Raw genomic sequence first — 64,001 nt, 5'->3', positions numbered from 1 at the left:
GTGACAAACTGAGAGGGAGAGAGAGTGAGCGATCCAAAAAGCAACCCAGACAGAGTTCTCCCACTTCTTCCAGTTTACCCCTGGAGTCTCACTTTACAGTTTTTGCAAACTGTTGAAAGAAGAAATGACTCAGAGCCAAGCCACAAGTGGAGAACTCACCAGAAGATACCCACAGATCCCCAGTGCCAGGAGGATCATCAGTATTGAGCAAAGCTCAGTTACACCAGTCACATCCATTTCCAATTGTGCAGAGTCAATACAGGACGTCAAATCCAGGCAGTCAGTCTCTGTCAAATCCTGCCTGTCAGACCCTGCCCGTCAAACCCTGCCCATCGAACCTTGCCCATCGAACCCTACCCGTCGAACCCTCCCTGTCAAACTCTGCCGTCAAACCCTGCCTGTCAAACCCTGCCGTCAAACCCTCCCCGTCAAACCCTGCCATCAAACAGACCCCATAAAACTCTACCCAAGAGACACTGCAGGTCAAAGACTGCAGCTCACCACCACCTTCTCGAGGACAATCAGACACTGGCAACAAATGTTGGCCACCAGTGATACCAATATCCTGATGATGAACCAAATGTAGCCAGTCTAACATTGTATGGTGAATATTCCCTGCCTGTCCATTTATTTATCAGATGCCAGCTCCAAAGCTAACCCAGCCCTATATGTGCCTGTTCCTTTCCTAAGGTGTTGTTTTTGTTGAACTGGATCTGGCAGAGATTGTTCACAAATTTGGAACATTCCTGTTTCAAAGCAACCAAATCATCAAAAAATGTGGCACCAATTTTGACTTAACTCACCTGTAGGAAAACTGCTAATGTTGGGTGTAATGCTGGTTTTAAATCCTGTCCTGTGAGCTGGATTAAAACAACCTCAGCTGTTCTTTGCAACACATTAAATGGCTGCTATTGATTAAGTGAGGGAGGGGTTGATATACCAAAGGTAAGTATAGAGGGGTAACTTTTTGATGATGACCTTTCACATTTGGAACCAGAGTTACAATCTGAGCCCAGAACTAATGGGGACTTTGGAGACTGTAAATGCCCAATGTGAAATGACCTGGGTAATCTCTGTAACTAAGAAAGATTTGCATTTATGTACCGTTTTTTCACATACTTTTCATGACATCCCAAAACCCTTCAGAGGGGTGTGTACTCTTCCTCTGGCTAGTGCTGCATTTTAAATGTGAAAAATTGTGAATGTAAATGAACACTGTACAGTCATTGGCAAACATCCTTACATCTGATCTCATGCATTAATGAAGCAGCTGAAAACATTGTCCTGAGGAAGTCCTACGGTGAAGTCCTGAGGCTGAGGTGACCATCTCCCTTTCTGTGAGGGATGACTCCAACCCGTGGAGAGTTTTCTGTGATCTCCTTTGACATCCATTTCATTAAAGCTGTTTGAAGTCACACTGTTGAATGTTACCTTGATGTCAAAGGCAACGGTTCTTACAGCACCTCTGGAAGTCACTTGCGTGTCCATGTCTGGGCATAAGCCGGAACATAATCCAGAGCCAAGTGTTCCTGGCTGAACTCAAAATGAACAGCATTGGTGAGTGGTTGTTGATGAGTAAGTGGCCTTCCATTAGCTGAAGGAGGGAAATGAGTAACTGAAGTAAGTGGATTTAGTGCAGCCAATGTTAATGTAGCTGATCAACCAACTGGTACATCTACCTAGAGTGCATTACCTGATCCTGTCTGTTCTCATCACTAACTTTTCACTTACCTCATGCAGCAATGCAACATCACTAACAACCCAGTAATAACAGTGCAGCCCCAGCTATCAATTATTTACTGCAGAATAAATGGAATTAGGTCTCTCAGACAGACAATGAAATCAAAAAGTACACCACAGAAATAATGGATCGTGTTTGATGGGCTTTGTGATAGCCATGCTGGGAGGCACAAGAGAAATAAATTCAATCTCTCTGCAAGACGCCTGCCTGAGTGACAGCAGACTCAGTGGAGGAGCTGTGGTACGTGGAACAATACAGTGCTTTGCATTCATTCCATTTGAAGTTGACCAGTGGTAATCGACTGTGAGTCCAAGTAAGTGTAAATATGCAACAAATGTACAATTTTTGCTTAAAAAATGCAACCTGCCAAATTTGAAAGAGGCTTGTCACATATTAAGAATTTCTCACAAAAATTTCAGCCCAGGGACAAGCCTTTTGGTCTATACTGATGTTTAATACTCTACACTAGCGTCCCCTCTATTCCTGTCCTCTTCATCCAATGATCCACATTTCTTCTATCACATTCTCCCGCATGTACTTCTCTAGCATCTCCTTAAATGCTTTACCTCAACTGGCTTTTGTAGCAGCCAGATCCAATTTGTCACTTTCTGGGTAAAAAAGTTTCTCTTGAACTCATTGTTGGGTTAATTATCTTTCTTGGTTCTGATCTTCCCCTTGTTGAAATAGCCTCTCCACATGTAAGCCATCAAACCTCTCCTGTATATACCCCTCAGATTTCTGATTAGTGATCTTTCCTGATAGCCATATCACTCCGTTCTGGCGACACAAGAGACTGTAGATGCTGGAATCTGGAGCAAAAAATGAGCTGCTGGAGGAACTCAGTGGATCAGGTGGAATCTGTAGAGGGAAATGGGCAGTTGATGTTTCAGTCCAGATGAAAAACATCGACTGTGCAATTCCCCCTACAGATGCTGCCTGACCCACTGAGTTCCTCCACCAGCTTGTGTTTTTTTGCTGTCAGTTCTGGCAAGTTATTTTTGGCAAGTGCTTCTCTATCATTTTTATAAAATGCGTACCGAAGCGATGCACATTGCTCCAAGTTTGGTCTAACTAAAGTTCTGATCAACTTTAACATGCTTTGCAATTCCATTCCTCTGGAAATATACACCAACGTTGTTTGCTTTTTGTGGCAAATTAGTTTAAGTCCAAGTGTCACTACATAAACAAACAGAGCAACTCATCCTCCAGAGCAATATCATCTGGGCCACAATGAATTGGAAGACCATTTTGTAAGTTTCCACTGGTTCTGGTTGGGGCAGGAATACTGAAAGGGGTAGTATGTGATGATTTCTCTTTAAAATTAGTGTCCTGAGAACCTCAGTGTCCAAGCCAGTGAAAGAGGCGTCAAAGACTTTCATTTTAACAAGGGTCTTCTACATCTTCTAATCACTTAGATGAACACTAAAGTTCCCAGGGGACTGGTCGAAAAGGCAAAGACTTCTCAGCCAAATAACTGAGGGCCACCCACCAATATCTGAGGTTCAATGTTGGCAAGAAGCTCAAGAGCAGTCAACAGGTCAGTGGCTAAAGAGGTTGGAGAACAGAAGGGAGAGAGATCCACAAGGCCAGAAAAATACTGTGGGACTGGGGGGAGAGGCGGTGTTCTGGGATATGGAGAAGGAAAGGCCATGAAAGGGTTTAAACATAATGTGAATTTTAAATTGATGACAAAAAGGGGCCAGAAGAGGGCAAATGCAGGAGCAATAGATATTAGGACATAGTGTGAGTTTGGCCAACAATGCCTTGGATCAGTGGAAGTTTGCAAAGCATGTAAGATTGTAAATCAGCGAAGAGAACTTTGAAATAGTTAAGTCTAAGGGTAATAACATGAAAACTTTACCAGATTAGTTTTCATTCATCTTTTAGATGCATGCATTGTCCTGTTATCATTGTCCGTTGCTACTTGCCTTTGAGAACACGGTGGTGAGCTGCATTCTTGAACTTCAGAGGTAGGCAATTTCATGGAGGTGGAAGGAGACAGACTTGACATGGTAGATGTACAGTATGTAATTGATATCTCAACTCAGGTTTAATTAAGATATTGAAGTTGCAAAACGATTGGTTCAGCATGGAAATAGCAGCCAAAAAGGGAAATGGAATGGGAATATCATTTGTGATGAGGCTTTGATCTTCGCAATGTTTATTAGTCAGTTGTACAAAGTACAACAATAGAGAGAGCACCACTGACTCCAATAGTGAGAAATGAACTAGAACAAATTAGAAAAGTAAGCCATGGGGAACATCTGGGCAATAATGATGACAAAATGATGATTCTGGTATGGATTAAGCTTGCCAAGTTAGACAAAGAGCAAAATAATAAGTTGGAATGGGGTGGGGTGAAGACTGATTTTAAGGGATAAGAAAAGGAACTATAAAAAATAAATTGGAAAAATTTACTGACTAACAGGGAAGCAGAACAGCAGAAAACATAAAATGGTGACTTTTCGTTAATGAACAAGAATAACGACGACACACCATGGATGGACGAATAAATAAAATAAAAATTAAATAAAATGAAAATCGACAATAAGAGGGACAACAAAAAGAATTCAAGAAGTTCAATAAAGTAGCCACAGAAACAATTAGGATGGCAAAGAGAATTTTTAAAAAATAATCATTATTTAAGATAAAAATGAATAATAAAATATTTTACCAACTCCCAAATAAGAAAAGAAAATGTAGATTGGGGATAAGGGCACCAAGGGATGTGCAAATGAAACTCACAGGTCACGTTGCAACAGGAGTTTGAGGGCAGACTGAGAAAAATATTGAAGGGGTTGGAGGGGGTGGGGGGGGGAGATCTCGTGCAAAACATAAACACTGCTGGAGATGTTTTTGACTGAGTGGCCTGTATCTGTCTGTAAATACAACTCAATCCATGGCAACTGAAGGCAATAGGATCTCATTTAAGATGAGACATGAGACGACACAGAGAACAGGACAGATGCTGGTGCTGTAACTGTATGCATGGACTGATATCTTCGGCTCATGAATACACTGGGGCATGATCAATATGTAGCCAAGGGCCAATATATAGCTGTGAAAGGAGGTGACAAAGTATAGAGCCATGGGGTTTCCAAGAATAATGACATGGGGCCAGGAGGAGAGGCCATGGTGTGTGGTTCTCCACTGACTACTGGATGGTTGAGAATGGAACCATGCAAGGGCTTGAGGAGTTAAGGTCAGCATAAATCAGTCCTGATCATATTGAATGGTGGGACAGGCTTGAGGGACCAGATGGTCCACTGCTGCTCTGATTTTCTTGTATGGCATCCCTACTCAGCTGGACAGGCAGTGAGAACTGAGTGGGAAAGCCATGTGGCAAAGGCTGCAGAATGGGGAGCGACAACTGATCATCAGTTACACAGGGCATTAGGTCCTGAAATATAAAGTTACTCAAGTTCACAGAAAATGTTTCCAAAGAGAAATATGGGCATACATAGTTCATACAAACACAGGCAATGTTTCACATTTTACAGTTAATACATTCAGCAATGTAATTCTTACTGTGAAACCCCTGCATTGGCTCTGTTCTCTCACAGATGGTGAACAAAAGAGCTTTGGTGGAGGTAACTTTGCACAGCAGGTGCTGAGAGAGGGTGACATCCTGCGCAAGTGCATCCAGCAGCAACTACTCCACGACCTTGCAGTATGCACTTGGTCACGGATCGTTCCTTCTGCTGGAATGCTGATAAATTTCAGGCAGAGCACAGAATCATAAGGTAATAACCAGGAAGTCAGTCAGGGCTGTTTTAGTCATGGCAAGGAATGAAAAGCTGATTGAATAGATTCCAAGTTATGAGAGACTGATGAATGCAAAGCAGAGGATGTTCAGAATACCTCTCAGTGGAAGCTCCCTCCCCTCCCACTGCCCCTCCCTGCCCCCCCCACTGCCCCTCCCCCTCCCCTCCAACTGCCTCTTCCGATCATTCCCGTTCCTCTCCTTCCGTCTGTGCCCTGCCCCCTCTCTCGTCCCCTTCATTCTCACTCTCGCTCCATTCTCCCTCCCTGAATCACTCACCCTTTGCCCACATTCATTCTTACACTCTGTCCATCCTACCACCTCCATTCACTCTTTCGCTCCCTCCATTCTTCCTCACCTGTTTGCTTTGCCTCTCACACCCCCCATTCTCTCCTCCCCCCATTCTTCCCCCTTCCATACTCCCTCTCTTTCTCTCCCCCTTCCAATACCACTCCTTCTCTCCCCGTTCTCCCTGCCCGTACTTTCCTACGGAAATATTCTCCATGAACCAGAGTAACATTAAATCTTAAAGCCCAACACCGTGTACCTGATGATAAACTGCCCCTCCTTTCTCATTGCTCATCGCTCTCACCTGTTCATTCCCTCTCCCTTCCCCCTTTCCCCTCCACTCCTCCATTCACTCTCCCCCATTCCCTCCCTCCCTCCCTCTCCCTTCCTGTGTGCTCTCTCATGTCTCTCAATGCTGGCCCTCTCTCCTTACATTCTTTCATCATTCTTAATTCCCGTTTTTCCCTTCCCTTCCCCTCCTCCCTCCCTCCCATCTTTCCCTCTCTCACCTCAATCACTCCCTCCCTCCTTTCCCTCCCCCATCTCTCTCTCTCCGTCACCCCCACCACTCTCTCTCTCTCTCCATCCTCTCACAGCTTGTGGGTGGCAATGGTTATACAGCTGCCGGAGCTCCAGGGGCCCCGTTCCATCCTGATGTCAGCTGCTGTCTGTATGGAGTCTGCACGTTCTTCCTGTAACTGCACGAGTTTCCTCCAGGTGCTCCTGTTTTCTCCCACATCCCAAAAATGTGACGTTGGTAGGTTAACTGACCACAGTAATTTGCCCCAAATGTAGTTGGGGGTAGAATCTGAGGGGAGGGGGAGTTATGGGAACGTGGGGAGAATAAGATGGGAGTAGCGTAAAGGGATGGTTGACAGTCAGTGCAGACGGTGGTCTGTAGGCCTTTCCTCTCTCTCCCTCCCCTCTTTATCCCTCCTTTCTGATCCCTCTCTCACTCTCGCCGCCCTCTCTTCCTCCCCCTCGTTCTCCTTCTCCCAGCATTTCTCTCAGCCTTTTCTCCCCCTTTCTCCCAATGTTCGCTTCCCCTTCTCCCTCCCTCTCACATTCCTTTCCTTCTTTCTCTCTCCCACCCTCCCCGTCCCTCTCCCCGCTTCTCTCCCCCCTGCCTCTCACTCCCTCCGCCTCTCCCTCCCTCTCCCCTTCTCTCCTCCTCCTTCACCCCTTCTCTCTCCCCTTCCTCCCCTCCCTCTCTCCCCATCCCTCCCCTCTCCTCCCTCCCCTCTCCCTCCTTCCCCTCCCTCCCCTCTCCCTCCTCCCTCCCTCCCCTCTCCCCCCACCTCTCTTCATCTCTCCTTCTCTTCCCCTCCCACTTCTTTCTCTCTCCCCTTCTCCCCTTCCCCTCCCTCCCTCTCCCCTCCCTCTCCCTCCCTCCTCCCTCTCTCCCCCTCCCTGTCCTCCCTCCCCCTCCCTCTCCCTCCCCCTCCCTCCTCCCCGCTCCCCCTCACTCCCTCTCTCCCCCCTGCCTCCCCATTCCCCCTCTCCCCCCTCCCTCCCCACTCCCCCTCCCTCCTCCCTCCCTCCCCCTCCCTCCTCCCTCCCTCCCCCTCCCTCCCCCTCCCTCCCTCTCTCCCCCTCCCTCCCCCTCCCTCCCTCTCTCCCCCTCCCCCTCCCTCTCTCCCCCTCCCTCCCTCCTCCCCCCCACTCCCCCCCACTCCCCCATCCCTCCCTCCTCCCCCTCTCTCCCCCCTCCCCCTCTCCACCCTCCCCCTCCCTCCCTCCTCCCTCCCCCTCCCTCCTCCCTCCCCCTCCCTCCTCCTCCCCCTCTCCCTCCCTCCCTCTCTCCCCCTCCCTCCCTCTCTCCCCCCTCCCTCCCTCTCTCCCCCTCTCCCTCCCTCCCCCTCTCCCTCCCTCCCTCCCCCCCTCCCTCCCTCCCCCCCTCTCTCTCCCACTCTCCCTCCCTCCCTCTCTCCCTCTCTCTCTCCCTCCCTCCCCCTCCCTCTCCCCCTCTCCCTCCCTCTCTCCCCCTCTCCCCCTCTCCCTCCCTCCCTCCCTCTCTCCCCCCCCCCTCCCTCCCGATTGATGTCACATCCTGTGCTACTCCCGGACCCAGACACGGGCTGGCAGCCGCTCTCCGCTCCGCGCTGCCCGCGGACCCGCTCGCTCGCTGCCAGCGGGGCTGAGATGCGGCTGCGGTCAGTGCGCCTGACCGGGGACTGACCGAGAGAGGGAGAGGGAGGGAGAGGGAGAGAGGGAGGGGGAGCGAGCGGGCAGCACAGGTGCAGGGAGCCCAGCACAGCGGACGGGGAGCGGGAGCAGCATGGAAGCGCAACCCGGGGGCAGGAGGCAGCGCGGCCGGGTCCGGCTCCTCACCCTCGGGGTCCTGCTCATCAGCATCCAGCTCACCCAGGTAAGGCCCGGCTCGGGGGTCCTAGCGGCGCTGGGCTGTGGGAGGGGACGGGGGTCAATGCAGGGGACCCTGGGGTCAAGGGTCAGGGGTCCTGGTGTTTGGAGGGGGTGGGGGGAGGAGGTCAGCGGTCAGTCGAGGTGTCCTGGCACCCAGTGGGTGGTTTCAGGGTGACTGTTGTTGGTCCGGGGTTTGGGGAGGGGATGGGGGGAGGTTGGGACATTTGATGGTGGGTCAGTGGCCGGGTTTGAGGGTTGGGGTCAGGTTGGGGGTCATGCAGATGTTGGGTTGGATAGTCTGGGCTGGAGGAGGGGGTGGGTCTGGTTTGATCTGGGGCTTTGGAAGTCTTTCTGAGGAGCCGGGGGACAGGGTCAAGGGGGTTGGACCTGGGGATTGGGCTATGGGAAGGGGCTCTGCCGGCCTGCGAGACCAAATAGTCCAGGCTTCCACCAAGACCTTGAGCCACTGAACCAGAGGGAGGGGAACCGGCCCTAAAAACATTTCCACTGCAAACTTTATCAGAGTTACATCTTCTCAGGCAGTCCCTTGGGATCGAGGGTGACTGGCGTCTCCTCCGGCTCTGCGGGTCCTGGGCCGGTCAGTGGGGCCAATGTGTGAACCACTGGCTCTTCCACTGATGGTGCAGGCGGTGTCTGTCGGGAAAGTGCAGTGACTGGGGGTTAAGCCGGCAGTTTAATTGTAATGAGAGTTAAAGAGGGTGTGAGAAAAGAAAAAGTGAGAGAGAAAGAGAGGTGGATGGGATTCTATTTGCATATGTACTTAGAACTGGGTTCCATAAATACAAGATAGTTACTAATAATTCCAACCGGGAATTGCAGAGAAACCGGTGTTTGAGGTGGAATTCACTGCCACATGGCGTGGCCAAGGTGAGCAGAGTGGACGCACTTACAGGGAAGTTGGACAAACAGAGGGGAGAAGGGTCTGTCGGTGGGGTCAGGTGCAGTCTGACCGAGCACTGGCGTGGACCAGTAAACCACACCGAGGTGCTGCAGATAATGAGATGGGAATAATTGCAAGGCAGAAGGAGACTAATGACTTGTAGTGGGGGTTGGGGGCGAGAGTGAGAGAGAGTGACGGCCAGGCAGCGGGTAGTTGGGAAAGAAAGGGAGCGAGGAATTGTAGGAGGGTCAGCAAGGCGTGTGATGGGGGGGGGGGTGGGGGAGCGGGCAGGATACAAAAGCCTCTGTGTCTGGAACGTGGATCTTCAAATCTTCATGTTTGTCGTGCAATATGTATTTAGAATTAGATTAGGTATTTACTGCAACCTATCAGCATGGTTGGTTAATATCAAAAGATGTAAAATTTCCTGGTTATTTAAAATTCTGCAAAGTCGCTCTATTCTATCGTAACCGCCGGTTTGTATTGATGTGAAATTTAAATCGATGGATAATTTGGTGTGAATGGAGATTTGAGGATTTGTGCGTTGATTTTTATTTGGTTTATTGAACAAAGGTAAACTGCAGCTTGTATTTCATAGCTGATTCCCGTTATTCATGGTTTATCCGGTGTAAATTATTTGTTTATTGAGCCTCTATGTAGATATGAAAATTGGATTAGGGGTGCGGTAGAGCCTGTTGCCAGCTGGCGGCGCTGTACGCCGTACTTTGAAGTCCGGAGCGGCCACAGCGGCCCCCCCCCCCGTGCTCTCTTAAAGTGACAGGCCCCCGTGCTCTCTTAAAGTGACAGGCCCCCGTGCTCTCTTAAAGTGATAAACTCCCAACATCGATGAATGGAGGGAAGCCCATGACTACATCCACATCAATTGTGCTCAAAAGTATTCTTTCACGTCCATTCCCACACTCCTCCTTCGCTATTTGTTTTTCCTTTGGCCAAATCAAAGGCAAACTGGTGGAGGAACTCAGCGGGCCGAGCAGCATCTGTGGAGGCAAAGGGATGATCGACATTTCGGGTTGAGATCCTGCGTCGGACTGAGAGCGTAGAGATAAGATTGCCAGCATAGAGGGGAGGGGGAGGGGGAGGGGCTGGTAGGTGATAGGTGGAATGAGGGCGGTTGGGTATATGGAGTCAGGAGGGGAGGGTGGAGTAGGGAGACTGAGGCTGGGGTGATAGGTGGATACAGACAAGGAAAAGAAGGGCAGAAGGAGCCGGGTGGTGGTGGGGAGAGGGTGAAGGTAGAGACCGAGGCAGGAGGGTGATAGGTGGAGGCCAAGAGATGCAAGTGCGGTACTCTGAGGAGTAAGGAAGGTGATAAGTGGAACTAGATAAGGGAGGGATGATGGGCAGCTGGAACCAGATAGGGAGTGGATGGGAGACCCAGTGGGAAAAGTGTGTGGATGGAACCAGGTGGGGGGAGGGGGACAAAACTGGGATCTGCCGGGGTATGGAAAAAAAGAGGATGGGAGGACCTAAGTGGATCAGAAGGGGAGAGGGAGGAACGTGTGGGGGAAGGGTTACCTGAAGTTGGAAAATTCAATGTCCATGCTGTCGGGTTGGGACGTGAGGTGTTATTCTACAAGTTTGTGTGTGGTCTCACCGCAGCAGTGGAGAAGGCCAATGATAGACACGTCAGCATGGGAATGGGAATGGGAAGGGGAGTTGAAATGGCGTGCAACTGGAAGCTCGGGATGGCCACTGCGGACAGAGCGTGGGTGCTCTCCGAAAGGGTCGCCGGTCTGCACTCGGTCTCACCAAGGTAGACGCCATGTCAGGAGCACCGAATGCAGTGGACGAGGTTGGAGGAGGTGCACGTGGATCTTTGCCTCACCTGGAAGGGTCCCTGGATGGTGGTGAGGGAGGAGGTGTAAGAACAAGTATCGCACCTCCTATGGCTGCAGGGGAAAGTGCCAGGGGTGTGGGGAGTCACTAAAGTCCCTGTGGAAGGTGGAAAGGGGTAGGGAGGGGAAGATGTGGCTAGTGGTGGGATCTCATTGCAGCTGGCGGAAATGACAAAGGATGAAGTGCTGGATACAGAGGCGAGAGGGGGTGAAAGGTGAGCACTGAGGGACCTCTATCTCTGTTCTGTATGGAGGGTAAGGGCATGAAAGCTGATGTCTGAGAAATGGAGGAGCTACGGTTAGGGGCTCCATTGACTACAGTGGAGAGGAAGCCATGTTTCAGATGTCCTGGAATGGAAGGCGTCCTCTTGAGAGCGAATGCAGCAGAGATGGAGAAACTGGGAGAGAGGGATGGCATCCTCACAAGGGACAGGGTGGGAGGAGGTGTAGTGCCGGTGGCTGTGGGAGTCAGTGGGTTTATACCAACTGTGACTGGATAGTTTGTCTCCTGAGATGGAGACAGAGAGATCCAGAAAGGGGAGAGAAGTCTCAGAAATGAACCAAGTAAAGCTGAGGGCAGGGTGGAAGTGAGTAGCAAAGGTGATAAAATTGACGAGTTTATCACGCACGGGTGCGGCAGCGGGGGGGAGGGGGGAGGTGGTGGGCGGCAGTACCCATGCAGTTGTTGATGTAGTGGAGACACTACAGTTACTACAGACACTACAGACCAGAGTTACCCACCTGTGCCAGCATCCAACAGGTCCATAGTTACCCACCTGTGCCAGCATCCAACAGGTCCATAGTTACCCACCTGTGCCAGTATCCAACAGAAGTCCACTAATCCAACTAACCCCACGTCCATGCTTCTAACACTACCTTTTGTCTGCAAAGTTTCTTCCTGACATCATTTCTAAACAGCATGTTTACAACAGTGAGATCAATGCCACTTGTTCAGAATTCTCCAACAAGATATAGTTTCCCTCAGTTGAGGGATCTGATAGTTTCTATCAATCGGCCTTTCTCCATTCACTGCCAAGTCCAAAACTGGCTCCAAGTACAGTTTCAGGATCTCAATTAGCTTAGCCCTCAATCTTCTGTAAAGGAATTGAAGGCAGCCCATTCCTTTAGACACAGTATCATTCTAGTGAGCCTGCGTTTCAGCCCATCCAGAGCTAATGTAGCCCCAAGCTGAGTGCCATGGGTTCCAATGGGTTCATTGGCAGTAAGATGCATCAGGACATCCTGAGACCATGAAATCTGCTCAGTAAATCCTAGTGCTTACCAATTTAGCTGAAGGTTTTTTGACTCAGAGAGCTTGTCCCTTGTGTTAACGTTTTCTGGGCCATCCTAAACTAATGAGGAAGCTCACGTTAAAGTGACTAATTCCTGTGGAACTGGTATTTTAATCCTGTGATGTCAGCAGTGGCATTAAAGAAGCAACAGGGACTCCAAAGCAAGTGTGGAGGGCAATGCAGGGGAATGTGCAACAACTGGATGGTGGGGACAGGCAGAGTGCATGTCCATAGATCATGGAAGGATAGATAAGGTGCCTGACAGAAATAACAAATAGGAGAGGGAGCAGGCTTTTTGGCCTCTCTAGTGTGCTCTGCCACTCAATACAATCATGTCTGACCTTTCACCCCATCCCATATTCTTTGATCCCTTCAATATCCAAAATATCAGTTTTGAAAGCAATCCATGACTGAGCCTCCACAATCCTACAGTCAGAGAATTCCCAAAATTCACCAGCCTCGGTGTGGAGAAATTGCTCCTCATCTCAGTCCTAAATGTCCTACTCCTTATTTTGACATTGTGACCCCGGGTTCTAGACTCCTTCACTAGGGGAGACATCCTCCCTGCATCCATCCCATCACACTCTCCAAGAATTTTGTACACTTCAGTGAGATCTCTTCACATTCTTCTAAACTCTGGAGAATAGAGGTCAAGTCTACAAAATCATACAACATTCCCACCATCCCAGGAACACATCCAGTCAATCTTTGCTGCTCTCTTTCAATTGCAAGTTTATCCTTCCAGGTGCAGCCTTGCTGAGGTCCTATGTATTGGTTTATTATTATTGTTGTCACTCGTACCGAGGTACAGTGAAAAGCTTGTCTTACAAACCGATCGTACAGGTCAATTCATTACACAGTGCAGTTACATTGAGTTAGTACAAAGTGCATTGATGCAGTACAGGTAAAAACAGTAACAGTACAGAGTAAAGTGTCACAGCTACAGAGAAAGTGCAGTGCAATAAGGTGCAAGGTCACAACACGGTAGATCGTGAGGTCATAGTCCATCTCATTGTATAAGGGAACTGTTCAATAGTCTTATCACAGTGGGGTAGAAGCTGTCCTTAAGTCTGGTGGTATGTGCCCTCAGGCACCTGTATCTTCTACCCGATGGAAGAGGAGAGAAGAGAGAATGTCCCGGGTGGGTGGGGTCTTTGATTATGCTGGCTGCTACACCAAAACGAGAGGTAAAGACAGAGTCCAAGGAGGGGAGGCTGGTGTCCATGATGTGCTGGGCTGTGTCCACAACTCTCTGCAGCTTCTTGCGGTCCTGGGCAGAGCAGTTGCCGTACCAAGCCATGATACATCCAGATAGGATGCTTTCTATGGTGCATTGGTAAAAGTTGGTGAGAGTCAAAGGGGACAAACCAAATTTCTTTAGCCTCCTGAGGAAGTAGAGGCGCTGGTGAGCTTTCTTGGCCGTGGCATCTACGTTATTTGACCAGAACAGGCTGTTGGTGATGTTCACACCCAGGAACTTGAAGCTCTCAACCTTCTTGACCTCAGCACCATTGACGTAGACAGGTGCATGTACACCACCCCCTTTCCTGAAGTCAATGAGATTCTAATAATTTATTTTCCCTTCCTCACTGCCTATGTACCTTCCTATTCGTGTTCTGTGACTAGTGTACAAGCCAGGGCCACTGGAACATAAACATTTCCCAGTGCCTCACCACTTAAAGATTATTGGTAATTGGTTTATTATTGTTACTTATACTGAGATACAATGAAAAGCTTTTGTTTCCATGCCATCCAGACACATCATTCTGCGCACAAGTATGGAATGAAATTACGCTGCAATTCTGTTTTCTGTCCATCTACATTTCACTCCATCCCCCATGATCTTGCCCACCCACTCAGCTTGAGACCTCTCAAAGCTCATTTGTATCCTCCTCACTACTCATCTCCTCTGAGTTTCATGCCATTGGTAAAGATTCAATACATGCCTGTGTCTGGCCAAGGCACTGAATGTAAGAGCAGGGAGTTGTACTAGAACAGCATAGAAACCCTAATTAGGCCACAGCCAGTGTGCTGTGTATATTTTTGGCCAGCATACTGTGGGAAGGAGTACAGCAGAGATTTAAGATGATAATGCCACATAGTGAGAATTCCATTTAATATTGGCTGCACAGAGGCAACTTTCTTCCACTCAGAGGAGGCTGAGGGAAAATTTAATGGAAGTGTAAAATATTATGAGAGGCTTGACCAGAGTGGATGGGAAGGAGCTGGTTCCTTGCACAGAAAGGTCAATAACACAGTGCACTAGAACAGTACAGCACAGGGACAGGCCCTTCGGCCCACAATGTCTGTGCCAACCGTGATACCAATTTAAACTAATCCCGTCGGCCTGCACATGACCTACATCCCTCCACTCCCTGCCAGTTCATGTGCCTGTCTAAATGCCTCTCATTGATCGAAGATCATTGATAAACTTTTCTCCCAGAGGCTGGTGGCCTTCTGAGCATTGCCTGAAAGGAGCAGAAACTCTTGTGGTGTTTGGGACAGACAGGCAGGAGCATTTGATGAGCTGTGATCGGGGCAACGGATTGACAGTGAGGATGTGAAATTAGGCTGGACAGCTCCATTCAGTTGGCAATGGACACAGAGGGCGGAAAAGCTTTACCTTTTTAAACTTCTCCGAGAGTTTTAACCACCAGAGGACGTTGACTGGCCTAGGACGGCGAATGTGCAGCTCGCATTGTTCAGGCCACCAGAACCTCAGCTCTTCCTGTGGGAACAGAATTCACGGGAGAAATGTTTCAAACACTGAGCCACATTAGGTTTGAGGAGAGGTGGCCGAAAGCTTGGTCCAAGGAATTGTTTGTCCTGGAGTGAGAGGTTGCAAGGTGTGGGGAGGAGTTTCAGATCTTGAACCTCGGCAGCTGAAAACACAGAGGCGAGTGGCGGGGAGTCATCAGAGGCCAGAGCGGGGGGTTACTGGAGATTGGGAGGCGTAAAGTAGTGGAGGTGAGAACCTTAATATCGAGGCAAGACTGGGTATGAAGCTTAAAGTGGAGGAAGAGTTGGTGTGAATCAGGATGCAGATATCACGGAAGTTGGTGGGGTGGACGGGGAGGGAGCAACGCAGAATAGGTGCGTGTTGTAAGCCCACGCTGCGAGGGGGCTGCTTTCCCGGGGTTTTGAGGCCATTTACCTGTGAGAGATGCCGGACCTGAGCCCGATCCACGTCCCTGCTCCGGAGCCCTGCCGCTCCTCGCCGGTGATGGGCGCTGGTTGGGGAGGTCCGCTGCTGCAGTAAGTGGTTGAGAGATGGCTGTAATCTGCAGGCTGGGCGCTGTAACCATGGCAACTCTCAGCACTGAGAATTCAGCATATATTAAGGCACCGAAGTAATAAATCATTCCAGCTTTTGAATCTTATTTTCAATGCGGATTTCTTTTTTCCCCTTTTTCTATTCAGTAGACACCGACTCTCACTGGGGGACGGGTCCCACACACACCGACCCTCACTGGGGGACGGGTCCCACACACACTGACTCCTGAGGTTAGTGATTTCATGCTCAATGTCCAGTTTCCAAAAGCGCTGCCTCTTTGACCAGAGTTTGATTTCCCTGGCCGTGACACTGTGACAGTGCTTCACCAGGCACCTCCTTATTTTGAAATATGGTTTCCACGGACCTTTACGATCTCTGGGGCACAGTTTCATGAGCAGCCACTCTTACTGAGATAAGTTCCACACACACCGACCCTCACTGCCCGCTTCAGTGGGCTTTGATTTAACCCACCCAGGACCCTGTGATACCTGTGCCAGGGCCACTGTACAGTCTCCGCGGGCAATGACTTTCCCGGGACGGACGAGTTCCCCGTTCACTGCCCCTCCCAGGCACCGCCCCACCCCTGGGGTGCTGGTTTCCCGGGGGCTGGGCGGAAGAGGGAGAGGGGTTGGGAGAGAGATGGGAGCTCAGGGCGAATACTTTCAGCGGAGGAGGGCGGGTTGGTCCCGGGGAGGGTCGGTGGGCAGGTCCGTTCGGTGTGTACCGGGGGGCGGGTCGGTGTTTACCGGAGGCGGGTCCGTCCGTTCTGTACCGGGGGGCGGGACGAGCCCTGCGTACCGCGACTGCTGCCCCAGATTCCCAGTCACTCTCCAGTTAGCAGTGAGCGCGGCAGCTGCCGGTGTCCCCCCGCTCCCTGCCCCAGCCTCGGCCGCCGCCCCCGCCGCCATGCCCCGGCTCGGACCGCGGCTTCTCACCGCCCCGCTGCCGCCTCCACCCGCCGCCGCCCCGCCCGCCCCACGTTACTCGGTATGAGAGAACCGCAGTCCTCCCGCAATGACGGTGCCTCTGCTAAAGATCGGGATCGTCCTGAGCACAATGGCCATGATCAGCAACTGGATGTCCCAGACCCTCCCGTCCCTGGTCGGTCTCAACGCCACCAGGCTGACGGCGGCCAGCGCCGGCACTCTGGACCGCAGCACCGGGGTGAGTGCAGGCGGGAGGGGGAGAGGGGCAGGGGGAGGGGAGGAAGGAAGGGCCGGATGGGAGGGGGGAGAGGGGAGGGTCGGAGGGGAGAGGGGAGGAAGGGCCGGAGGGGAGGGGGGAAGAGGGGAGGGGAGAGGGGAGGAAGGGCCGGAGGGCAGGGGGGAGAGGGAAGGGCCGGATGGGGAGGGGGGAGGAAGGGCCGGAGAGGAGGGGAGGAAAGGACGGAGAGGAGAGGAGGGGAGGGGGGTGAGGGGAGAGGGAAGGGCTGGAGGGTGGGAGAGGCAGGGGAGGGAGGAGGAGGAAAGCGAACCCGCAGGGGGAGACAGATGGGGCAGAACGAGGGGTGAGGGAGAGGAGTGGGGGTGCTGGTGAGGGAACCGGCGGGGAGAGAGTGGGGGCAAGCGGAGGGAGGGGGTAGTAAAGTGGGCAGGAGAAATGGATGGGAGAGAGAGGGGGGAGGAAGAGGGCCGGGCTAGAGGAGTGAGGGGAAGGGCCGAGGGGCTGGAGAGGGAGCAGACGGAACCGGCTGGGGAGATGGGCAAGGAGGAGTGGCGGGGTGGTGAAGTGGGTAGGGGAGAGGGGACGGGCAGGGGTGAGCGGGTCGGTCCTGATTAATGAGCTGACGGCGTTGTCAGGTTGTCCCGCTTCAGGTGAAACTTGCTAGTGATGCCCCTCGCAGGTCTCGGTCTGAATGTGTTGAGCCGCCCCGGGTCGGGTGGACAGGGGTTGTTGTGACAGTTACTGTACCCGGGGAGGGTCGGTGTATCCTCGCAGTGGGAGCGGAGATTCCGCAGGCAGCCGATAAAGAACCGGCTTCAGGCAATCCTTCAGTGCAACAGATGCAGCGAAATCGCGCCGGTTAATGTGACGCGCGGGCAGGGTGTGTGAACCGCGGTGATGCAGCTTGCGAGTGGGGAAGAGAACGAGTGTTGCAGTTGGCACAGCGCGGCTGCGGTTCCCGGTGATACATCGTTAGAAGTTCACCCATTCCAGGCTGCGTGCGGTTCCCTCGATCGTTTTTAGGGCACCTCACCCTTCGCAACACCGGAGATCTCTTTAACAGACTTGCTCCAAACGGTGTGCTCTGGGTTTGATGAAGCGCATTGCTCTGTACCAACCCAGCGCCCAGTTTGATTGTATAGAGCAAGGCAGATCTCCAGGCGCCTCGAAGCATCAGGTTGTGTTTCATCCTGCGCCGAATGGATTGGGTTTACTCGCTGGACGCCGTTGGTCCAGTCGGTGAGATCTGTGAATCCCCCGCACCCGACGTTTCCCCGTATCCCTTACTAACGCATCAATCCCAGGTGTAAAGCTAACCATTGACTTGGAGTCCATTTCTGCCGGTCCAAATTTCTGCATTTGGAAACTTTTCCAAACTTCGCAGCTGTAGGGTCAGGCGCGATTGGACTGTGGCCCCTTCCTTCGCCAGAAAGAATGGTTCTTAACATGCGGACAGTTTGCAGCAAATGCTGCTGTTTTGTTCCTTAAAATATCAGTGTCCCTGTAATGTAACGCTTCCATCTACACTGCCCGCCCACTATATTTCGCCGTTAACCTGCAGGGTTGCAAATGTCGCAACATCTTACAACATTAAATCAAGTGAATGTTGGCGGCCCCCTCACGCAGCCGTGTGCTGATCACCATTCATATCCTTGCCTGTTGGATCTCGTAGAATCATGGAGCATGTTCAGCGCCTGAGGCCATTCGGCGCTAGTCGAACAAGTGTTCCCCAGCCCTGCTGTTCTCACCCTTTAAGTACTTTTCAACGTGATGCTGGTTTCTGTCTCTTCGGGGTAGTGGGTTCCAGACCCCTGTCACCCTCTGAGTGAAAAACAATTACTGATCTCCCCCCGATACTTCTACAAGTATCAGAGGAGATTTTTGACCTTTCTGTCAAGGGATATACAGGCCCCGCATAATTTTGCACATCTCAATTAAATCTTCTCTGTTCTGAAACCTCTGCCTATTCAATCTCTCCCGCTGGCTAACACTATCTTCTGCCACTCAACTAATTTGGGTCAGCAATTTGCTGATGCTTCTGTGAGCTTTGGCTTTTGCTAACAGTTTTTTTTTATTAACAGAAGTCTGGATCCCCACACTAATAACATTCCTCAGTTCATTACTTTCATCACCTCTTTAGAAAATTCAGTAGAGTTCATCAGCTATTTACAGATTTACTCCAGCTCTCATTGATCAGCTAAAGGAAGTCTCAAGGCATTCAGCCAATTTATCCTGAATTATAAACTATAAATTCCCATAACTCAGAGACACAAGAGATTCTGCAGATGCTGGAATCTGGAGCAACACACACAAAATGCTGGAGGGACTCAGCAGGTCAGGCAGCATCTATGGAGGGAAATAAACAGTTGACGTTTCGGGTCGAGACCCTTCATCAGGACTGGAAAGGAAGAGGGCAGAAGCCAGAATAAGGTGATCGGGGGAGGTGGGGAGCACAGGGTGGCAGGTGATAGGTGAGTCCAGGTGAGAGGGGGAAGGTGGGGGGAGGGGGGAGATGTAAGAAGCTGAGGTGATGGGTGGAAGAGGCAAAGGGCTGAAGAAGAAGGAGGAATCCGGTAGGAGAGGGCAGTGGACCATGGAATAAAGGGAAGGAGGTGGGGAACGGATGGGCAGGCCATGAGGGTGGGGGATGGGGAAAGAGAAGGGGTGAGGGGGCACAGGAATGAGGGAAGACAAATGGGGGGGAGGGAATCAATAACTCCCTGGTTTTCACCAACTCAACTAAATAATGACATGATGTGCAATTCTCCATTCTGTTTGCCAAATCAAGAGAACTTGGAAGATAATAATTGGGACATCCACAATATTCTTACCTGTTTCCTTTAATTCCTTGGTTGGAAACCATCTGGTCCTGGGAATTTGTCATTCTTCCATTTGTCGTATCTTGCTTATGTTAAGTTAGTGGGTTCCTGTCAGATGTACTGTCTTTCCTCTACCCAAAGTAATTATTCAACCTCTGCACCGATTCCTTATTTTCATTCAGTACAATGACTTTCAATGTGACCACTTTGTTCCTGACCACATCGTTTCAATAAAACTTTGTTTGCTAACTTATTTTCATACTCTTTTTGTAACCTTTGCTTTAGATGTTGAAACATCTTGTTCTTTGTATATCCTCTCATCAGGATTTTAGACTAGCTTTTGGATTTTTTTTATATATGTTGACTCCTACTTCTATAGTTGCCCAGATTTTTGTTTGGAAAATTAATGCTTTTGCCCCTTTTTTAAAAACTGGTTCTACAGCACATTAAATATTTTTTAACACATTCCACTGATTGTCTATCGTTGTACTGGTGAACAGTTAGCTCATGTTACTGTGGACAAGTCAGCCCTAGCTAAATCTAGAAACTTAGTAGCTGCTTCCTTTCAAATGTTACGTTGAATTTGATCATTCTCTGATCAATGTACTTAAATGTTAATGCATAATTGAGGTTGACAGCGCGATCTGGCTTTCCCTTTGTCAATTCTGGGATGTATTGCAAAAAAATACCCTGAACATGCTGAAGAACTCCCCTACTGGACTGAACTGGTCTACATTCCATTCATTTTAAAAATTAAAACTCCACGTTAAAACCACTCTGCCTTTACTATATGCTTATTTAATCTCTGCATTTATTCATCCTAATACTTCATTGCTGTAACCAAGGGACATGTACACAACTCCCAAAATAGTCTTAAATCTTTTTTGTTTCTTAATTCAACCCATTAAGTCTCCACTGCCTGCTTGCCTTGCATTATCTTCTCTCATTATTGAAGTTATTTAACCTTTATCACTAAGATTATTTCTCCCAACTCAATCATTTTCTCATTCTTTTCTGTAAACTGTAACAGTATAATTTGCTCTTTATGTTCATTTGGTTCTTTGAGGCAAGCACCTTAACCTTCACCTCTATTATTTTGTTTACTCTCTCATTTCCCATTTCTATCTCCCGGTTTAATTACATCACTTTTAGTTTTCTTTTCCCCGGGATGGCTGGGGCACAATTTCTGACTTCTCCCTTCCTTTTTATTAGTTTCTGAATTGAGTCCATCTCTGCCACAGCCCTCCTAATTATCCTATTATTCCCTCATATAATCCTTGGCTTGGCCTGTGAGGTTAGTGCCAGTGCCCCATGAAACTGAAACGTGGGTGAAGGCTCATGAGTGGGAATGTGAGGAACAACATGCTTTTGGAGTCTGGCTGAACTGGTGTACATCTGAATGTGATAAAATTATGAATTTCAGGCACTGGTTCAATTGGGTGACTAAGTGTAGTTTCTGGTTTGGTTAAATCGTCGATAGGTTAAATTGAGGAAAAGATTAATGGTGTAAAAATTCAGAGATGGATGGATAGGAGAACAGGCAAGATCAATCATTTTAATTTATTTTCTGAGCCACATAAATTTAAATAAATTCCTGTGTGCTGCAGTTGTAATATGTGGTGTCTGATGCAGATTTGTTATAACTGATTTTTCTGTTTCTGGTATATTCTGTTCAGTGAGGGTTGTAAGTAGAGACTGGCTTAGCAGTTAGATAGAGAGGGGTCTGTGAGTACCATTATGTAGTACACTCAAAGCACACCATCAGGACCCTTAAAGAATCAAACAGTTCCCACTGGAATTTACAGCCAAGATAAGCTGCAGATCTCCTGATTCGCCCACGGTTTGGAAGCAGGTAATCTGTGTTTCTTTTCTCTATGCATGGACATATGGACATGCACAGATAAAAGACACACTGCACTCACAATTAGAGGCTTACTCACAGGTACACATTCATTGATTCACAAGCACACAGTCAGAGTTTTAAACACACAGGCAGAGAGAAGAATTATATAAGACAGTGAACTGCTCCAAGGGAAGTGGCTCAGCAATAGATTACGGAACCCTCATCTACTGAGGGCCAGTTGGAGTAGCACTCAGTGCCATGGTTTATCTAAGTAGATGTTCTCAGGACCTGGTACCACACTCTGACCTGATGCAATATGTCTTTCCAATGTTTCTGGAAGACCCTAAGCATCAAATGAGAAGGTTGCTACACAAATGCCAGTAACCTCACTGAACTCAAAGTCAGCAGCATAAAGGCCACGATCCTTATGCACCAACTCTGCTGGACCAGACAGTGAGTGCAAATGTCAGGTTTTCATCAGCCCAACCCCTCCCAGCTCACCCCTAGTTAGAGACCCTGTGGTGGTCAGAGGAGGTTTTGCAAGGCACATGAGAAGTCTATCTCAATGGAATAGATGTGGACATGACAAGCTGGGGGGAGCAAGCTATCAGTTGGTCTGCATAGTGCCATCACCTCTATCAGCTTCAAGATGAAGTGCTCTGCTCACAAAAGTGAAGAAAGGGAAGGGAATGGAGGAACCCCCTACCTGCAGACAGCTGAACTATGTGGAAACATTTGCAGCCTCTGCAGGTGGGTTTGTGGTTCCAGGATCAGACCCTGAATCACCACTAGACCCACTTGTAAAATTGTGGTAAAGACTGTCCTCAATTCAAGGGATTGCCACTGATGAAGAAATGATCATCCCATCTGGGTGTGTTGCAGCTCTCGGGGCTCAATATTGAATTCAACAATTTCAGATCATCAACCTTCCCTGTTTGTGCCAGAACTAGCCAGTTCTGATGTAAGATCATCCATCTTAACTTAGGATTTCTCTCTCCACAGATACTGCCTGATCTGTTGGGTATTTCCAGCATTCTCTTTAATTTCAGATCTTCAGCAACTGCTGTGCACTCTATCCCAGTTTCAGCATGCTCCTCAATTTTTGATTCTCTCTCCAACTGTTCGCATTCATCTATTAACTAGATGGCTCAAAGCATTGTGTCACCTGACAACCTTGGTCTCGACCTTATCATAGACATTCCCTTCGTTCTTTCCACCCCTCTCCCTCTCTGTAACTTAAAACATGTTTGTTTTCCCACTTTCTGAATAATGGTTACGACTCAAAACATCAACTCTTTCTATTCTGTTTTTATTTCCTGCTCCCTCGGCACTGCCCCTCTGACGGTGCAGCACTCCCTCGGCACTGCCCCTCTGACGGTGCAGCACTCCCTCGGCACTGCCCCTCTGACGGTGCAGCACTCCCTCGGCACTGCCCCTCTGACGGTGCAGCACTCCCTCGGCACTGCACAAGTGCTGTCAACCTAATTTAGAAACAAGAAGATGTTATCCAAAAGCAATCTTTCTCCAACTGCAGCAGCTGTCCTTCTTGATCCTGCATTCTTGTCTTGAATTGATTTGATCTTGGTACAATGATGAGATCTGGAAATGCTGGCCTGTTGCTAAGGTTGTATCATTCCTTTAAGCTGGTGCTCTGATGGCTTTGAATGACTGTGTTTTCTCTCTATCCCAGGTATTACCAGATAATGCTGAGGATGGCTGGCGAGTGTTCAGCTCCGCACCGGACAGCGAGGGCAGGTGTATCTGCACGGTGGTGGCTCCCCAGCAGACTCTGTGTTCACGTGATGCCCGCACCAAGCAGCTGAGGCAGCTCCTAGAGAAGGTATAGCAAAGGATGGAGCTGATCAGGATCAGGCTGCAACTGGGGAACCATCCAGAGGGAAGAGGGAGGAAGGTGCATAAACATGAGCCTGGGTCAGTAGACCCCAAAACAGATATATGCCTCTGGTTTAATTTGATGGAAAAACTTCAGCGTCAGACTCATTTCAAAAGGGAGTCTTTCAGAACTTTACAGAAGCAAAGAGCAAGGAGAGGCTGTTCAGTCTATCTTACCTGAGCCAGACCTTAGGTTTCCAATTAGTTTCATTCTCCTACCCCTTACCCATCCAATTCCCTATTGAAATGCCACTGCCCTTTAGAGCAATGCACTCCAGATCATGAAATGTCGCTACACCAGAATGTCTCCTTGGCTCTACTGGTTCTCTCCTGAACCCCCAAGCTTCTTCCTCCATTCATTTGGGTTCCATTTGATCTGTCCCACAGATCCATTTATTCTCCATAGCTCCGGATCCCTCAGTACCTACACCAGTCTGCTTACTTTACCCCAGCAGCACAGTTTTTTTTGTGGGGGGGGGAGGGAATTCCATATTTTTTGATGAAGATCTTGAAGATAATGAAAGGGTACAGTACAACAAAGATGCTTCCAATCATGGAGAGCTCAAATTAAGGGCCACACAAATAATAGCAAATAAGTGCTATAGGGAATTTGGAAGAAGCTTCTTTAACCAGGGAGGAGTTAGAAAGCAGAATTCATTATGATGTGCAGTGGTTCAAGCAAATAAGGTGTGTGAGTTTAAGAGAAAATCTGTATGCGCACATGAGGGAAAATATGTTCAGACAAGTGTATGGGGTTACATAGAATAAATGGCATAGAAGCAGACCATTCGGCCCACTTCACTCCATGTTGGTAAAAATTCTTCACATGGGGCCAGTTAGATATAACTAGCAGAGGCTTGTGTGGAGCACAAACATGGACCGGTTGGGTAGAATTATACATTTCTGTGCTGTATGTTCTTTCTAATTCTCTGTTTAAAAACAAATTGTATTATATCATCATTTATACATTTCAGCATGGGCATTCCCGTTAGATGATTGTGACTGTTCAGATCTCATTTTTAAAAGTAAACTAGGACTTTTTTCAAAAGATTCTGACAACTTGTAATATTTTTTGAATAATTTTACTTAATTTGTAAGACTGGCCTGAACAGACCTCAAATGATATTCAGATAAAATTGTATAATCAGTCACAATGCTGTGGACTGCATCTCTACTGATGTTTCTCCAGCTTCCACACAGTGTCACCTAGTAACCCCTTGCCCAGTGCCCTGTGCAGCTAACCATATCTCTAACTGTAGCTACTAATGTTAATCCAGCTCCCTCACACTGTCACCCAGTGTAGTTTGTCACTGACTGTACCTCGACTCATGTTAATGTCACTCCCTCGGATGTCACTTGCTAAACATTTTCATCAGCACCCAGTGTCATTATCTCTGCTGGTGTAATGGTGGTAGTGAGGGGGAGATGATTCCAATCACTGAGACATTACTCTGGTTAACTAATATATAGCAACACACTGTGAACCACACTCGCTGTTGTCATCATCTCAACTCACACTTCTGAATGCTTAGTTTTGCTGTCAGTTGTCACAGTGAAGGTGTGGATTCTCATCCACAAGTGGCTCAGCTGAGGGAAACACTCTTCAGACTCAATGTTTATGTAGAAATGATCTCCATGTATGTATCCACTGCCTGGCTGACCTGTGCTACGTCACGGCATGCTGTGATTATTGCCCGTGGCTTACTGGGGAGTGATGCAGGGGCCACTACTAAAATTGCCCCCTGCCTCCACGTCAGATAATGGAAGCCGCTCTCACTCCTCTTTCTCTGGTACAGGTGCAGAACATGACTCAATCCATTGAGGTCTTGGATCGACGAACCCAGCGAGACCTCCAGTATGTAGAGAAAATGGAAACACAAATGAGAGGCTTGGAAACAAAATTCCGACAAGTGGAGGAGAATCACAAAGCACATCTCTCCAGACAGTTTCAGGTATACCAAGCACACTGATAGATTCGCAGTCTGCATAAGGGAGCTAATCTGTGGGATGATAGGTATTTGTCATACATACATGGTTATTGAAGGTTTTGCTACCCTGTGATATCAAATTGATCTCTTATTTTGAGGGATCCCCAGGATCCTTTTAGGAATACCACAAATTAGCTTCTGGAGCTTCTATATCCTCCATTCAGAAGAACACAAGAATGGGAAAAGCTGTTTGGACTATCAAGTTTGCTCATTTGGTAACTCCCCACCAGTCCCCATCATTTCTATATCATTTCACCATGTAAATCAAACAGACCTAATACCACATCAACCCCTTTATCTGAAGCTATTGATCTGATTCCTTTTCTAAGGTACCAGAATTACTTTTTTCATAGTTTGCAGTCACTTCTCAGTCATTGAAGGGCTTTTATTAAATCTTACTTGAGATTTATGATCTTTGACTTCACTAAAGTAAACAGTCATAATCCTGCAAATCCTTCCCATGCAGGTCATTCCAGACGTTTTCTTTCCCAGTTCTTTGATGGAGCATTTCAAATCGATTTCCAGTTTTCCCTTATGGATGGCATACACTCATATGCTCACAGGGAAAGCATTCCATGATGCTGTAAACTTCTGTGTAACAATGTTATTCCCTTCTCAATCAAAAGCCTTCATAACTTTAAAGACCTCTTTTCATTTTTTTCATGACTGGAAGAGCTTGTGTTTACATTGGGATATCTCACCCAGAACCACATGTCCCTATTGGCTACAAAATCATCAGAATTCTGTTACCTGAATAAGTCCCACAAGTTGGGAGAGGAGAAGAGAAAGCTAGCCAGACCTGCAATACACCCAACTTGACCATTCCATTATTATCCTGTCCATCCTGCCTCCTACTTTCGATCCTTCGTGAAACTCATCTCTCCTGTGTGCTTTGCTCGCCCTTCACCACTAACCCGCACCAAAGTCTGTGCACTCATCACCTTCGTGTTCACTGACCTACATTGACCCATCCAGCAGAGCCTCCGTTCTTAGAACTCCCATACTTGTTTCAAATCGTTTTATGCCCTGACTTCTCCCAGTCCTCCAGTCCGACCACAATCTAAGAACTCTTCCATTTTACCTCTGGCCCATCCATTGTTTAGTCACTCCACTGTTAGTGGCCATGCCTCCAGCTGTCTCAGCTCTGCAATCTACCATTCTCTTCGTTATGCTCTCTCCCTGCTTTACACTACTCCTTAAAGCCAACCTCTTAGACCATGTTCCGACTACTTGTCCTCATGTGGCTTAGTGCTAAATACTGTTTAATTATTGCTTCTGTGAAGCGCCTTGAGATGTTTAACTGTGTTGAAGGTGCTACATTAATGCGAGTTGACATGGCTGTGTCGAAGTCTGGAAGTGGGGGGAGGGAGGGAGGGATAGGCGGATGGGTAGGTTGGTAGATGGATGGAAAAGTAAGTGGGTGGGTTGTGGTATTTCAGCAGCAGGAACCATCTCAACTATCTGTTTCTAAAACAGGCAAAAAAAATGACCCACCACCTTGCGCTGTCTCCTCCCATCCTAATAACAAAAGCTAAATTGGAAGAGGGACAGAGCTACTAAATTGGATCAAAAAAATTAAGATGAACGAGAGATCATTGATAAATTCATTAAACCTAAAGGAGATAAAAGCACCGGTCTGGATAGATTGCATCCATTCATATCAAGAAAAAATGGAGAAGTGTTTAAAAGGCAGTATTACATTTCATATATTACAAAGGGAACAGTGTCAGAGGACTGGCAGGTAGTCTGATATTTAAAGAAAGGAGATGGAAGAAGCCAAGAGAACTGAAGACCAATTATCTTAATGTTAATGGTAGGAAAGGTACTGGAATCTTGACAGATCTTTTTTTGTTCATGCTAATGGCCAGGCCAGCATGTACTCCCAATCCCCAATTGCCCCGAAACATCGGGAATTTCTAGGTCATTTCTCTAGGACTCATTTAGGCCATCCTGTGTGATGACAGTGGACTTCCCTTTCAGCAACTGAAGGACATTAATGAGTGAGATGAGTTTTTGTGATAATCCAGTTGTTACATGGTTACCATTCCTGTTGCTAAGTTTTTATATCGGAATTTTTTGTATGTACCAATGTTTTAAGTAAATGTAGGGGCCATATTTTGCTGCTGATTAACCATTTCCATAGCTTGCTGATGATACCAAAATTGGTGCTGTTGATGATTGTAAGAAAGTTCTTGGCTACAGGAAGACAGCAGTGGAGTGCTGTGCTGGGCACAGAAAGACAAGTAGAATTAGGTCAGGAAAAGCCTGAGATGCATACGGAAGGACAAGTAAGGTTAAGGATGCCATGATACGTGGTAGTATACTAAGAAGTGTAGAGGAACAGAGGTTTCTTGGAGTGCATTCCCACAAATTCCTGAAGGTAGCTGGGTAGATAGATAAGGTGTTTAAGTTATCAAGGATATTTGTCAAGGCATACAAGGGCAAGGAGGTCATGCTGGAACTGTATAAAATGTTAGTTAGGCCACAGCTAGAGGAGTGTGCACACATCTAGTCACCACACTGCGAGAAGGATGTGAAGATACTGGAGAGGCAACAGATGAGATTTGTGGGGATGTGACCAGGGCTGGAGAGACCATTTACACTGGGGTTGTTTCTTTTAGAACAAAGATGAGTGAAGGGAGGTGTAATTGAGGTATACAATATTATGCATGCCCTTGTCTGTAAACAGTAAGGACCATTTTCCCTTTTAGAGAGGCCATTAACTAGTGAGGCATATTTAATTGGTAGAACGATTAAAAGGGAGTTGTGATAAAATTGATTTACTCAATGAGTACTGGGGGTCTGGAACTTGCTGTCTGATAGAGTTCTGGAGGCAGAATTATCACATCTTAACTGTACCTGGGTGAACGCTTGAAGATGTGTAGCCTGCGGGACTATGTTCAGTAGAGTTAACCTAGAATCCATTCTTGATTAACATGAACACAGTGGGACAAATAGCCACCTTCTGGGCTTTACACAGCTGTGAGTCCATGAAATAATAACTTGAATTTAAATTCTCCATGGTGGGATTTGAACTCGTGCCTTAAAATCAATTGCTCAGGCCTCTGGATGTGAGACTAGTAATAACTGTACTGAACCTCTGAATATATATGTAACAAGAGGCATAAATATAAGACAGTTGCTAATAAATCCAATGCAAGATTCATGAGGTTGCTAACCTAGAGAGCGGTGAGAATGTGAAACTTACTTCCACGTGAGCAGGCGAAGTGGATAATGGATGCATTTAAGGGGAAGTTAGATAAATGCCTGGGAAGAAGCAATGGAAGACGTTGATGTAGTTGGAAGGGTGGGAGTGAGCTTGTGGACCATAAGTACTGCCCAGGTGCGTTGAATCAAATCACAAGTTCCTGTGTTGAACAATACATGTAATATAATTCTTGCTGGAGCTTCACCCTGTTCCGTGTTTGCTGAGGGTCTGCACTCACCTGTGGACCTCTCCAACCCCTGTCCTTGTAGGGATGAGAGGTTCACTCTATACTCCTCCCCTCTCCAGTGAGGCAGCTGATAAAGGGTTAAGATACCACTCCTGACCTTGCACTTTTCCTTCTTGCTTCTTGCTCCCGCCCCATCAACTATTTCCGACAATTCCCCATCTCCCACCCCTCCTCCTCCCTGTCAATCACCTCTCTCTCTCCGTCACCCACCCCCTCTCTCCACCTCACACACCTCTCCCTCTTCCTCATCTCCCCTCCATCCTTTCCCATCTGTCACTCCCACTCCTCTCCTGCCTGTCTCTCCACTCCAATTTCTGTTCCTAAAGCTCCCTAAACCTAATCCCTGCAGCCTGCCCCCCCCACCTGATTCTCCCCCACAACCTGTGTCCCGTGCACCTGTCGTCCCCCGTCCAGTGCACCCTACACACCAGCATTCCTTATACCTAACACCCCATCCCACACATCTGAGACCCCCATCACACACGCCCTGACATCCTTGTCCTACATGCCTTGACACCTCATGCCTTGCGCCACCCCCCTGTCCAGCACCTCCTGCTCCCACCCCCTCCCCCCCCCCCCCCCATTGAACCATGTCCCTCCCTGTCCTCTAGGGCAGTTGTCCTGCGCTCCTACACACCTCTCCCTACTTCTCAACCCCAACCTTCACCCACAACCTGATTCACTCCCTGCCCAGACCCTTATCCCCAAGCACTCGGATTTTCCACTCCCCTGTACCCTTGTCCCACTCCTATCCTCAGTCCAGTCCCTTCTTCCCTTCTCCTTGACCCACTGAACACTCCTCACTTCACTTTGCTAAATTTAACAGAAGGAGACCATGGAGTTTTTATTTGTACATAAATTCCCAGTACTAATGGGATCCCTTTCCCTGTGAGACCACATTTCCCCTGTGAGACCACATTTCCCCTGGTGAGTGTGCCTGTGGCATGTGCCTTAACTTTCCCCCACTCCCCAAACCCAACAACTCCCAGTGAGATGGTGCCTGTGGGACCTCTCCCCCAGTAAAACTCTGCTTCCCTGTCTCGGACAGTCTGTGCCCATGGGACCACTGCCCCAATGGGATGGCACAACCCCTTCCTGGAGCCACTGGGATGGTGGAAAGGATTATGGAGGTTGTCAGGGTAATTGCTTCATAACCCCCTGGAACCCAAGACAGTTTCTGAAGCTGCGATTTGGAAGGCGCTCCTCCTGATAATATTATGTTGCGGGAGTAGAGGTTGTGCTCAGGCACATTGGTGTGAGTGAGTGAGGGAGAGGGAACACCAGCCACTCATTCTTCCAAATTCTAGAGAGTGTAGGTCCAACCTACTTACTTTCTCCTCATACAACAAACCCACCATCTTAGGAATCAATCTGCTGATCCTTCACTACATTCCCTCTATCCCGTGTATGCTTACATCTTCTTACAATAAAGGCCAACCTACTGTGTGCTTTCCTAATTGCCCACTGCACTCGTGTGTTATCTTTCAGTGATTCATATGGACAGACTCTCAGGTCTCTCTGAAAACCTTTCAGTTTCCCACCATTTTCAAAATACTTCCGGTTTCTATTTTTTCTCCCAAAGTGGATGACATCTTAATTTTCAAAAATTACATTCCTTCTGACATAAGATCATAAGATATAAGAGCAGATTTAGACCACTTGGCCCATCAATTCTGCTTCACCATTCAATCATGGCTGATTATTTTTTTTCAGCCCCATTCTCCTGCCTTCTCCCTGTAACCCTTAACCCCTTTATCAATCAAGAACCTGTCAATCTCTGTCTTAAATACACCCAATGACTTGGCCTCCACAGCCCTCTGCGGCAACAAATTCCACAGATTCACCATCCTCTGGGTGAAGAAATTCATCCTCACCTCAGTTTTTAAGGGACGTCCCTTTATTCTGAAGCTGTGCCCTCAGATCCCAGACTGTTCTACTAATGGAAACATCCTCTCCACATCCACTATATCTAGGCCTTTCGGTATCCACCACTCTCCAGGCCTTTCAGTATCCATTCATCTAGCCTGTCTATATTTCCTTGAAATCTCTCTGTACCCTCCTCAAAACTCACGCTGCCAGCTAGCCTAGTATTGTCACTGAGCTTGGATATATTACACTTGATCCGCTTGACCAAATCATTGATGTTAAGTATGCCCCAGATGCCAGCAGCTCATCCGTGGGCAAGCTTCCCAGTTTGAAGTTGACCAATTTAGTCTTGCTGTCTACTTTCTACCCATTAACCAATCCGCAATTAGTGCCAGTGCATTACTCCAAGTGTCATGTGTTCAACTTTTGTTTCATAATCTCTTGAGTGGCATCTTATTGAAGGCCTTCTCAAAGTCCAAATACACCACTTCAACTGGTTTGCCCTAATCTATCCTGTTGGTTACAAATTCAAAAAAAATCTTGCAGATTTCCCAATGATGATTTCTCTTTCATAAGTTCATTACTCTGGAAATCCTATTGCTATTTTCCAAATCCTCTATTACCAGTTTCTTAATAAGAAATTTCAGCAATTTCCCTACAACTGATGTTAAGCAAACTGGTCTGTAGTCTCTCCCTCCTTCCTTAAGTAGTGGGCTTCTGCAGGTTGTGAGGCTGTGGTGGTGGGTCAGGTTTTGAAAAGGGTTTCTTGTGTCTTTGGGAGTCGGGGAAAGAGCAGCAACTCCTCAATAGTATCGCTCTTACTTTTGTTTGTTTACAGGGCTAAGTTAAGAAAGTTTTTTTGAAAAGCGACATTGATTGAACGAAGATACAAGTCCAATTCTTTGTAATCGTGGTCTTGGGCTCCTGACCTTGCACTATTATATAGTTTAAAAAAAATTTTAAAAAAAATCACACACAGTGACAATTTTAAGGCTTTCTTTAATACTTATAAAGCTGACTTGTTAACCTTTGCTGTGAGTCCTCCTGCATGTTAAACCATTTAACCAGCGATAGTTTTAAATAAAATATTTTAAAAATGTATATATACAAATCAAAAAAATGTTGATGCATCTCTGAATGTCCTTTTGTTACGTGATTGAAAGCATGTTAACCCAATCGCATTCTAAAAAATAAAAAAAAATAAAGGCTCTTTTTTTCCGAACTATTTTGGTGTGCTGTTCACTCTCTGCTCCTTCAGCCACACAACAAGGGAGAGTCAGTGACCCTGGGACCGCTGCCCTTGGGAGAGTCAATGTGGGGAGCCTCTCAAGCAAACTCACACACAGAGACACACACACACAAAGACTTGAACACATAATCCCCATGAGGGTGAAAGATCCCACAACACTTTGAGGAATAGCAGGGAAGTTCTCCCCAGTGCCCTGGCCAATCCTTATCCCCCAATCAGCATCAGTTAAAGAAAACTGATACTCACATTCCTGATTGTGGGAGCTTCCCTTGCGCAAGTTGGCTGCAGTTTTTCCTGCATTACCACTGACAATAATGCTGCAGTGGCTGTAATTGGCTCCATTTGGGACGTCCTGAGGTTGCAAAAGGTACGAAAGAAATGGAAGTTCTTTCTTTCTGCAGTAGGATTAGACAGGGTGCAGGGAGCTGTTGGGATTTTTATTTTGCCACACTTACAACTGAATAGAGATTATTTTACCCGTTGCAGGCCCTAAAATCGAAAATGGATGAACTCTTGCCTTTGATCCCCGTGCTGGAACAGTATAGAGCTGACGCCAAGTTGGTGTTGCAGTTTAAGGCGGAAGCAACGAATCTCACGGCTGTACTGGCCGCACTTCAGGAGGAAATCGGAGCGTACGACTATGAAGAGCTCCTGGGCAGAGTCTCCAGTCTTGAGGACAGGCTTCGGGCCTGCATGCAAAAATTAGGTAGGCCCCGACTCACGCGACTTAACGGGTTATGCGGAATTGGCTTCTCCCCTCGGGGTCTGCGGGGTAGGGGCTAACATGCGGATCGGAGGCAGTGGCAGGGGTCTTGGGAGGCTCTCCCTACTGCCCTTGCAGGGAGGAGGAAGTGCAGCCTCAAGCTGCAACAACCTCCTTCCTCTCCCCACCCTCTCCCACCCACACTCAGCTTATCCCCAACTTTCCTGCAGGGTTGAGGATCTCTCCCTTCCCTCTGCTCCCCCTCTCCCCACCACCAAATCCTCTCTTTCCATGCACAAAGCAAAGGTGGCAATAGTAAGCAGGACGTTCAACCTCAGAAGCATCACGACCAAACATTAAACCTCAGCCCATCCTTAACTGCAGCAAACTGCTCATGGTGGTGAGCATGGTTTTTTATTCTTGGGAGGAGTTGGATTTTCCCTGACCAATCACATCAGCTGGTTCTGGAGGTGAATTTTGGGATCTTCCTTCTGCCTAACACACTCGGCGAGACAGGGAGTTCACACACCCACTGCTGAATGGGACAGATTGCGAAGTTTACTGCAGTAGATTGCCTCAGTGACGCAGCAATAACGTGGATGGGTGGCCGTGAGGGGCAGCGCAGTGAGACAGTCACACTGGGACACCAGTGAAGTCGACAGAAGCACGTCTCTGACCGTAGGAGGATATGTACCAGTGACAATCATGGCAGGGAAGCCGATCACAGCAGATCTTCCTGAGGTCCCAGTAATATTAAGTACAGAGTAGCTGGGGAAGCAGGATAGTGAGAGGACGTTCCTTGGAAAAATAAGCAGCTCACTTGAAAATCAAATCAAACCTTTCCAGAGGCCGGTGGGACTGTCTGCGGGGAGAATCCCAGCACATTCCTCGCTCTGCGGGGAGAATCCCAGCACATTCCTCGCTCTGCGGGGAGAATCCCAGCACATTCCTCACTCTGTGGGGAGAATCCCAGCACATTCCTCACTTTACAAGGAGAATCCCTGTACATTCCTCACACTGCGGGGACAATCCCAACACATCCCTCACTCTGGGGACTATCCCAACACATCCTGCACCCCCACCCTGGAGAGATTCCCAGAATACTCTCCACTCTTCCCCAGATTTGCTTCCATTCCAGTGCACCCTCCACTAGCTGAAGACCAATTCCAGCACATCCCCTGCTCCCCTGGGGCCGTATACCAGCACATTTCCAAACCACTTAGTGGTGAGTTCTACCACAAGGCGCCACCCCTCACTGGGGTCCCTCTAGAATGCCGTTGTGTGGAGACGCCCAGGGTTGTAGGGCCACAGACACACTGCTTCAGGTCAGGCCCCATCAAAGAAAGAGGTGGAAGCAGATCGAGGAGGCGCGGGGTTAAATGGCAAGCGTGCTGCCATCCAGGATTAGTTCCTCTTGCCTCTCAGCCCGGTCACACTTTCTCCGTCACTTCTAGCCTGCGGCAAGCTGACAGGGATCAGCAACCCGCTCACCGTCAAGACTTCAGGATCGAGGTTTGGTGCCTGGATGACTGACCCTGCTTCACCAGAGGGCGACACCAAGGTAAGTCCCAGCAATCACCGAGTTAACACACCTACTGAACAACTCAGCAGTGACCGCTTAATCTCACTGGTGGGGGCAGAGGGTGGGACTGTGAAATCAAGGAGACAATTGTACAAGTAAAGGGGCTGGGAGTGCAGGGAGAAGCAATTCTTCAGAGAGTGATGTATAAACGAGGTTGGAGCCCAAAGGGTTAAAGAGGCAGAAGCAGCACAGGTACAAAATTGGCTCAGGCTTGGCAGAGAGTTATTGTAAATGTAAGATAAGATAAGATTTCTTTATTAGTCACATGTACATCGAAACACACAGTGAAATACATCTTTTGCGTAGAGTGTTCTGGGGGCAGCCCGCAAGTGTTGCCATGCTTCCAGTGCCAACATAGCATGCCCACAACTTCCTAACCCATACGTCTATGGAATGTGGGAGGAAACCGGAGCACCCGGAGGAAACCCACGCAGTCATGGGGAGAACGTACAAACTCCTTACAGACGGCGGCCGGAATTGAACCCGGGTCACTGGTGCTGTAATGGCGTTGTGCTAACCGCTACACTACCATGTCTGTAAAATGGCATCATTCGGGGATGGTGTTAGGAGCGTATTAGGGACCTGGGTTTGGGTATACAGAGCATCGTGAAGATGGCACAAATTTTGGAAAAGCAGCAAGGAATAGGAAAGATTGTGACAAGTTTCATCAGACAGGCAACAGACGCAATTCAGGAAGAGAGAAGTTTAAACTGACTCATTTAGTTTAGGAAGAAAGAGGAGAAGCAAATGGAGTTCTCAGACAAAAATCTGCATCAAGCCTCACAACACAATACCAGGACAGGAGGCCAGAAGCTTGGCTGAAAGAGGGAGGTTGTAGGTGGATCCTGAATGATATGGACAGGTTTTTGGAGGAGATTACAAAACTTGGGGCTCCAAGCAGCTGAAGGCACAGCCACCAATAATGGAATAGTGAGAATCAGAGGATCTTAAAAAAGGAGATTTTATAGAGCTAGAGAATATTACAGATGTAGAAAATAAGGAAATCACAGAGAGACCCCTAAGAGAGTTTCTCTCTGGCACTGGAACACTGCAGCACTGGAAAGGAGCAGGAGTCAGGTTCTGGCCTCAGCCTGGTAGGGTAAGGAATTATGTACAGGAAACTCAAAGCAACAATGGACAAACATCAGGGTTATGTTTAGCCAGTTTTCCTTTCACATCTAGTTTTTAAAGGTTTTGCTCAAGACATAATTCTCAGAGATTTGTTGGGTGGTGGGCCAGAAAATAAAGCCACGAGTTTGCTTTCTTGATTGATTTCATGCTTGTTGGATTGGATTTGAACGAATTAAAATAATTAGCCAAATGGATCCTATTCATTTGAGCTAAATGTCAGAATGAGTTAAGGATGTGAAAGATAACAGAAGCTAGACTTTAACTTGCCAATGTATGGTCCCAATACTGAGGGAGCGCAGCACTGTTGAATGTGCCATCTTTAAGACTTTTCTAAGGAATTACATACTTTATGTCATAAACATTTCTGAAGCATGGTGAGAAATGCAAGGACAGAATCTCCACCAATGTAGTTTTAAACCAATATATTTCTGGCAGTACACATTACAATCTCACAAAACAACACATATATTTGTCACAGATTTATACAAAACTTACAACATAGGAGGAGGCCATTCAGTCCATCTTATCTGTACTGCCCAGCCTAATCCCACCTTCCAGCACTCGGTCCATGTAAGTTATGGCTCCTCAAGTACACATCCAAATACTTAACAATTATGATGAGGGTTTGTGCCTTTACCAGCCCTTCAGGCAGAGAGTTCCACACCCTACCCTTTCACCTTATCCCCCACTAATCTTTTACCATTTACTTGAAATCTATGCCTCCTGATTCTTGACCCTTCTGCTAGGGAAAAAGGGTCCTTCCCATTTACTCTGGGCCCCTCATAACTTTATATACCTCAAGTAAGTCTCCCCACAGCCTCCTTTGTCCCAAAGAAAACAGTCCTAGTTTATCCAAACTTTCCTCACAGCTGTTTTTGTTTGTCATGGCAGCATCCTCATAAATCTCCACTGCAGCCTTTATAGTATAATCACATCTTGCCTATAATGTGTGAACCAGGACTGTATGTAGTACTCCAGCTGTGGTCTCACTAGTATACAGTTTTAGTACAACTGCTCCACTCTTATGTTCTATTTCTCTGCTATTAAACAGAAGCATCTCCTATAACCACCAAATTAAGTTGTCCTGCTACTAATAAGAATTTGTGGGCATCCACTCCAAGGCTCTCTTCTTCCTCCATGTGCATTTTCTTGCCTTGTTGCACCTACACACTTCTCTGGATAATGTTCTGTTTGCCCTTTCTCTGCCCGACTGACCAAATCATCTGTACCTTCGTGCAGTCCGAAGCTTTCCTCCTTCCTGTCAACCCCACAGCCAATTATTGCATCGTCAACAAACTTTCTTATTATCCCCTTGTTTATTAGCTTTATGCTGAAATCCCCTCTGCCCTCTTCAGTGGAGGGAAAAGGTCATGGCCAAGATTTATCCAAAAAATAATGTCTAAAACTGAATTGCCTTGACCTCATTGCTATTTGTGAGATTGTACATCTTTTGTACAAATAGTCTGCTATGTTTTCTACATCACAATGGTGACTATACCACAGAGCATTCAGGGAAGACGTGAGTTATGAAAAGGGTCTTAGAAATATGCAAGCCCTGATATGGTTTAGTTTTGTCCCTTTTCAGATGTTGAGATCAAAATAGGTACACTTGCCAGGAAATTGGATTTCACCCATTTTTAATGTTCTAATCATAATCACTTTATTTAGCACCCATTTGGGTGACCCACAAAAAAAATGTTAAATTGGTGAAATTTGATCCTTAAAAATTTGTTAGCTTGTTTTTCCCTTGTTTGCTGCATTAAAACATTGTCCACGTGTTTCCCAGTGTGCCAAACATGAGGCTGTCATGTCATTCCTGCACTGATGACTGGGAAGTGAGGCAGTGCATTAAGGTCCATGCTCCTTGGCGGCCACAGTACAGTAACATGGAGGGGAGGGAAAGTGGACAGTTGAGGGAAGAAGGGACACATGCTCTGAGTGTCTGCAGTCACATAACCCTAACTCCATGCTCACCTCCACTGATCAAGTACAATGCTGTGAGTTGCCCACGTCACTGTGAGACACAGGCTCATAAACCTGCAGAGATTACAGTACGTATGCTGTGATTATAATCATCACACACTATGTGACCCAGTAACGATGATTGCGGTGCACGGAGCAGTAAAATTCAGTCAACCACATTCAGAAAGCAAAACATTGGTGTCTCAGGTACTTGAATCCATGTCCGTGGAACCACTTGCTGCAAGATTTGCTCCTATTTGGTTAAAAGTTAAAAATCCAGATTGTAGGTTGTGCTTTATATTTCCAATTTCATGCCCAAATGATGCTGGAAAAAATGACAGCGGTGCTAGTGTGAATCCTGTCTGGAAATCCTGTGAATCCTTCCTTTTGGGCAGAATTTGCAAACACATTAAAACATGCACAAAGTGATGTTATGTGTGTAATAATCAGGTGCTACACACTCAGATTTCTAGATATCTTATCTAGATACCTTCCTGATACAGTAAAAGGTCTCTGAAGATATACCTCAACATCCAGCTTTTCAAATGGATTCTCCACAGTATCGAACTCACCCAACCATATGACTGTTCCCAGGATTGTTAAATACCCTCATTCTATTCCATCAGCTGGGCTCTTCTGTCTCTCTATTGTTCAAAAGTAATTAATTTTAACATCAATTTCTCTTGTTGGACTGACTTCAGCTCTTTTCCAAAGCTTTCACTGTATGCCAGTCCCTCTGCTCTCTGTGCTACTACTGTTAATGTATTGAGTTATATACATCAATTATAAACAGCAATGAGACTGCTCCATAGGAACTGCCCTTCCACATTGCCTCCCTACAGCCCCCATCAGAGGAAATAGTTTATCTTTATCTGCCCTATTAAACATTTTAACTGGTTAATCTATACTTGAGGAACACAAGCCTAGTCCATGCAGCCTGAATTGCCACACCTCCCCCTTGCCCAAGACATCCTTCCTGCAATGCAGCGCCCCTTACTGAACAGTGGGTCCAACCAGAGCTTTGTTTAACAAATTGATTGAGAATAAATTGAAGTCTCTCACAACAATGGTTGTTGGCAGAGAGTAAAGCAAATCGGATGCTGGGATAGATAAAAGGTCAGTCTTGAGCTGAGGTAGTAAGGTAATCCTGCCACTAAAAGAATATTACACCTATTGAAAGGATTCAGAAGAGAGCAGCTAGTACAGAACAATTAGATTATGAGCACTTATGTAAATTGGGCATGTTCTCATGAGGAAAGAGTGATGTGATTGGTGTTTTTAAGACTGTAAAGGGAATGGATAATGTGAACCTTGTCAAACTGTTTCACCTTGTCCAGAGCACTAGAAGCAGAGGGTACAGCTGGAAAGGGGGAGGTGGGGGCAGAGTGCATAGATCCAGAGCTGCAGTACTCCAGTGAGGGAGGGACGTGCTCTTGTGGAGTTGTTAGGAGCTGTCTGTATTGATTCATTCAATGTGATTAGATTTGATTTGCTTCGGAAAGTATCATGTTGAGAAGAGGGAAAAGGAGGAATTGGTCATGCCGTGTTGTAGCTGAAGTGTGCTGGGGGAAAGGTCTCAAAGCTTCCCCACCCCCACCCCCCCATAAGGGTTTCTCACCTCTTACCTTGTCTGTTGTGGATTTATTGATAGACTCCACAGTCATTGTACTGTGATCAAAGTAAGTAACTGTGGTAACTATGATCACGACTTGTAGTTGTTCAAACTCTCCTCCAACCTCCCCCATTTGCCACTGATTGCCCCAGGTGCACAGCACAGCGCTGGGCCATTGTCTGTGGGCTGCGAGTTTTGCCATCAAGACAGGCAGTTACTACCCATCCCTAAGTGACATGAAAAAGTGCAAAAGAGCTACTGCCTTCACCACTCAAATCCATTTGGCCCAAACATTCCATGCAAAGTGGTGATGAGCCATGTTATGGTTACCTCACATGAGCTCCCACTCTCCTTCAGGTCACCCCCTCAGCATGTTCCTCTACTCCTTCCACCCTCTAACTTCTGCTGAAGTGCAATGATGTTATTCACTTCAATCACACTGGTGATGCCTTTGGATGAGCCACACGGAGACCAGAGCTGTCGATGTAAAAGGGTCTTTATTCAGGTTGAGGAGGAACGCTGGTGAAAGAATCGCCTGGGAGAATCTCTTGATAGAACCTCCTGAACTAAAAGTACATCAAGGTTTTATACTCTTTCACGTCACACATACTTACATTCTTTGGGTAAAGGAGTTTCTCCTGAACTGCCTATCGAATTTATCAATAACAATTTTATATTTGTGAATCTAGTTTTGGTCCCACCCATATTTACCCAATCAAATCCCTTCCTGATTTTAACCCCATCTGTCAGGTCATCCTCTGAGCTTTCTGGACATTAAGGTTCAGCTCCCTCGCTGAGCAGGTGAATCCATTTTGACAGTCTCTTTTTTTTTCCCCCCAGGTTTATTATATGGATGGTTACCATAACAACCGCTTTGTGCGCGTTTATAAGTCTTTGCAGGACTTCACAAGTACGGACAATTTCACGGTGCACCGCCTGCCTCACCCTTGGTCTGGCACAGGCCAGGTGGTCTACAACCAGACCCTCTACTTCAACAAGTACCAGAGCCACATCATCATCAAGTTCCACATCCCCACTGAGCGCTTGCTCACCCAGCGGAGCCTGGACTACGCGGGCTACAACAACATGTACCCTTACTCTTGGGGAGGCCACTCCGACATCGACCTGATGGTGGACGAGGGGGGGCTGTGGGCCGTCTACGCCACCAATCAGAATGCGGGGAACATTGTCATCAGCAAGCTGGACCTCGTGACCCTGGAGGTGCTGCGTAGCTGGAACACGGGATACCCAAAGCGCAGTGCTGGAGAGGCCTTCATGATCTGCGGCACTCTCTACATGACTAACTCCCACCTCGGTGGGGCCAAGGTCTACTACTCGTACAACACCAACACTTCCACCTACGAGTACACTGACATCCAGTTCCACAACCAGTACTCCCACATCTCCATGCTGGATTACAATCCCAAGGACCGAGCCCTTTATACCTGGAACAATGGCCACCAGGTCTTGTATAACGTCACACTGTTTCACATCATAAAGTCTGACGAATTCTAAACTCACATTCATTTACACAGTGGTACAGTCAATATAGAGATATATAGATCTGTAGATGTGTACAGGTATATATATATTCTGTAGAAATGACACTTAGCATAATTGAGTCTTAGCTTTGCTCTAGGCTATTCCCTCCATGCGAGGGATTCTCTTGTTAAGCATTGAATTCTCTGATTTCAAACACAACAGAACTGAAATCAGAATCAACCACGAATGGCCACTTTCCCACCCATCTTTCTCTTCATCTGCCTCATACCTTCCTTCAGTTTTCACTTTCCTCCCTTTCTCTGTTCCTGTACCATTTCCCCACCCCTCCTCTCCCTCTCCTCCTCTTCCACTCTCTCTCCCTCTTGTATTCCCCATGCACTCATCTCATCCACTTCACTCAACCCTCCCTTCTACCCTCCCACTCCCCTTCCTCAACCCCTACCCATCTGCTTCCCCCTCCTAATCTCACTTCCAGACCCCATCCCCTACCTTCCTCTCCACTTCACCATCTCCTCCCCTTCATTTCATCTCTGTCCTCACCCACCCTCCCCCATTCCACTTCCTCCCTCCCCTCACCTCCCCCTCCATACTTTGCCTCAAACGTTGAGAGCAGCTGGACCCATATTGTTCCCACAAAGCCTGGGATCTGTAGTGGGAATCAGACCAGGAGCGGGCCCTGCGTAACCATGGCAACAACCCCAGCTGATCTGTCGGAGACATTCTTGCCGTTGCCCAATCTTCAATCCTCTCGCAAACATAAGGGGTGGGCAGGCAGGGTGATTAATTCCCATGCAATGACTCCCCTCACCCCCCAGGCTAGATGCCTGGGAAAGGTGGTGATTAAGACTGGTTGCAATCACTAACTCACTGACCAAAGGAGCGGGAAGAATCACTTGGACTCACTGGATTTGCCCCTCATTGTTACCTGCTGCAACCTTACTGAGCTGCCTCATCGTCATCACTGGGAGGAGTTTGCTGTTTATTGTGAAGAGATGTAATTGTTGAAAACTGGTTTCTGCATTAAGTGCGTCATATGGTGAATTGTGTGTCACAGCTTGTCAGTGACACATTGTTATAACCCATTTAACAAATGTGTGTCAATATAACAATGTGAGGTGCATCATATTTAGAAGTCATTAACTGGAGTACTTTTTCCATCATAGCACCTGGTATTTTAAGATTTGGTTCTGAATTCAACCCAGGGCTGTTTGTAGAAGTTAAATGTTTCATATTCAGCCTATCAATGAGGTTCTGATGTCCAAACCATATCGTCACATTAGTGAACTCTACAATTATCAGCTGCTAGAATATTGTTTAATTCTTTTGCAAAACTGTGCATAAGTGTGAATGAGCAGTGAAAATGTGAATAATGTCTGTCCATGTGTATTTGTGTATATATATCTTGGTTATTTATATGTGCCCCATTACTTTATTTGTGAGTGTGCGTGCACGTGTGTGTGTGTGTGTGTGTGTGTGTGTGTGTGTGTGTGTGTGTGTGTGTGTGTGTGTGTGTGTGTGCACATACATCTGTGTCTTTGGGTGCTTGTGTGTGAATTGGGGAGGCAACTGCATATCTTTATCTATGCCTGTGTCTGTGTCTGCGTGTGTGTGTGTGTGTGTGTGTGTGTGCATGTGCACATACTTGTGTGTGTGGGTGTGTGTCCATCTTCACATGACTGCAGTGTGATTCTGTGTGTGTGTGCATGCATCTTCACATGACTGCAGTGTGATTCTGTGTGTGTGTGTGTGTGTGTGTGTGTGTGTGTGTGTGTGTGTCCATCTGTTGTTGGGTGTGTGCGCATGTGAGTTTAAATTTTATCTCCACAACTATCAATGAATGCAGAGGTCAGCTTGTGCTGCTATTGACTGTTGTTAAAAGGAATGGTACGACTGTTAAACTCAACCTCTGTACTTCCCTCTTTCTATTTTATCATTAAAAGGAGTCCAATGATGAGTTGTGAATCCTTCAGTCCTTGTGTTTGCCAAAAGCTTTTAACAAAAATATTTCCTAAACTGCTGGAATATGAGAGTCTGGAATAGGAACAGGAAACACACTCACCTACCCCAATCAGAATCATCGAACCCTATAGCATAGAAAGCCATTTGTCTCATTGTGCCTGAACTGGCACTTTGAAAGAGCTTTTCAATTAGTCCCACTACCATGAACTTTCAATTTCTCCCTTCATTATTTATCCGAATCCCTTTCAGAATTTATTTCTGCATCAATCACTGTTCCAGGCAGTTCATTCAAACCATTATACCTCTCTGTGTAAAAGAAATTATCACTTTCCCTCTGGTTCTCTCCCATTCACATACATTCTGTTAAGCGAGATTTCCAACTTTGCAGTGGGAACAGCTCTCCATATTTACTCTATCAAAATCCTTCATAAATTTGAACACCTTTATCAGTTCTTCCCTCAACCATTATGACTCAAAGGAAATGAATCCAGCTTCTCAAGATGAAATATTAAAACTTGATGCCCTCTATTACTTGTAATGTAACTGCCCTGGGAGTGTTTGAAGGGACAGTGTAGACAGATCTTTATTCATATCTGTGCTATACCTGCATTTGAAACACAATGCAGAGGGAACTTGTTTGATTGGATAGTGCAATGGGAGCTTCACTCCGTGTGCAACCCAGGAATGTTTGATGGAGCAGAGGTGAAGGAGTTTTACTCCTTTGTTATACTTGGCATCTGCATGACTTGCAGGTTGACCTGCAAACCTGTATTTGCAAATTAGAGGCAGGGGTCACCTCCATCTTTTGTAAAGGGCGCATCAAGTCTCCAGTTACCAAAGCTGAACTGTTTCGGGTTGATTATGCTGCCTCACCGTGACAGACCGAAATATCAGCCAGTGTCAGCGGTAATCTTCCTTCCAGTTATTTCTGTATTTAGCTGAGAGGCAAAATCCCACAAACACTGTCCTTGGGAAATCGACTTTTATTGGCTGCAGCATGGAAATTGAAATGTGATTATTGTTGCAACTTCTTGCCAGTGTTACACTCAAAGCAAATCCAGCAACTTCCAGTTATGTTCATGAAGTAAACCATCCCAAAGTGTTTCACTAGCAGTTACAATTTTCAGAAATATTAGAATAGGTGACTTATACTTTCTCAGAGAGGTAAGTTTGAAGGAAGAGAGAAGTGGAGAGGATTAGGGACTGTAGTCCAGAGGTTTGAATCTTGGCAGGAATGCTCAATAAGCCAGAACTGAAGGAGGGTTTAGGAGGGGTGAGGCCGTATAGTGTTTCAAGTGTAAGGATGAGCATTTTAAAATCAAGGTGTTGCTGGACGGGGCACCAGTGTCAGTCAACAACCCTGGAGCGGTAGGTGAATGGTGCGAGCCGGTACAAGGGGGGGGCAGCATTTTCACAAACTAACCTTTCCAAAGGGTGGAAAATGAGAGGCCAGTGAGGAGGACACTGGAGCAGGTCTGGTGGTAACAAAGGCACAGGCGAGGAATCCAATGGCAGAGCAAAGTTACAGAGACCTTGGATTTGGCTGATGGATGCAGTGACATGGAGATTGGCTGTTACAGATCCTGGAGAGGAGGCAAGGTCATTGACAGTGGCTGGGCCAATTTTAAAATGTTCAGCGTTATGTTTGAAATACTGTACAGCCTTGCCCCTCCCTTTCTTTGTAACAACCTCCAGCCCTACAACCTTCTGAATTCCTTCTGTATTTTTTGGTGGGGAAAGATTGGCCGCAGCCACCTTTTCTAGTGTTTGGTATAATTCGAAGCCCTGCACCATGTTGCCCTTGATTCCCCCAGTCTCTTTGGCACTGCACTGATGCCAGGGTGATGCACTCACCTATCCTCAGTCGTTCAGCCTATCTTCCCGTGTCATTAGGGGGGGGTCAGATGCTTCGTTTGTCGATGGACAGGAGGACCTGGTCACATGCCGAGCTTGTATGATCCAAAGCCCCAGCCAAAAGGTTGTTGAAAGAAGATTCAATATTAACCCTCAAATGGCAATTAGATAAATGCTAAAAGAGGGGAAAAAATGCACTGGACAAAGAGCAGGGGAGAGCAATGAATGAGCAGCTTTTTCAAAACTGAGCTGAATGCCCTCCCTGCCATGTTGTAAGTGTTTTTGAACGTTGTAGCCATGCTGGGACGTAAAAATATGAGAAAGTCATTCTGCCAAGCTCTGCTGCCATTCAACAAACTCATAACCGATGTGTTTCTTCATCCATCTCCCTCAGCTCCATTTCCTTTTATACTTCTGGCAGGCAAAACCTGTCAATCTCAGGTTAAGAATTATTACTTTGCAGTGCAGTAGTGGAGCTGCTGACACTGGTCTTCGGTGCTACAGATGTGATATTACAAAGCCCACAGCCACAAACCATCAGACTCAGCTGTTTCTGGGTTGGATGACGGGAATCTCAGGGGGTTGGGGGAGTTGGATGACAGGAATCTCGTGGGGGGGGTGAGGGGGGTGGGGGAGGATGGAAAAGTGAGATAATTCCCTCCACACTTTAGCTAAAGATACTTGCAAAGAATTCAGCTTTGTCTTCTCCACACAGGTTGAGAGCTCCATCTTGGCTGAGGATGAAACATCCACGAAGCCTCTTTCTTTTGTTGGCTGTCTGCCACCATTCTCGACTAGATGTGGTAGGATGGTAGACCTTTGCCTTAATCTTCTGGTTATGGACTTCCTTGAGTCTTTAAGTTTGTTCATGAGTTGGATCTCACTGTGTTGTAACTCCAGTGCAGTGAATCCACAGGTTCCCCATTACTGTTATATCCTTCCTATTAAAGGATGCCAGAACTGCGAATGATAGTCCAGCTGGACACTACTGCTTTTCCTATATGTCAGCCTCCGCTACCTTCTTTACCAAGCCTCATGCCTTTTCTATATATTTATTTTCAGGATGTGAACATTGCTGACAAGGTGGGCATTTATTACCCATCCGTCATTGCCCCAAGAAAGTGGCTCCACAATTACAGGTTGCTGGTTTGATACAACATGGCTTGTTAAGGCACTTCAGAAAGCAGCTGAGGGTCTACTATATTTGTGTGGCTCTGGAGAAAAATGGGGACCCAGATGGGGTAAGAATGGTTGGTTTCCTTCATGAAAGGATCTTAGTGAATCAAGTGTGTTCATCGTGATTTTTATTGACCACAACTTTAGATGTCCAGATTCCTTAAAAACTGCTGTGGTGCAACTTGAACTCTTGTTCTGTGGATCATTAATTGTAACCATCTACCCTCCTGTACATCGTGTGTTCATTACTCCTCCATTTAAAATCTCACTGTCTTTTCCCTATTCTGAAGAGTATTCCTTGAATGTGTTTCTATTTAAACGGTATTTATCATTGTCAGCCCATCCTAATGTTATATCTCTAGCCTCCCACAATCCATATGATTTGGTTCATAGGAATCACTCATCATGTGGCTTCCACACCTTTTGTTAATTGTGTTGGGTCACTACAACCACATGACCTTTGACAGGTTTATGAGACATTCACTTTTTTTACCTGTCCATGAGCAGGTGGTGTTGAACCATCTTCTTGAATGGCTACAGTCCTTGGGGAGGGAGTTCCAAGGTTTAGAGCCAATGAAGACCAGTGATATGTTTCCCAGTCACGGTGGTGTACAACTTGCAGAGGAACCCTACACCACTGCCCTTGCCCTGTTGGTACAGGTTGTGGGTTTGGGAGGTGCTGGTGGAGTCTCCGAGTGGATAGAATACACTGCAGCCACTGTGCACTGGTGCTGGAGAGAACGAATGCTTAGGTGGTTGGTGGGATGGCAATCAAGCAGGCTGCTTTATCCTGGATGGTGCTGAGTTTCCTGAGAGTTGGACCTGCACTCATCCGGGCACTGGGGAATATTCCATTGCACTCCTGACTTGTGCTTTGTGGATAGTGGAAGAGCTTTGCAGTGTCAGGAGGTGAATCACTTGCCACAGGATAACCAGCCTGCGGTGTAGCCACAGATTCATGTGGCTGATCCACTTGAGTTTCTGGTCAGTGGTGATCCCAGGATAGTGTGGGACTCAGCGGTGGAAATGTAATTGTACATCAAGAGTAGGCAGTTGGAAACTCTCATGTTGGAGATGGTAATTGCTGGCACTTGTGTGGTGTGAATGTTACTTGTTCAGCCTGAGAACAACTGGCAGTTTAATTACTGCAGTCAAATCACAGAGTCCCACAAGGAAAGAATTCCCAGACCATCTTGCTGCATGACATCATCTGTCACTGATCCCCCATTCCCTGTGACTCTCCATGAACCCATTCAGCTGACAGGCAATACACACACAAAAACATGTTTTTCACACCTGTGTGTCTGAGAGCTTGTTATTCCCTGTCAGCCTGCTTGACAGCAGGTGGTTGTTGTGGAAACACTGAAGTCTCCCTAACCCTTTCTGACACACTTGATCCAGATTCATTTACAAATCCCAAGGTTTTTCTTCTCCTTCCACTCTTTATAACACCGCCTTACTGGCGGCCTTGGCTTAGTGGGAGCAACCTTTCTGCAGAGTCACAGAGTTGTGGGTTCGAACCCAGCTCCAGAGACCTTTTATTATTTAATCATTTACAAGATGTGGGTATTAACACACAGCGACTTTGTGAAGCTTTATTTAATGTGAAGCAATACTTCATCGTTAGTGAGATTAATCCAAGGTAATATGACACTTAACTTGCGCACAGACCTCTTACTGCCCGTCTCTAATTGCAGTTGAGAAATTGGTGACGGGCTGCTGTAATTCTTCTGATGAAGGTGCCCCCACAGTGTTGAGTGAAGAAGTTCAAGGATTTAGACCCAGCGATGATGAAGTGCAGATGACCGGAGACTGTTTTCTCAGGATGCAGAATCTATAATTGAGAGGCATAACTGCAAGAGAAAGGGTCCGTCATTTAGGACAGGGACGAGGAGAGATGTCATTTTCCCAAAGGTGGTGAATCTCTGGAGGTCTCCGCTCCCGTGGATTATCCATCACTGAGCACATTCAAGGGACAGATTTATGGGAACTTGGGGGATCAAAAGAAAAGGGGATGGGTGTGAAAGTGGATGATGTCGATGTTGATGCCATTCGGCCCCACGGTCTGCTTTCAGTTTTGATGTTCGGTGAGATGCTGCAATCATGGAATTGGAAGGATGTGACACTGGTGTCAGAATGAAGATGAGGGTCGATGATAAGCTCGAGTCGTAGAGAGACACAGCACAGAAACAGGCCCGTCAGCCCACACAGTCTGTGCCCATTTTTACACCAATCTTACCCTAACCCTTTTTATTCCCATCTACTCCCTCCAGATTCTACCACCCCTCTTCACACAAGGGGCGATTTACAGCGGCCAGTTCACCTGCCAGCCCACACATTTTTTGGGATGTGGGAGGAAAACAGAGCACCAGAGCTGAGGCAACACGCAAAGTGCTGGAGGAGCTCAGCGGGTCAGGCATCCACAGAGGGAAATGGACAGTTCACGTTTCAGGTCGAGACCCTTCATCTGGTCTGTAAAAGGGGAGATCGCCAGTGTGAAAAGGTGGAAGGAAGGGGTGGAGCAAGAGCTGGCAGGTGATAGGTGGATCCGGGGGAGGAGGGTTATAGGCAGATGAGGCAGTGCGGAGAGTGGGAATGGTGTCAGAAGCTGGGAGGTGATCGGTGGAAGTGACAAAGGGCTGAAGATGATGGAATCTGATCGGAGAGGAAGGTGGAGCCTGGAGTAAAGGGAGGGAGGTGGGGAGGGGAACTGGTGGGAGGAGGGTGTGGGTGACAGGCAGATGGAAATGGTGGGGTGATGGGGGCCAGGTGGATCTGGAGGAGAAAGGAAAAGGATAAAGGGGCAGAGGGGGAGCAGTTGCCAGAAGTTTGAGAATTTGATGGTCACCAGAGCTGAGGGTGAGCTTGGGAGCAGAGAGATGAACACACGCTGAGCTGGAGATGCCCAGCTGAGCGCCTCCATTTACCCCCCCCCCCCCCCCGCATGTTGTTCTCATGGCCTGGCACCACAGGAGCTGCCACTCTCAGCACAGTGCAGCACCTCATACATCAACATCACCCAACCCTGCCCCTGCCCCTGCTCACCGCCGTGTCAAAGCATTGTTTTATTATGCCCAGTGTTCTGTTTCAGAACTCTGTCAGAAATTGTTAATGTGCAGGAATAAAACACAAACAAGGCCAAAGGCTCCGAGTGTTGTCCTGATCCAACACTATAAAACAAAAGCTGCCATTTCAACCTACTTAGTGGATGCATCAACATGATTAATGTTCCTTGGGTTTAACATCAATATCATTTTTTTCCCCTAATTTCTCGGGCAGGCATGACAATTCTCAGAGGACACTAATTTACTGGGCAATGCACAGTGTAAGGAACTGTGAAATTGTGTTACAAAGAGTGGACAACAATGTGATTTCTTATTCTATTAGTTTAAATCACAGTAACTTTCCCAGATCAAGAAGGTGATAGTGTGTTGGGTTCTTCTGGTCACCAAGCCACCTTGAGCTTTCATGGGATCTCCATTTGTAATATAAACAATCAGATGAACTGCAGAGCACAGAGTTGGTTTATTCCATTGATATTGGGAGGAATCTAATGCAATTTAGCACACAGTCTAACTTGAAAAATAAGTATTTTTAAAAATCTTCCTGAAAGTAAGATGAGTACAAGGAGCGATCTGGGAGAATTGGAGGAGGGAATGAATTGGGTCTAGTATATTAAGGGGGAAAGAATAACCAGGGTAAAAGTAGGGCCCATTATGGGCGACGGGGTCAATCTGTGTGTGGAGCCAGGTGAGGTCCTACGTGAATACTTTTTGTCGGTATTCATGAAGGAAACAGACTTTGTAGGTGGAGAATTCAGTGAAGGGCAGGCTGAAGTCCAGTGCAGGTCTCCATAAATAAAGAGGAGGTACTCAATGTCTTGGTGGACTTAGAGGTGGATAAATCCCCAGGAATGGATGGGATTTGTCCCAGACTGCTACAGGAGGAATGGAAAGGGATTGCTCGGGCTCTGGCTGAGATTTTTAAATCTTCACTGGACACAGAGTGAGATACCAGATGACTGGAGGACAGCAAGCGTGGTCACCCTATTCAAGGAAGGCAGCAGGTAAAAGCCTGGCAACTATAGACCTCTGCGCCTAACAGAAGTAATAGGGAAGATACTAAAAAAAAATTCTGAGGGAGACGATTAATGATCATTAGAAATGACATGGCTTTTACAAGGGTAGAACCTGTCTGACCAATTTGATTGAACTCTTTGAGGAGGTAACAAAGTGTATCAGTGAGGGCAGGGCACTAGATGTGATGTACATGGACTTTGACAAAGCCTTTGACAAGGTCCCACGTGGGAGACTGGTTCAAAAGGTGAGGGACTGTGGAATCCAGGGCAAGTTGACAAACTGGATCCTAAATTGGCTTGGCAATAGGAGACGGAGAGGGTTGTTTTTGCGACTGGACGGCTGTGACTAATGACGTCCTACTAGGACTGGTGCTGGGAACCTTGCTGTTTATCATGTACGTGAATGACTTGGATGTGGATGTGGATGTGGGAGGCAAAAGCAGTAGGTTCACAGATGACATGAAGGTCATTGGAGTTATTGATAGTGTGCGAGGTCATCTTGTTGCAAAAAGCTATCAATGTGTTAGTGAAATCGGGTCTTGGCAAAATTCAAAATGGCAGATGGAGTTCAATCTAGACAAATGTGAGGTGATGCATTTTGCGAGCACTAATAAGGCTAGGACATAAATCTTAGATCACCCAATCTGTGTTTAGTTTCTCCAGTGTAGAGGGGACCACGATGTGAACACTGTCTTAAGTATACTAGACTGGAAGAAGCTCAAGTGAATCGCTGCTTCACCTGGAATGATTGTTTGGGTCAAATCCAACACACTCCTTCTTCCAATTTATTCCGTCTCCCTTCCAACTCATAGATAGAATTACAGCATCATAGGGAGTATTAAGGAACAGAGGGACCTTGGAGTACAAGTTCATAGATCATTGAAGGTTCATTGCAGGTAGATAACATGATTAGGAAGGCATTTGGATACCAGTCTTCATTAGTTGAGGTCTTGAATACAGATGCAGGGAGGTTATGCTTGGTCATAAAACCTTGGCTAGTCCTCAACTGGAGCACCGTGTACAGTTCAGATCACCATGTTATGGGAAGGATGTGATAGCACCGGAGAGGATGCAGGGGAGATTCACCAGAGTGTTACCTGGGACGGAGCAGTTCAGTTATGAGGAGAGACTGGAGAAGCTGGCTCTGTTCTCCTGGAGGTGAGGACATTAAGAGGGACGTGACTGAGGTATATAAAATTACGAGTAATACAGACAGGGTAGACTACAGGATCGTTTTCTGCATCGGAAGATAAATCTAGAGGGCCATAGGGTTGGGGAAAGGGGAAGAGATTTAGAGGGGATATGAGATAGACTTTCTTCATCCAGAGAGTGGTAAGTACCTGGAATGCAATACCTGAAAGAGTGCTTGAAGCTGGGTCACTGCCAGCATTTAAGAAGTGTCTAAATGGCCACTTGAATTACCCAGGCAAAGAGGGCTATGGACCAAGCGCTGGGCAATAGGATTAATACAGAGGAGTGTCCACTGGTCAGCATGGACAAGTTGGACCAAGTGGTCTGTTTCCATGCTGTACAATTCTATGATTCTATAATTCTATCTGTGAGTTGGAAGGGAGACGGAATAAATTGGAAGAAGGAGTGTGTTGGATTTGACCCAAACAATCATTCCAGGTGAAGCAGCGATTCACTTGAGCTTCTTCCAGTCTAGTATACTTCATTCAGTGTTCATATCGTGGTCCCTCTACACTGGAGGAACCAAACACGGCTTTGCACAACACCTGCACTCAGCCTACAGGGGTGATCCTGAACCTCCTGTTGCATGCCACTTTAATCCGCAATCCCACTCCCATTCTGACCTGCCCATCTGCAGCCTCCCCCACTGCCATGGTGAGGCTCAGTGTAAACCAGAAGAACATCTCTTCTTCCATCTGGGCACTTTGGAATGAACGTTGAATTTTCCAACTTCAGGTAACTGCTCTCCTATCATTTCCTAATTTCATGCTTTCTCATCCTGTTACTTTAAGATGCCATATTAACAGTCACTGCTTATGCTCCTTGTTACCTGGTCTGTCACGACCTTTCTCCAGAGGGAAATTAGGACAGAGGTGAGGACAGAGATGAGGAAAAACTTCTTCTCCCAGAGGGTTGTGAATTTGTGGAATGCACTGCCTCAGAGGGCAGTGGAGGCCAATTCTCTGGGCACTTTCAAGAAGGAGCTAGATAGGTTTCATATAGATAGGGGAATCAAGGGATATGGGGACAAGGCAGGAACAGGATATTGATTGTTGAGGATCAGCCATGATCTCAAAATGGCGGTGCAGACTCGAAGGGCCGAATGGTCTACTTCTGCTCCTATTGTCTATTGTCTATTTCAGGTCGACACTGTTGACTGTCCATTTCCCTCCACAGATGCTGCCTGACCTGCTGAGTTCCTCCGGCATTTTGTTTTTGCTCCAGATTCCAGCATCTGCCTCTCTTGTGTCTCCATAACCTATCTCCATATAGTCTATTGCCAAGCACCTCTCTCCTCTCCCAGCTCTGCTCTGATAACTGACACCCTCCACTCTCCCCACTCCCCCAGTTCTGAGGAAAGGTCACAGACCTGAAACGTTGACTGGTTTCTCTTTCCACAGATGCTGCTTGACTGGCTGAGTTCTTCTAGCATGTCTGCTTTTGTTTCAAAGAAGAGTAGCGAGAGTTTTAAACAAAGTGATTGGAGGCTGAAGGAGGGAGATGGATTGCCCATCCGACTGTGGCCTTGCTCGGTTTGCAATAATGTAGTGCACTGAGGGCTGAGCATGACTGAAGGTCAATACCCAAGTGCCTGTACTTTCTCTCAGCAGCAGCTGGTGCACGAGCAGTAACAGTTTCAAGTTGTTTTCATGGCATCTGATTGGAATGTCAACCATCCATTGTCATCGGATATTGAACAAAGTCTGGCACCGATGCGTACATCAGTGTGAGAAAGCGAACACTCACTGAGTGAAAGATTGCTTAAGAGTGAAATAATCAAGCAGGCATTGATTGCTTGGGTTTATTGGAAAGTGAATATAGTCTTTAATCAGCAATAGATTAAGTCTTCAAAGAATCCATTTAATTCTTTGAAACTACAGAAACTAAGTAAAACCATTAGGGAGATTAAATTCATCAGGAGGTGTCCTGAATTCTTGCCTCAATCATGAGGGTTCAATTCTTGTTTAAAAAGCTTTACTACCATCTCAGAATCCTTTACAACTGATGAAGTACTTTTGAACTGGAAGAAACTCAGTAACCAATCCGCACACAGCAAGTTCACAGAAACAAGACAGTGAAGATGATCGGACGGGTGACATCGTGAAGCAGCAGGTAGTGCTGCTGCCTCACAGCTCCAGAGACTCGACTTCAGTCCTGACCTCTGGTGCTGTCTGTGTGGAGTCTACATGTTCTCTCTGTGACCACGTGGGTTTTATCCAGGTGCTCCAGTCCCCTCTCACATCCCAAAGACATGCGGGTTGGTAAGTTAACAGGTTACTTTAAATTGCTCCTAGTGCAGGTGATGGCAGGAGAACCGGGGCGGTAGTTAACAGTATGAGAAAGGGGATCAGTTAAAGGGAAATATGTGAGCAAATGGGGTTGATGGGATTGTTCTGAGAGCCGGCATTGACTCAGTGGGCTGAATATCTTTCTTCTAAGTTGTTAAAATGAGATGAGATTATATATTGACTACTTGTTGCAGGTCTCCATGACTGCATTGTTAGGAGTGACCCCCGCACAGTCCCTGCAGAGATGAAACCCTGTCTTCACACTGATCGCAACCTCTCCCTACATAGCATGGCCATCAGAAGAAGGTCTTCCAACATTATGACAGGTGAATGGCCATGTGACAAAGCCTGTCAGTCAGTGGTGTCTGGGGAGAAGACCCTGACACACGAGCAGCAAACTGAACCACTCCAGTTACAGCACACTGTTCAAGAAGAGAGAGAGAGAGAGAGAAGGAAAAAAGAAAAGAAAAGGGGAAGTACAGACCAGTTAACCTGACATCAGCAGTAGCGGAAATGGTCAAATTTGTTACTAAGGAAATAATAACAGGATTGGGTGGAGTCAAAATGGATTTATGAAAGGCAAATCAGTTTTGAAAAATGTTTCTTCAAAAATTGCGACAAGCAGAATTGTTGTGTGAACCAGTGGTGTATTTGGAATTTGTGTGCCAGAGAAAATGATATTAAAATTAGGGTGCATGGTATTGGGGGTAACACACTGGCGTGGATTGGTTAATGGAGAGAGGACAGAGTAGCAATAAATGGGTTGTTTTCGGTTGGATGCCTGTGCCTGTTGAGGTGCCGCAGGGATCAGTCCTCGGGCCCAGCTGTTCACAGTCAATATTAATGATTTGGATGAGGGGATAAGATGAAATAGGTTCAAGAAGGACAAAAAAAGAATGCAAGAAATACTCACGTTAATCAGCATCAGTAGGGAGAGAAACAAGGTCAATATTTCAGGTCAATGACCCTTTGTCAGAACTATTAACTCCAAGTTCTAATATGTAATGTATCCATGTCGGCTGATGGTACAACGCTGGGTCCCAATGGGGGTCGTGAGGGAATATAGACCGGCTAGGTGAAAGGGCAAGGACAAGGCAGATGAAATGTAACGTGGAAAAATGTGAGGTCATCCACCTTAGTAGAAAAAAACCACAAAGGTGGAGTGTCTTTTAAATGGTGAGAGATTGAAAGGTGCTGGTGTTCAGAGGGGCCCGGGTATCTTTGTACATGAAACACAAGAGGTTAGTATGCAGGTTCAGCAAGTAATTAAGAAAGTGAACAGTATGTTGACCTTTATTGCAAGAGGGATTAAGTACAAAACAGACACTTCTTGTTCCAGTTATAGCTTCTACTCCTTCTCAGCCTGCCCCTGGGGATTGATGACTTATTTCCACTAATTTCGTGGCTGGTGAAGCCAATGTGGGAACCGCAGACTCTGCCACAGATGGGGCAGGAGGTGTCCGACAGAGCAGGTGAGAGGTGATGCACTGCCTCTGCCACATGCAGAGTCTCCGTGTGCTTCCAGTGCTGCCACCTGGTTCTCAGTACCCTCTCAAGTGCTCCTTCCCTACTTTGAGCCGTCATGGGCCAGAGATCAGTGGGGATGTTGCACTTCTTCAAGAAGGACTTGAGAATATCCGTGAATCTCTTCCTCCATCCACCTTGTGATCTCTTCCCATGACAGGCTTGGGACACAACATCTCGTTTCAAGAGTCTGGTATCTGGCCAACATGGTCTGCCCAACAGAGCCATCTCGGACCTCAATACTGATGCCATTGTCCTGGGAGAGGATGCTGATGATGGTTTGCTCTTCCTTCCAATGGATTTGGAGGACTTTGTGGGGACAACGTTGGTGATATTTTTCTGGTGCCTTAACTTGCCCCCTGTGGGCAGTCTAGGTCAAGGAGGGCAGGGATCACTGCTGCCTGGTAGACCATGAGCTTTTTGCCTTGTCTGAGGTCCAGGTCCTCAATTAACCAAAGGCGGTTTTGGCACATTGAAGGTGGTGGTGAATTTCACCACTGGGATCTGCCTTCATCAAGAGGTGGCTCCCGGTGTATGGGAAGTGCTTCATGTTATCCACGGTCTCACCATGAACCTTCACTGTCGAAGGACAGTGTGATGCAGTGTGGGCAGGTTGGTAGAGAACCTCTGTCTTGTTGAGTGTCAGCTCCAATTATGTTGGACCCAGGTGAGACCCCATCTGGAATACTGTTTATGCCTGATCTCCCTGCCTGAGGAAGATTTCACTCGCAACAGAAGGATGCAGCAAAGGTTCACTGTTCATTGATTCCTGGGATTGCCAAATGAGGAAAGATTAAACGGACCAGGCCTGTACTCTCTTAAGTTTAAAAGAAAGGGAGATAAAATACAAAACTTCTTGGTAACGCACCAACACTAACTAACGTGGCAAAGCTCTAGTCATTCTTGGGATTGTTAAACTATAATGGGCAATTCCTCACCACCCTGTCAATCTTGTCACAGGCACTCCTTGAACTGTTGCAAGCTGAGGCCAGGTGAACTTGGTCTCTGCGGAGCAAAGGTACATCTTAGCAATGCAAGCACTGACTTTTGAACTGTGAATGGCTGGCACACTGCAATTTGGAGAAGCCTCCAAGACTTGCTTGTGCTGCAACCCCCACATGCAATCATCCCGCATGTACTACCCTCAGGTGTGGAACACCCAATCGCTTTCCATTCCAGAACTTACACTTCCATTGAAAAAGGAGCACTGAGCATAACCTTTGGGGTCAAGAAATTTCAGAAATATTTGTATAGTCGAAAATTCAGCAGATCACAAACCCTGCTGACCACTGCAGCATTGAGAACACACCTCTGGGCATCGACCTTGTCGGCTAAGACCATGAAGTCGAGTGTAGACCTTCTCAGGACCACTGAAAAATCATTCAGGAGGTGATGATAATGAAGCAGTATTTCAAGTGTTGCAAATTGGGGACCCAGCTGTTACAGCAAGCAGAGTTGGAGCAGAAACAAGGCAGGATCCTGTCCTTTTAAATGTCATGAATTTAACCCTGATGGACTGGCCCAGTTTCAACACTGCATCCTACCTTTGATAAAAGCGACCAGCTGTGCACAGATCCAGGCTGTATTCTGTGGGGTTCCAGAGACGCGATACCTCCAAAGTTCAGGAAATGGTTACTGGCTCACCTGCCGGAGGACCACCCCAATGTTTCTAACACAAAGGCCTTGGCCCAGGATTTCCTCTGGTGGCCAGTACTGCATCAAGATGGACAGAAGTTTGTGAGCCAGCGTGCGCCCCGTGAGGCTATCTTTACCCTTCTGCATCCGTGTTCCTGAGATACTGCACCGTGGGACTGCATTCACATGGACTGTGGCAAAGTGGACAGACATGTTGCTCCTTCTGCATTATGTATAACAAAGGTTATTACAATCTAATAAAAATGTATAAAATTCTGAGAGGAATTGGCAGGGTGGTTGCAGAGTGGCTGTTTATCATGCTTGGAAAGTGTTAAACTAATGTGATAGCGTCAAGATAAAGGGTCAGACATTTAGAAATCTGCCCTCTGCTTGCAATAGATGAGTGGGAAATACTTTAGAACATAGAATGGTACAGCATAGGAACAGGCCCTTCGGCCCACAACGTCTGTGCCGAACACTATGCCAAATTAAACTAAATCTCTCCTGCCTGCACGTGATCCATATCCCTCCATTCCCTGCATCTTCATGTATCCATTGAAAAGTCTCTTAAACATCACTATCATACCTGCTTCCAATTTGGACCTGTTTGCTAATCTTTGTAATTCTTTTCTCCAGAAGACTGTAGATGGTTAGTCACTGGGAGTTCTCAAGACTTAGATCATTTTAATTTTAGACTTAGATCATTTTAATTTTGGGCATTCAGAAATCCATGGGATATGGGGGTTGGGTGGGATAAGGTTTATTGTCATCCATTTCTGAACGGCAGAGGTCAATAGCCTATACCTGCTGCTACTTCTCATGTCTGATGTCCCAAACCACGAGTTGTGCAGTGTACCTTAACAGGCCTGACTCTGAGACACACGTACTCACCAGACAAGAGCGAGGTGCCCCCTGCAATGTTTGCAGTAAGTCCACATAGACCCTCCATAAAATTAGTTTTTTGAAAGCCATTCAGGGACTTGATAGAGGTAAACAAAGTTATGAGGGAAATAGATAGGGTGGATAATGAGAAACCTTTTCCCATCACAGAGGCATCTAAAATTAGAAAGGTGGAGAAAGAGGGTTGGAGAGAGTCTGAGGAAAAATTCTTTCACCCAGAGGGTGGTTGAAATCTGGAATGAACTGGCTGAGAAGGTGGTGGAGGCAGGTACTCTCACATTTAAAAAGCATCTCGACAAGCACTTGAATCACCAGAAGGCTATGGACCAAATGCTGGTAAATAGGATTAGGACAGGTGGGTACTTGACGGTTGGCATGGATACGGGGTTGGAAGGGCCCAGCTCTGTGATTCCAAGACTAAAACCAGCCTGAGACCAATTGACGATGACGTTGGATGGGAAGAGATGAAAGATTCTATCACCTCAACTACCGGAAAAATCTGTGTGACAAATTAATAATCTTGCTTCATAGCTTTTCCTTTGAAATATGATTTCAGTTCTGATGGCTGCTGGGACCTTGAGACTGTGTAATTGCTCACAGAAAGAGCCTTAACTCGACTCAAGCAGTGAAACTGAGCCATTGTCCACAACCGAGCTGATGGAGTGTGACAACATACAAAGGAGATGAAACGGCATCTTATGCCCGCAGGCTCTGCTCCTACCTTCTGCCCAGCTGAACACTTGGCACTGGCTCATTGCCCAGTCTCACTTCCTGTAAATCAAGTAGGTTTTCAGTTTGAGGAGCTGTGTATTTTCTCCATTTGATTTTCAATTACTTAAACTGGCTCATTAACCATTAAATGCTGAGAGGTTATCAAACGTACTCAGACTTCACAAGTAATCCCTGAGATGGCTCCTGAGCAATTGTAAATTACTTTGAAATTCACTCTCAATTGTCTTGAAGTATTCAGAGATTTTCTTCAGTGCTTTGTGAATCTTATCACTTTAAGCAGAATGTCACCAAGCCTAAAAGGATTGAAATAAAGGGTTAAAAGTAGCATTGACTAATCTTACATTCCTATGAGCATGGATTAAGGAGGAATTAATTGATTGAGGGTTTGATAGGGTTTTGTATTTTCATATTTCCTTATGAGTTCAGCCTATTGAGCATGGATAGGCACATAGGGTTGTAATATAATAGCTATCACGCAAACATGGTTGAGGGATGGGCAGGACTGGCAGCTCAATGTTCCAGCGTGGAGGTAAGAGAGAGGGGGAGTTGCACTATTGAGTACGGAGAACATCACAGCAGCACTTAGAGAGGGTATCCTGGGGTGAACGTGCAGTGAGGCTATATGGGTAGAGCTTAGAAATATAAAAGGGATTATCACTATGATGGGATTACACGGAAGGACCCCAACAGTCATCAGAAATTAGCGAGCATGAGTGTGGAGAAATCACAGTGTGTGTAGGAATAGTAGGGCTGTAATAGTAGGTGACTTTAACTTCCCTAATATTGATCAGGACTGCCATAGTTCCAAGGGGTTAAATGGAATAGAATTTGTTAAGTGTGTCTTGGAAAGATTTCTGAAGGAATATATAGGTGACCCTACTAGAGAAGGGGCTACACTTGACCTTCTCTTAGAAAATGAAACGGAGCAAGTGGTTGATGTGTCAGTGAGGGAACCTTTGGAGCCAGTGACCATAATTCTACTAGTTTCAAGATAGTCATGGGAAAAGTTAGGACTGGTCCTCAGCTTAAAATCCTAAATGGGGAAAGGTTCATTTCAATGGCATCAGACAGGAAATATCAAAGTTGATTGGGAGGTGCTGTGACACTTGGCAACTAGGAGGCTTTTAAAAGTGAGATAAGAGTTCAGGGCCAATATGTTCTCATTAGAGTGAAGGGCAAGACTGGCAAGTTTAGGGAAACTTGGTTGATAAGGGATATTGAGTTTCAGGTCAGGAAAAAGGAGCATACGTCAGGCATAAGCAGCTGGGATTGTCAGCCCCTTGCAGAGTATAAGGGATATAGGAGTACACTTAAGAAGGAATGTAGGAGAGCAAAAAGGGGCCATGAGATATCCCTGGCAGATGGGATAAAGAAGAATCCTAAAAGATTCTACAAATATATTAAGGGCAAAAGGGTAGGTTATTAAGGATGAATGGGTTTCCTTAAGGATCAGTGTGGTAAGCTTTGTGTGGAGCCATGGGAAATGGGTGAGGTCTTAAATGTATATTTATTGTCTGTATTTCCCGTGGAGAAGGACATGGAAGCGAGTGAGTTCAGGGGAGGGAACAATGATATCTTGGAGCATCTCAATGTTACAAAGGAGGGGATGTTAGGGGGCCTTGAAGGTGGATAAATCCCTGGGACCTGACCAGGTGTATACTGGAATGTTATGGGAAGCAAGGGAAGAGATAGCTGGGGCCTTGGCAGAGATTTTTATATCTTTGAGGTACCGGAAGACTGGAGGCTAGCTAATGTTGTGCCTTTCTTTAAGTAATGCAGCAGGGATAAGCCATAACTACAGACAGGTAGGCTTTACATCAGTGGTGGGAGAGTTATTGGAAAAGATTCTGAGGGACAGGATTTGTTTACATTTGGAAAGGCAGGGAATAATTAGGGATAGTCAGCATGGCTCTGTGCATGGGAGATCATGTCTCATAAATTTGATTGAGTTTTTTGAAGAGGTGACCAAGAGGATTGACGAAGTCATGGTGGTAGATGTTGTCAACATGAACTCTAGCAAGGCCTTTGACAAGGTGCCGCATGGTAGACTGGTCCGGGAGGTTAGAACATATGGGATCCTGGGTGAGATAGCAAATTAGATGCAAAATTGGCTTGGTGGTTGGAGCAGAAGGTGGTAGCAGAGGTCTGTGACCTGTGGTGTGCCACAGGGATCAGTGCTGGGTCTTCTGTTGTTTGTCATATATACATTAATGACTTGGATGAGAATGTAGGTGACATGAATTGTAAGTCTGCAGATGACACCAAAATTGGTGGTATAGTGGACAGTGAAGAAGGTTGTAGAAGGTGACAGTAGGATATTGATCAACTGGGAAAATGGGCAAAGGAATGGCCGATAGAAGTCAACCCAGACAAGTGCAAAGTAATGCATTTTGGGAAGTTAAATCAGTGCGGGACGTACACCGTGAGTGGCAGGGCCTTGGGGAGTGTTGTTGAAAAGAGAGACTTTGGATACAAGTAAATAGTTCCCTGAAAAGTGGAAAGCAGGTAGACAGGGTGGTGACGGAGTGTGTGGCATAATTCCCTTCATTGGTCAAGGCACTGAGTACAAGTGTTGGCCACACTTGGAATATTGTGTGCAGTTCTGTTCATCGTACTACAGCGAAGGAGTAGTGAAACTGGAGAGGGGGCAGAAAATATTCACAAGGTTGTTGCCTGGACTGGAGGGCTTGAGTGTTTGCATAGGCTGGCTCTGTTTTCCCCAGAGCAAAGGAGGCTGAGAGGTGACACGATAGAGGGATATCAAATTATGAGAGGCATAGATAGGGTACATAGTCAGTTTGCTTCCCATAGTAGGGGTGTTTAAAACTAGAGGCGTAGTTTTAAAGTGAGAGAGAGGAGGTTTAGAGGGGATCTGAAGGGTAGATTTTTCACACAAATAGTTGGTCTCTGGAATGAGCTGCCAGAGGAGGTGATGGGGCAGAAACAGTAACAACATTTAAGAAGCATCTGGACAGGTACGTGAATGAGCAAGGCACAGGGGAATAGGGAATTAATGTAGGCAAGTGAGATTGGTACAGATAGACACGATGGCCGGCAGGGACAAGGTGGGCCAAAGGGCCTGTTTCTATGCAATACAACTCTGTAACTATTACTCTATGAGGTTACGCAAACTCTCAGAGGAATCCCATCATCGCATTTATTTCCCTGCAACCTATTCTCTTGTACATGCCCATTCGCATCTGCCTGGGGTATTACACTCTTACACTAGGGGCAATTTACAGTAGCCAATTAACCTCCATGGTCACAGGGAGAAAGTGCAAACTCCACACAGACAGCAGTGAGGTTAAAATCAAACCTGGGTAGCTGAAGCTGTCCTATCTACAGTGTGACTGTTCTATTCCTTTGGTTGATAAAGACAGACCATTTCTTCAACTGGGGAGTCCAAGGCTGGGGAGCATAACCTTAAAATGAGTGCTAGGCAGCTCAGAGGTGATGTCAGGACTGAGGTGGACAGATTGTCGTTGGGTCTGTGCATTGCAGGATATGAAACCAACACTGATAGACTGAAATGAGAAACATTCAGCCATGATCTAATTCAATGGAGATCATGGATAGGCGGTGAATAATCCCACCTGTCCCTGTGATGGGACAAATGTCTTTCACTACACTGGGTTGATTTTGAATCTATCTCAAAAAGACAGCACTCAGGAGACCCAAAAAGGGGTGAGGGAAATATCACAAGACTACCCAAGAGGTACATACACCCATTCTCCAATTCTAAGGTGAAGAGGGCCTAGTTATCTACTTAAGCTGTGTGCTCCCCCTTCTTTGTATCAGTTCTGTTTTCAATGTCTTCTCTCTTGAGGCAACTTACTCAATGTCATTGCACCTTTATTCACTGTGTGGTGAATGTGCCTGCAGCTAGACAGTACCAGAGAGGAGTGAATTGTCTCCATTTACCTGCTGAGCTATATGCGTACAGGAGCTGACAATGAGTCGTGCACACACACACACACACACACACACACACACACACACACACACACACACACACACACACACACACACACACACACACACACACACACACACAGGCCATACAGTACCAGACAGAAACACATTGTTCCCTGTTAGCTGCTGTTCACTGTTCATGTACACACACTAATCTAAGCCACTCCCAGTCTGTAGGGCACCAGTAGTGGTGAATCAATTCCCTTTATCCACTGCATGGTTTAATGTGTACAGCAGGTAAAAGTGAGACAATCACGCTGAATGGTACCGATGTAAGTGAATTGTTCCCTTTTAAACAATGTTCTCTATGCCTTTTGTTTATTGTGGTGTTGAACGGGGTTTTTACATGTGATAGACTAAGTAAAATCTATTATTCCAGCTCTACTCTTTTGGAGGCTCGTTATCTGAATAAGATATAAGATATTTATTTATTAGTCACATGTACATTGAAACACACAGTGAAACGCATCTTTTAGCATCACTGAGAATGTGCTGGGGACAGCCCGCAAGTGTCGCCACTCTTCCGGCACCAGCATAGCATGCCCACAGCTCCTAACCTGTACGCCTTTGAAATGTGGGAGGAAACCCACGCAGACATGGGGAGAACATACAAACTCCTTACAGACAGCGGCAAATTGAACCTGGGTCGCTGGCACTGTCATAGCGTTACGCTAACCGCTACACTACCAAACTGCCCTATATGCATTAATTGTTGTGAAATATTCCACATTTTAATTTGCCAATGTAAAGTTAAATAATTATCAATGCAAATCTCTCTCAGATGAAATTAAACAGATTACACAGCCCCTTACAGTATTTGCGCATCTCTCTTTGTCTCTTACTCTGCCTCTATCTTTCTCTATTGCTCCCCTTCTCTCGTCCACTGCCTGCAGGTAAATTTAGCCTAACTTGCCCAGGTTAACTCTGCAGAGAAATGCATTAGGTTTTAAATGGACATCTGACCTAAATCCCATGGTCACTGGGCAAGGTGGAAGCTTATTCTCTGCATCTCTCTCTGCCTCTGCATCTCTTTCTGTCTCCCTCTGTCTCTCTCTCTCTCTTCCTCCTCTTTTCTCACACTGTCACTGTCTTTTTCCTTCTTTGTTTCTTTTTAATCTCTCACTTTCTCTTTTTCTTCCTTCCTTACTGTTTTTGTCTGTCTGTCTTTCCGCCAGACTCTCCCTCACTTTTCCCTTTCTACCTGCCAATCTCTGTTTCTCTCTGTCCCTCTCCATCTCTCCATTTCCTCATTCCTTGTCCTTCTCACCTTTTCCCTTCTTCTGCCATCTGCCTCCCCCCCCCTCTCTCTCCCTCCATTCATCTCTTCCCATTATCTGGAGAATTTGACAGAATGCAAATCATCTCCATGGAAACGCGTTGCCTTGACAGCTGCAGAATGAACATTTCCTTGTCTGATTCTTTGGGGAGCGACCCAGCCACATTAAAATTTAAACCTCAGTGCGGGAGTTTTAATTCACCTGAATTTTACACACAGACAGATGCTCCAACCCGACCTCAAACCCGACCCCTGACCCTAAACCTCGAACCTCTCTGTGTCCTGACTGAGGTGGCAGCTGCGTGCGTTGAGGGAAAAGAAAGGGTTAAGGTGCTGGGACAACAGCGAGCCTGGGTCTTAGATTGCTGATTAGTGACCCTCGATCCCCTGGTGCACTCATGCAGAGCAGAGTTGGTCACTTAAAGATGGTGGGACTGTGCCAGTCAGGCACAGACCTTTATTAAATATTCATTCTGGGGATGCGGATATTGTTGGCATTTATCACCCCTCCTTGGTTGCACTGGACAGGAGGCAGGAGCCATCTTGAACCATTACTGGCTGGTCTGCTAACTGAGTGGTTCTCCGGGCCAATTCCGAGGTAGTTAAAATTCACCCGTGTGGGTTTGCGATGGAGTCACAGCTTTTTCCATTTCAAAAGCAAATTTATTTATAAAAATATGCATAGGATATACACAACAATCTGTACGTGTCTTCCTTCACATTCATCGTATCATCCAATACATTCATTGTGCCATCAAGCCAGTACATACTATTTACAATATATTATGTTTCTGTACATCCTCAGAATCCACAGAGGCAGCAGGTTTCCAACCCTTTAGGTCACTGGTTGGGTTTTTACAACAACCCAGTAGCCTCACGGTCACTTGCAATGTGTAAATTGCAAGTTGCAATTATTTTTAAATTTTTAAAATTGGATTCAAATTCTCAAACTGGCCAAAGTGGGATTTGAACTCACCTCCTCCTGACTATTAATCCAGCCACAGGACCACTACATAATTAAGACTCATGATTTTCCATGTAGATTGCAACAGTTAGATTCTATTGGACCTGCCCTCTGTCCTTTCATTTACTTTTCTTCATGAACTCAGCTGCCTCTTCATGTCCTGAGGAGATGAAGACTTCCCCAGTTGATCGCCCACTCCCGCC

The 64,001-nt window shown here is 46.7% G+C and overlaps 1 protein-coding gene and 1 long non-coding RNA gene across 3 annotated transcripts; one reads left to right on the top strand and one right to left on the bottom strand.

Moving 5' to 3' along the window:
* The first annotated feature begins 7,840 nt into the window (after positions 1-7,840).
* Positions 7,841-42,203, top strand: olfm1b (olfactomedin 1b). Of its 2 annotated transcripts, none has more exons than XM_052037404.1 (6): positions 7,841-8,160; positions 22,996-23,145; positions 24,995-25,150; positions 32,243-32,462; positions 33,914-34,020; positions 39,587-42,203. In XM_052037404.1, exons 1-6 carry the CDS (start codon positions 8,071-8,073, stop codon positions 40,259-40,261), a joined length of 1,398 nt encoding a protein of 465 aa, XP_051893364.1. In that variant the 5' UTR covers positions 7,841-8,070; the 3' UTR covers positions 40,262-42,203. The 2 variants fall into 2 exon arrangements, with proteins under 2 accessions (XP_051893364.1, XP_051893363.1); XM_052037403.1 differs by lacking the exon at positions 7,841-8,160 and adding an exon at positions 16,337-16,643.
* On the bottom strand, positions 9,840-16,018 carry LOC127582251 (uncharacterized). Its single transcript, XR_007958090.1, has 3 exons — positions 15,360-16,018; positions 14,829-14,933; positions 9,840-10,055 (listed from the first exon to the last, which is right to left on the bottom strand). It is a non-coding gene; the product is annotated as an uncharacterized LOC127582251 (long non-coding RNA).
* Positions 42,204-64,001: the final 21,798 nt, after the last annotated feature.

The sequence above is a fragment of the Pristis pectinata genome, chromosome 23 (assembly GCF_009764475.1).
Source record: "Pristis pectinata isolate sPriPec2 chromosome 23, sPriPec2.1.pri, whole genome shotgun sequence".
Lineage (NCBI taxonomy): Eukaryota > Metazoa > Chordata > Chondrichthyes > Rhinopristiformes > Pristidae > Pristis > Pristis pectinata.
This window is presented reverse-complemented; position numbering and strand designations above follow the sequence as displayed.

Coding starts and splice junctions, on each gene's coding strand:
- olfm1b (XM_052037403.1), top strand. CDS start 16,494: ATGACGGTGCCTCTGCTAAAGATCGGGATCGTCCTGAGCACAATGGCC. Junction 25,151..32,242: donor ATCTCTCCAGACAGTTTCAG/GTATACCAAGCA, acceptor TACCCGTTGCAG/GCCCTAAAATCGAAAATGGA. Junction 32,463..33,913: donor GGCCTGCATGCAAAAATTAG/GTAGGCCCCGAC, acceptor CGTCACTTCTAG/CCTGCGGCAAGCTGACAGGG.